Source organism: Lasioglossum baleicum, chromosome 9, assembly GCF_051020765.1.
Source record: "Lasioglossum baleicum chromosome 9, iyLasBale1, whole genome shotgun sequence".
Classification (NCBI taxonomy): Eukaryota; Metazoa; Arthropoda; class Insecta; order Hymenoptera; family Halictidae; genus Lasioglossum; species Lasioglossum baleicum.
Window position 1 is genome coordinate 564,653 of NC_134937.1, and position 60,374 is coordinate 625,026.

The following is a 60,374-nucleotide window of genomic DNA, read 5'->3' on the forward strand; positions in this document are numbered from 1 at the left end:
TCGTACTGATGTGATGATGTGATTGGCGAATATAATAACAGATCTGGGCGACGCTGGCTCGAAAAACACATGTTGCTGCAAGTTGCAGCCATTTGCAGCCTGTTGCAGCCTGCAACTCCTTTGTCGGAGTGGATGACGTGGGGACTGGAACTGTCTTACTGAGTGTAATTGAGTGTTACTGAGCAAGAGAAGGTGAGAAGCAAAGAGGATTAGTCAGGATTAGTCCTCTTCAGTCCTCTTTGGTGAGAAGCAGCAACAGCAACATGTATTTTTCGAGCCAGCGTCGCCCAGGTCTGTATAATAAGACAATCCTCTTTTCAACCATTTTCAACCAAGAAGAAATGCGGTGAGAGCAGCACTGTACTCGAGCGATTCACGGGAGGAGTTACGAAGAAAAGCTGATCTTCCAGAACCTGTTTATCAGATTTGTCCTGCAAATCATCTTCTGTGTTCGCGCAAGTCAAGGTTTGTAAAAATTTGACTAATAGTTGACTAATAAAGAAAAATAATCAAACTAAATGAAAAAATATAATATTTATTATTTCCTACTTCATTCATTTATTATCCCTTCTGATATTGAGTAGTCTGAATTTAAAATTATTAATTTTAAATTGTCAGTAAAAAGGACGAGTTCTGTGGTGTATATATATGTATTTGGTACAATAGAAATTTGTCCCCCACTCTCTTCGGTGCTGACATCTGCCACATTAGTGCGAACTACCCTCACCGACGATGCGGCCCTGTAAAACGACATTACCCAATCACATCAGTAGACGCGACGGTACTGCCCTCTTAAACAAATTCAGCTTCGGCCGGCCGGCTGCCATCAATTTGCCTTCGGCTATTGCCCTCCGCTATTAGACGGCAAAAATAGCTACTAATACGCGCGGAGAATCCCAGCCAGAAATCGAGAATTTGGTTATCAGGGTATTTAGTAACTACATACTATCGACTATTTAGTCGATAGTTTTCAGTCGACTGAATTTGGCTTATTTGACTGAATTGCGTTACTGGTTCATGTACATTGCTCTCCATATTCGATGAAGTTTTCATGACACTCAGCTTTATTATACAGGGTGTTTACCTAAAGGTGGGAGAAAATTTAAGGGGTGGTTCTCGACGATAATATAAGACGAAAATGAAGAATAAAAAAATTGCGATTTCTGCTTCGTTATTTAGTTATTAATAATTAAAAATCCGCCTAAAATGCTGCAACACTTCTAACAAAAGGATACGTTGCGTACGTCAGACAGGCGCGCGACAGTCTCGTATCAAGTGGCAAACGCATGCATACCTTGGTTCTCATTTGGGGCCCCAGCGAGGTGAAAATGTTTAAAAAATCGGTGGACGACATTGAACCTACCTACTCGTTAAAATCCACAAGGGCATTTTTAATATCCGCCCTATGGAATTATCGAGTAGAAGTGGTCAATGCCCTTTCACTTTTAAATTCTTCTCACACATATCCACAAATCCTTATCCTGCACTATAATTGTTCATAAGACCGTACCTAATATACTGGAATAAACGCTCTAGCACTATTTACAATATCATACACACGCACTACGAGTTTACAGAGTCATGCGATTTCTGCGAACGGAAATCTTCGATGCGTGCGAGAAGAATCGTCCGTACAAGCTAGTATCCGTATGCACAATGATTCAAGACAGATAATGTGGTCAATGCACACACATGAGATATTTCGCGGTCACAGACAGAATGAGAAAGAATCACGAAATTTGTGAAATCAGGATAGACAATGTATTGGTATAGCAACGCGCGATGTTTGGGCGGTAGTTTGCTGTAGATCTTCATTTGTTTTATCGATCTGGCATCGACCTCATCAGCTGTCTCGAATCAGTGTGCATACGGATGCTAGCTTGTACGGACGATTCTTCTCGCACGCGTCGGAGATATCCGTTCGCAAAAATCACACACGACCTCAAGATGTCCGTTTCGTCTGTGAGCGAGTCTCTCGCGACGTAGATCAAGTTCAATAAAGTGCAGTGTTTCAACATTAAAGGATTACCAGTTCTTTAAATTCCCCTCAGTAAACTTGTACTCTCTGTAAACTCGTAGTGCGTGTGTATGATATTGTAAATAGTGCTAGAGCGTTTATTCCAGTATACATATTAGGTACGGTGTTATGAACAATTATAGTGCAGGATAAGATTTGTGGATATTTGTGAGAAGAATTTAAAAGTGAAAGGGCATTGACCCCTTCTACTCGATAATTCCATAGGGCGGATATTAGAAATGCCCTTGTGGATTTTAACGAGTAGGTAGGTTCAATGTCGTCCACCGATTTTTAAAACATTTTCACCTCGCTGGGGCCCCAAATGAGAACCAAGGTATGCATGCGTTTGTCACTCGATACGAGACTGTCGCGCGCCTGTCTGACGTACGCAACGTATACTTTTGTAAGAAGTGTTGCAGCATTTTAGGCGGATTTTTAATTGTTAATAACTAAGTAACAAAGCCGAAATCGCAATTTTTTTATTCTTCATTTTCGTCTTATATTATCGTCGAGAACCACCCCTTAAATTTTCTCCCACCTGTAGGTAAACACCCTGTATATATATACATATATATAGAAGCGCTGGAGGCCAAGAAGGAACAGACAGAGCGGTTGGTAGGAAGACTGGAAGGGCTAGAAAAGAAGGAAGAGGCTAGAGAGAAAAGAGAGAGAAGGAATAATATCACATTATGGGGAGAAGATCTACCGTGTAAGGAGACACCGAAGGAAACGGCAGAGTATGTGCTAAGACAAGAATTGCAGGTGGAGGCAGAAATCAAGGAAGCATACTGGATAGGGAGGGGAAAGAGAAGAAAACTGCTGATAGCGAAGTTAAGGAGCTGGCAACAGAAAAGAGAGGTAATGCTAAAGAAGAATACATTGAAAGATAAGAGGCTGTTTATTGATAATGACCTGACGAAAAAGGAAAGGGAGATACAAAGAAATATTAAAGATATTGCCAAGGCAGAAAGGGAGCAAGGGGCAACGGTGAAAGTGGGGTACAGAAAAATAAAAATTAACGACAAGACATTTATCTGGAAAGAGGAGGGCGGACTGAAGCAGGTAAATTTTTGGAGCAGGTCAAGTTCGGTGAACCTCTAAGCCATTGGAGGATCACTGAACTTGGAAGGACAACGAAAACACGGCAAAAGGCAGTACTAACACTCGCTCCTCGCGCGTGTGCGGATGCAGACATGTGGGGAGAGGGGGTACGCAGAACTGGGAAAGAAGTAAGAAATAAAAGGGGGAGGGACACAATTAAAATCGGATACTGGAATGTAGCAGTATTATACAACAAAGACAAACAGTTTTGGGATTTTTTAAAAGAATTCGATGTAATAGGATTAGTAGAAACATGGGTGGAGGAGAAAAAATGGGATGGACTGAAGGACAAATTGCCACAGGAATTCTCATGGAAATGCAAATATGCCACCATAGAGAAAAAGGAGGCAAGAGCGATACGCGGAATTATCACAGGTATAAGAAAAGGGATAGAAGAGGAGGAAGGGACCTGGGGAACAGAACACATCCAAGAGAGACGGATAAAGATACATAACGAAAAATGGAGAATAATAACAGTCTACAGCGGGGATATGAAGAAGACGAAAGAAGAATTAGACCAGATAATAGAGGGGATGGAGGTGGAGAAACTAATAATCGGTGGAGATTTCAATGCAAGATTCGGTCGAGAGGGGGGAGATATTAGTGTAGAAGAAAAGCATGGCGCTAGGAGATCAAAAGATAAAGTAGTAAATACGGAGGGAAAGTTATTATATTGGAGATAATTGAGGAAAGAGGATGGAATATTCTAAATGGGAACACAGAGGGAGACGAAGAAGGGGAGTCCACATATACAGGGCCGAGAGGGAGCACGGTAATTGACTATATAATAACAAATGTAGAGGTGAAAGAAGATATCCAGAAATTCACAGTGGGAGAAAGAGTCGAGTCGGACCATATACCGCTGATTGTGGAATTATATAGAGAAAATAATTGGAGAACGGGAGGGAAAACAGAAGGAGAAACGGAGAGAGAGAAGAGTCTGGACAGAGGAAGGTAAGAGAGAGTTCCAATCGGAATTGAGTAAAATAAACTTTAATAGGACGAAGGTCAATGATATGGTAGAAGAAATGGTCGAAAAGATAAATAACGCAGTACAGAAAGAGAAAATAAAAATCAAGAAATGGAAACTGGGCAGCTTGAAGTGATGGAATTCGAACTGTACAAAAAAGAAAAGGGAAGCCAGGAAAGCACTGAGGTGCTGGAGAAGGGGAAAAGGAAACAGAGAAGATTACCAGAAGAGAAGAAGGGAATACAAAAAAGAGTGCGAAGAACGAAGAAAAGAATTACAAGAAAACATAGAGAACGAGATAAGGTAATTAAAGGGAGAAAATCAAATATGGGAATATATAAACAAGGAAAGAAAGAACAGAATAGGAATCAGCAATAAAATAGATTTAGAAGAATGGAAGGAGCATTTCAAAACATTGCTAGAAGGCGTAGACGGTAAACAAGAAGTAGGAAAGATGGAAGAAACAGGTAACACGGAGGGAGAAGAGGAAGATGAAATAACAGAAGCAGAAGTAAAAGAACAAATCAGGAAATTAAAAAAGAAGAAAGCAGCAGGGGAAGACAAAATAGAAAATGAAGCCTGGATTTACGGAAACGAGAAAATAGTAAAAAGGATCACAGACATTTTTAATAAAGTATGGAAAGGAGAACGACTCCCGGAGAGGTGGAAAGAAGGGGTGATTTCACCAATATTCAAAAAAGGCGATAGAGAAAAGGTGACAAACTACTGGGGAATAACGATCCTAAACACAGCGTATAAAATATATGCCATGGCTTTGGAAAAAAGATTAAAAGAGGAATTAGAGAAAAACCACATAATACCAGAAACGCAAGCAGGATTCAGGAGCGGAAGGTCGACGATAGATAACATTTTTATTCTGAACTATGTATCCAACAGGGAAATACAGAAAAAAGGGGGAAAGCTGTATACCTTTTTCGCAGACCTAAGCGCAGCATTTGATAAAGTAGATAGAGTAAAACTCCAAAAGATTATGGAAAGTAAGGAAATAAGTAAACGCTTGAGGACGAGAATCGGAGAAATTTACAGAGAAACAAGAAATATTATACTATAAAAGTAAACGGAGAACTGTCATCGAAATTCTGGACGACAAAAGGGGTAAGACAGGGTTGCCCATTGAGCCCAACGTTGTTTACAATTTATGTAGCGGATCTGGAGGAGACTATGAGGAAAAACCAAGCAGGAGGAGTTAGAATAGGAAAAGAAAAAATCTGGACTCTAGCATACGCGGATGATATAGCGCTACTAGCAAATGATCTACCAAAGGATCTAAAGGACATGATACGACGATTTGGAAAATACCTTGATAGGAAAGGGTTGCAAATGAACGCAGAGAAATCAAAGGTGCTGATTTTTCGTAAAGGAAGAGGAAAGAAAAAGAGAGAAAAATGGAACTGGTCAGGCAATAGTCTAGAAGAAGTGAAGGAATTCAAATATTTAGGGTATAATTTCCAGAAAAACGGGGGCAGAGAGATGCATATAGGGAAGTTACAAAGAGAGCAAGAATAGCAATGGCGCAGATATGGGGAATTGGACAAAGAAGGTTCAAGAACAATTTTGAGAGAAGAATGAGAATATTTAGAAGCATAGTGAAAAGCAGGAAAAATATATAAGATGGACGCTAGGTTTGGACTTCAATACACCAGCCTATCTAATTTTGGAGGAAACTAAAACGGACAAGGTAAGGATAGAAGCGGGGAAAAGAGCGATAAAATATGAAGAAAAAACGAAACGGTTGAACAAGAATAAAGTAGTCCAAGAATACTGGAGGGAAATAGACGCGAAGCAAGAAGAGAAGAAGTCGAAATGGGAGGAAATGAGAGATTCATACTATAGGTTAAAAATGATGGACACCCAGGAAATAGAAACAGAGAGAGGGAGAGGAAAGGAGTTTGCAGAAGAATTAGCACAAAGAGACAGGTCAGAGCAGGTACAATGGCAATACGATAGAATATTAGGGGGCAAATATAACGTGAATTACATACAAATACGGGACAGCGAGCGAGCAAACTATCTAAATGGAGATTACAAAGGAAGAGACCAAAGCATGATCGCAAGGTTCAGATGTGGAAACGAAGAGCGGGGAAACAAATACTGGAAGGAAGAAAATGAGACAGTATGCAGATTATGTAAAGGGGAAAGAGAAACTCTGGAACACATGATTAGAGAATGCAAACAGCTGACAAGACGAAACGTAACGATAAGAGAGATACTAAAGGGAGAAGAAGTAGGAACTGAGTGGATACGTACGATACTTGAAAAAAGGAGAAGGGAATTAGACCAAGAGGAAGGAGGAAGAGACTAATTGAAACCACAATAAGCTAACCCAGACACATATACACAAACACATGTAACCCCATTTTGAGGCCGAAAGGCAAAAAATAAATCTATTTATTACTACTATTCCTATCTATTTATAATTTTTCATTATAAATATACAGGGTGAGTCCGAAGAAACACAACACCTAAATATCTCCGTTACTTTTCGTTGTACAAAAAAACTTCTTAGGGCAAAGTTACACTGTTTGAGGGGCCACATGTAACGGTGTAAGGGAAAAAATTTTCAAGTCCATTTTTTTACAAGATTTCAAGGTTATTGATATTTTTTTTAATGGAATGAGGTATTTTTTAATACATCAATCGATGCAGCTGGACATTCGTTATAAAAAAGTACTAACCCATGCATGTCGAAAAGTTAGTAGTTCAGGAGATATTTCAACTTAAATAACTCTAAAACACCATTACTGTCGTACTAGGATGTTAGTGTTTACTTGCTAGTGTAATTTGAAGAGTTGAAACATTGTAATTTGAAATTGAAACATTGACGTTGAAAATGAAATTGAAGATTTAAAATTAACGAATTGAAATTGAAGTTGAAATTGAAAAATTGAAGTTGAAATTGAAATTGAAAAATTGAAGTTGAAATGGAAGAGTTGAAATTGAAGTTGAAATGGGAGAGTTAAAATTGACGTTGAAATTAAAGTTGAAATGGAAAAATTGAAATTGAAAATGAAGTTGAAGAGTTGATATTGAAATCGAAGTTGAAATGGAAAAATTGATGTTGAAATTGAAGAATTGAAATTGAAAAATTGAAGTTGAAATGCAAGAGTAGAAATTGAAGTTGAAATGGAAGAGTTGAAATTGAAGTTGAAATTAAAGTTGAAATTGAAGTTGAAATTAAAGTTGAAATTGAAAAATTGAAGTTGAAGAGTTGATATTGAAATTGAAGTTGAAATTATAAAATTGACATTGAAATTGAAATTGATGTTAGCGTTTACTTACTTGTGTAACGTCTTAGTACGACAGTAATGGTGTTTTAGAGTTATTTATATTGAAATATATCCTGAAGTACTAACTTTTTTCGACATACATAGGTTATTACCGTTTTTATAACGAATGTCCAGTCGCATCGATTGATCTATTAAAAAATACCTCATTCCATTTTAAAAAAATATCGATGACCTTTAAATCTCATTAAAAAATGACCTCGAACATTGTTTCCCTTACACCATTACATGTGGCCCTTCAAACAGTGTAACTTTGTCCTAAGAAGTTTTCTGGTTCTGTTTCTTCGGACTCACCCTGTATATGGTAATTGTGCATAAAAGGACCCACCTCACCGATTTTGATAAAATTTAAATATGTTGTAAAACTCAACATTCTGAACAACTTTTTCCTATACATGTATTTTGCCTATACGTGCACGTCCGTGCTGTGCGTATGCGTCAGCATGATGCGACCGTTCGTCAACTATTTCTACAGATATATCACTACGATCGTCGAACGATCCATATACCGCGTGAACTTTTTAAAATAAATGATGATGAAGAATCAGTCGTATAAATTATAAATTCTTTGAACGAATAGCAGGCATTGAAGAGGCAGTAAAATATTGTGAAATATAGTGTATAATGTATAGTGAAGTATAGTCTACATTATTGTAAAATCATCATGACAATTGCATGTATTTCTAAGTATATGCAATGATCGCGAGAAATTATTGGATTTTTTAATCGCAAAGAATGTAATTCATGGAACATTTAATTGTACTAAGTGCAATCAGCCCATGACATTTATCTGGAAAAGCTTAAGATTTCAGGTAATTATTCTGAAACGAAATATTTTCATTGACTACATTAAAATCGGTAAGGTCTATTTTATATTGTAAATACACTTTCCATATTTCAGTATCGAAGAACGAAGTACGTAAAAAATAAAAATAAGAAATTAGTAAAACAGGAATGTGGTACAATAATTAGTGCATACCGAAACACGCGGTTTCAGAATGCACATTTAAATATTCAAGGTATATGCCGATTTGTAGCATATCATATAATGCTTCGACCCCCACGTCAATTTTTTATTACTAATGAATTGAATATAACAAACCACACAGCGCGCAGCGGTTGACTGGGCGAGTTTTTGTAGAGAATTGTGCGTTTTGTGGATGGAAAAACAATCAGTTACGTTAGGCGGCGAAAACGAGATAGTGGAGATAGATGAGGTGAAAATAGGATAAAGAAAATATAATAAAGTATAAATTTTTATACAACCGGTAAAAGATCGCACTTCCGAGACGTTATTAAATGTCATAAAACAGTGGGTTAAACCGGGAACGACCATAGTGTCAGACTGCTGGAAGGCTTACGATTGTTTAAATCAGGGATTCATACCGGTATGATACCGGTATAATACCGGTATGACACCATACCGGTAAATGGAAATACCGGTATATTTCAAGAACTTATACCGGTATTATACCGGTATTTTCGGTTGTACGTTGTACCGAAATGCCGGTATGATACTATTTGAAAGTACCGATATATTTTCTCATATTTGCCGGTAATTTTTTTAATTTTCTTATTTTATTTAACAACAACAGACGTCTTGCGACAACGAACAAACGATACCGTGACGACGCACGGAGACCGCCGCGCTGCGGAGCGCGGAAGGCGGAAATAATTGAATACGCGGCAAGGCCAATGGCACGTAGGATTTTTGTTTTAATAAAGCAATCTTTCATTTTGTCATTAGCCATCACGAACGACATACGCGGCGGTCTCCGTGCGTCGTCACGGTATCGCTTGTTCGTTGTCGCAAGACGTCTGTTGTTGTTAAATAAAATAAGAAAATTAAAAAAATTACCGGCAAATATGAGAAAATATATCGGTACTTTCAAATAGTATCATACCGGTATTTCGGTACAACGTACAACCGAAAATACCGGTATAATACCGGTATAAGTTCTTGAAATATACCGGTATTTCCATTTACCGGTATGGTGTCATACCGGTATTTCGGTTTCTATAAAGGTTATTGGGGTAATACTGGTATAATACCGTTATTTTGTATACCGGTATTATACCGGTATGAATCCCTGGTTTAAATACGGAAGGTTACAAACAGTTAAAAGTGAACCACAAAGTGAACTTCGTAGATCCGATAACCGAAGCACATACTCAACATAATGAACGTACATTACATTGGATATTTAGCAGAGTTTATGTTCCGCCGTACATACGATTTTGATCATCGTATATCATCATTCTTTGATATAATTGCTAACATATTCCCAGCCAATAATAATCAATAATCAAGCAACAGTACAGTAATAAATAATTAAGTTCAATAATTATACTGTTTTTTCTTCACGAATTCGAAACCACTCTCGTTTTCAGATTCGTGTAATGCAAAAATTAAAATATAAAACATTATCAGTTGAATTTTACTTGTGAATAAAAGTAAAAATAATTTTTGTACTCACCTTGATATTTTCCTTTGAAACATCTGCGAGTGCCTGGCAAACCTCTGGAATGCTGCTGCTTATCGACTGTTTAGAGATTCGAAATAAACATTGGAGGCTGCTGTTTCAATCTCTTGTTGCTAGGAAACGGAGGGTTAATGCTAACCTTGAGCAGATATATATGTATTGTTTTTCTTAATACAGTGTCCCATAATTCTGTCCCTCTATTTTTTTGCCAATTTTATTTAGTAAATGTTCAAAATCGGAAGGTGTCATTCTTGTTAAATTTGTTGAACGTTTACTTTTACCCTTTTACGCGCAATGCTCTGCACAGACGCTACCAGTGCTTTTAATACTGAGGGACAGGTTCTATTAACTCACTGTTTCACACTTTAATAAACAAGTATAATTTGTAACTCTAATATAACAATACTGCATGTAAATAGTAATATGTATAATATATCTTGACTACACGTGTACTCTCTCTTAGTTCTCACACCGTTCTGCCATTCTTCCTGCTGCGCACTGCGCACGCCACGCCACTCTCCGAACGCACATACACGGTCGATAAAGTAGAACGCGATTACCGATTACAATCTCCAACAAACAACGTCCGCTTACTGCTTACACTTTGAAACTTCAATTCACTCACTTCTTCAACAGTTTCTGTACTTCTTCGTGCATACATATAAGTGTGTTTGCCACCATCTTCTTGATTTTCTGCAGTTATCCTTCGCGACTAACGCACAATGAATATAAATATCAGAGAGGATATGAGAGTGCTCACACCCGGGTTTTCGTTGCCACCGGTTTAGTGCTGCCCCCTCTAAAAACCTTAGCCTGGATCAGCTCCTAGACCGACAGTAGAGCGGATTTCCCCCTCCCACTTTTAGCCTGGATCAGCTCCTAGACCGACGGTAGAGCGGACGCTTAGCCTGGATCAGCACCTAGACCGAAGGTAGAGCGGACGCTTAGCCTGGATCAGCACCTAGACCGAAGGTAGACCGGACGCTTAGCCTGGATCAGCACCTAGACCGACGGTAGAGCGGATTTCCCCCTCCCGCGCCAGAGAAGATGAGATCTCACATCATTTTTGAGAAAGAGAAATTAATAGTTTTAAATACAATCTCTCTCTCTCTATTTCTAGATTTAATATACAACTTGGAGAAAAGTTCCCGAGAGTTAGAACACATTTTACTCTCAAATTAATATATATTTTGCGTAGTTCTCTGCAGAACTTGGCATAAAAATATAAATTAATTTAATATTCAGCATAGGGTAGATTATCCTCTAGTTGTATGAGATAATTCAAACCATTTAATATCAATTTAATTGATAGTAATTACGCTAATCGCGAATAATCGTATCCACATAGCACACGACGTTTCATACACGTCGTTATTACGTCTTCTTTAGGTCTCAACGTCTTACGTCCCAAAAGGACGTGTTTAGACGTCTAAAAGAGCCATTTTGGAAACGTCGTTTTTACTGCTGAACGAAAATGCCCCTTTTAGACGTCTCATTTCAACCGTAAAAACTTAAAAGACCTGTATTAGACGTATTCCAGCGACCTTCCAGCGGTGTTCCAGCGACTTTCGAGACGTCTGAATGTCTTGCGGCAGGCGTCTAAAATATATCCTTTAGACGTCTCAGCACCATTTGGGTAGTTGAATTACATTGTAATTGAAATTTAATGTATTTGGAGCACACTGTAATTGAAATGGAATGTAACTGAATGATTCAGAATCAGACTTCGAAAACTGTTTAATATCGATTTCGGTAACTAAACCAGTAATGAAGAATTTTTATTTCGACGAACTGTTTTACGAAGAACCGAAAGGGTTTTTCAGGATAAGTATGGTCCAGCAGCTCTCACGGCAATTTTTATGGATATCACGTGCAAAAATCAATGCTTTTAGGTTGAAAGAAACGAAAATACTCGAACTTACATCGTGCATTTTATATATTTGTTTACGCAACTGTGAGCAAATTATAAACTGTAGAAAAAAAATAAATTTTTTTAGGGTGCAGATTCCAAGCAATAGAAGCTGCTGTGTCAAAGATTGACGATGTCCCGGACGAGTTGTTCCCATTATCTATTCCTTATTCTTTTCGTTACTTTGTATTTTGAATAATATAAACAGTATTATAAACAGTAGTGATGGCCACAGTATTGTGTCATAGTAATCTCAGAATCATGATTACGGTCATGATTTCGTAATCTAGAGTGAATTTGCTTATTGTCATCCTAATTCTTCGTATATCATACAAGATATTCTTACCAAAGGTTGAAACCATGCTGTATTTCAGGGGTGGCCAACTTTTGTGTACATAAGATCTACTTTTTATCTTAAAATAAAATCGCGATCAACTTGTTGTCATAGGCGTAGTCTAAGTGGGGTGAGAGGGAGGTGTGAAATACATACTATGTTTATACACTGTGTTTCAGTACATAGATTATTTAACGGGCCAAAAAAAAATCGTCCAGGGGAATTAAAACAACATGAGTAATTATTAACAATATTAGTTCAAATTAGCTACAGATAAAGACAGATTTAGAATTAAATCCTTTTTTTATTGCCTTAACATTAATGGGAAGACTGAGTTTGCATGTCTCTAACCAAGCAATCATAATTAGGTGTATATCCTGACAAAGATAATAATAATGAGTCTATAGTATGGGAATCAGTCAGGACAGAACGTTGTTTAGTCTTCGTTAACTGTAAGTATGAAAATGCCGATTCACACGGGTATGTAGATCCGAAGCAAGAATAGTATTTGCTACATTTGGTGGTACTGGGATATTTTTCGCGGTTGACGTATTTCCAAAAATCATCCTCAAATTTTCTGGTTTGTAAGCTCGACGTCTACATTATAGCCAGAGAGGCGGTTGATCGACCAAAATTGGATTCGCTATATTTGATGAAAACATCTTCGATCGAACTGTTGATAACAGATTAATCACTCACTGATCACGATTCGTGGTTCACCGTGTACAAAGGGTGACTACTACTTTTTAGTGTATAGTACAGTTAAGGAGACCGGAGACAAACGAGAGAGGATTTCTTCGTTTCGCCCAAGACAAAGTATTGCTTGTGTGAAATCAGGGACTTAATCCCGGTAAAATATACATACCGGACAATACCGGTAACGGTATTATGCCAAGCGGCTGAAATAACACCGAAACCGTTAATATACTTTTTGGAGCAAAAGCTTTCTGAAAAAGTAAGTGTGGGCTTATGTTGTGCCATGGCCGAACAGCAATGGGCCACCAGCCGTACCCTTAAGAGTTAATAGCCGTAATAACCATAAAGACATTAAAGACCAAATATTAATAGAACTAGGCTAGTTCTATTCATAACCCCTGATCCTATCCTAAATAACAGTAAACTTAAAAATTTGTAAGACAACCAAAATGAACGCCTATTGTCAGCCTGTTATTTATGATAGGATGAGGGATTAAGTTTTTATATAGGATAGGACGAGGGATTAAGTTTACTGTTAGCTCCATTTCTTTTTCTGCAACACGTATTTTTGGAAGTGAAAAATATAAAAGAATAGGGTCATTTAGTCGGATTCGAGCTACCTGGCTGGCCGGAGGATTACCCGGTCGTGATTTATTGCACCACTTGGCCAAGGCGCTCCAAGCCCTCGTCGCTTCGTCGCCCTAGCCAGCAGAAATGGGTAAAAATTGTATTTGGATACAAATTTTCAAGATATTTTCACGAGTAAAACCATTAGACACAGTCCGAATTCTATTATCGAGTTTAGTTTTTTCTTAATCGGAAGAACGCCACGAACTAGCTCGTGTCACTTTCGTGAGGGCAGCACGGAAAATAAACAAGTTCAGGATTCACTTGTCAGGGGTTTCATGCCGAGCTACCTGACTGGCCGGGGGATCGCCCGGCAGTGTTTATTGCACCACGCGGCCTAGGCGACCGAGGCACCGATGATGGGCAAAAATATTGAATTAGATACTTTTTCGAAGATATCTTCACGAGTAAAAGCAGTAAGCAGTGACCGAATTCTATCGAGTTTAGACTTTTCTTAATCGGAAGAACGCCACGAACTGGCTCGTGGCACTTTCGTGAGGGCATCACGGAAAAATAAACAAGTTCAGCATTTACTTGTCAGCGGCTTCATGCCGAGATACCTGGCGGGCCGAAGGATTGCCCGGCCGTGTTTATTCCACCACTTGGCCAAGGCGCTCGAGGCCCTCGTCGCTTCGTCGCCCTAGCACAGATGATGGGCAAAAAATGTATTCGAATAAAAATTTCGAGAATACTTTCACGGATAAAACTACTAGAAACAATCCTAATTCTATCGAGTTTAGGCTTTTCTTAATCGGCAGAACGCCACGAATTGGCTCATGTCACTTTCGTGACGGCAGCACGGAAAATAAACAAGTTCAGCATTCACTCCTTAGCGGTTTCCTTATAATGTATCCAAATGAATAATAAATGGAAATTATTTTATACTTTCTAGTGCGTTTTTTCGAAGTCGGTTTAATTTTTTTTTATAAAAGTTTTTTTATTAAATACTCTTATGGTTACACTATGATATAATTTAATGAAAAACTTGTGACTGGGTATTCGGATAGTGTTTTCATATTTTCTTAGTTTTAAAAATCTTAATCTTAATAAATGTGGATTCGAAATAATCTTTTACCTCGCTCTTTCCAAAACCATCGTGACATTAGTTGTCGGAAAGTCACAAAAAGTCGCGAACTTTTGGTTTATAACCAAATAAAAATCGGTGGGACTCGGAGTCTCAATAACATACAAAAAAATTAATAATTAGCTTTGTATTTTTTATAATTTAAAGTAATGTACTCACCGCACTGAATAATATCTACACTATGAAACTTTCGAAAATCAAGGAGTGCATATACACAAAAACAACAAAGAAATGAGAAAAAATTTTTTCCTTCAAATGTATATCACAGTTCTTTCCAATGTCAGTGTTTGGGTTAGGTTCTATTACAATCTATGATCGATGCATTAATACTGTAATGTATTTCAATACAACATAGATTTTTAAAAATGACATAATAAACGAATTATTGCCATGACTTGGGGATTTTGTATGAGTGCTACCCATACGAGATGGCGCCTTGCCACCCCCGACAATCGCGTAGTATGTAGTGGGCGGTAACGGTGTAATATCTTAACCAACTCAGAGTTTTGCTAATTCAATTACACAATTGAATTACATTGTATTTCAATTATATAGTAATTCATCTATGTCATCACTGAATTACATATTACATTAAAATACAGCTCTCCAAATTATAGTCCAGAACTTTGAAGAAGTGCAGATATATTTTTATGTTTTTCTTTCATATGCTCTTGTTTGCTGTCCATGCGGTGTAGTTTCTATTCCTCGTCATCCTTCATAATACATACCGCTATTTTATAATTGTACTCCAATTGCAATTACGAATTACATTGTACTTTAATTGAATAAAGATATGAATTATAAATTACAATATGACTGAATTACAATGTAATCAATTAGTTTGTATCAGGTCGGAGAGAAAGTCCTTACGGTTTTTGTTATTTTGATTTTAATTAAAACCGCAAGAATTTTCTTTTCGGCCTAATAATTTTGCTTCCTCGAGTAATTCAATTGTAATTCTGCACAACTCTGAACCCACTGCTGTTCCGCTATCGCTTCGTACGGGCATTGTATTGGACTACTTGTTGGACATAAACAAATTGAAAATGTTTTTTCACTACATGAAAGGTGTCCCATCTCAACTTGGCCAAAAGTGTCTTCCAGGTGGAAGACAGATAAAAGAGTCACTGTACACGGTGTGCGGGTTGAGGGGAAACCCCAAAAATAAATAGCTGCAGCCTACAACTGACCGTGAAGGTCTGCAAGGTTTATAACACATAATTGCTATTGGGGCTCAGGGAGATTTCAGTCTTTCTTCGTGGCTCCGACAATAAAGTAATAACGAAGTTTTCTCTCAAAAATGGCAAGGACGTCCGTAAGAAAGGCACATTTTTCAACTGTAGACAAATATTGTGATGTTATTATAAAAGATATTGAATTGTTCTTTGCAGCAGAAGGTTCTGTACACTTTTCCGAATACAGTTATATCCAATATTAACACATTATAATTGTTTAAATATGTTTAAACAATGGTTTCGGAAAGAGCGAGACAAACGATTTTTTCGAATTCATATTTATTAGCTTAAGATTTTTAAAACAGAAAATGGGGGGGGGACACTATCCGAATGCCCAAAATTTCATCGAAAACGGTTGAAGCATAAAACAGATATAGTAGCCATTGAAAGATGTAAAGATACGAATCTTTGAATTTTTCTGCTTACGATTGTAATTGAGTATCCCCACATTTCCATGCGAAATAGGACTACTGTTTCGGATTTTGTTCAAATTTGGATATGTTGCAGTCTTTAGTAAAATATGGACGTATCTCAAAGAGAATTCTTTGAAATCTTGAAAATTGATGGTTCTACGCGAACGTGGAATATGAGGTGTCACAACTTTTTCATTAAATTATAACGGCCAAACTAACAAAACAATGACAATTTTAATTTTGGGTGCACATAGTGGAACCATAAGAGTATTTAATAAAAATTATTTCAGTTGAAAAAATATTTATTTTCATAGTTTATTTTGCAACTGTTTTTTAAACAGGCGCATTGCTATCATACCGCCAGGAAATTGGAAAAATAAAAATAATGATAATATAGCCCCAAGTGTCCTCTTTGTGGATCCGTTCTTAAAAATACGGATACTTGAAAATTGGCGACATGAAAATTATTTAAAGTGAACGCTGCACCGTCCGACGTAGGGCGAAAAAACGAAATGACTTGATTCTCCTCCGGCGTCGGGACCCCATGGGGTTTGTCCATTATTACCCTTCTCGAAGGTCTCGAAAAGGTTCGGCTCCCCGCTGACCTTGACCATTTTGCCCGATGTCGGCTCCACTGTGAGCACCTTTTCGGTCGAAATCGGCCGAAAAGACACCAACACATGCTTCCCAAACGCTCGTCTGTGTGGCCAAAAGTCGGTTGTCGGGCGAAAACGGGTCCACTGTGCGCGTACCCTTAAGGAGTGTCATATAGGGCCCGTTCAGATATGGCGGAATCCGCGCGTTTTCGACCGCGCGATTTGAACCGCATCAAAATTGACAGTCGTTCAGGATCAGGCGGTAACCGCGCGGACATACAGGAGAGGGGCAAAGTTTTAACTCAGTACGAAGATGAAAATCGCGCGGAAACAGCGCGGATTTGATTTCCCGCGGTTCAGAGGCGGCAGCCGCGCGGATCTTTAGACCGCGCGGTTACGTGTGAATGCATCCATTTACGCCAATGTAAATAAGGTCCGCGCGATTGACCCGCGCGGTTTCCGTCGTGTCTGAACGGGCCGGCCACAGCGATGTGAGACCAGGAGACATTTTTTTTTATGGGACATTCAGTAACATATTCGTCGCATTTTTTAAAAATGAAAATTGTTAATTATTAAAAATTATTAAAAAAAGAAATTATTTAAATTTTTTGTATTGAGATTTGTAGAAGACTGAGTACCGATTACTTTTTGTAGGAAACATTTTTTGTCACATCACCGGAAATGTCTGAAAAATCGTGTGAATAATGAAAAATAATTGAAAACTGTTTATTCAGGCATCCAAACAAGAGTAATCCATAATCATTGAATGAATGAAGTTTATTACATTCAATGAAATAACAAAAATGTGTTATTACTGTCTTATTTAAAGAATTACAAAAATTCAAACAAGATGAAGTATTATATTTTAAAAAGTTACTGGCTATATTTAATTGATCATACGGATTTTCTACTTATAACTCTATTTATCTATTATGAACAAAAATCTATACTATAATTCTTTTTAGCAAAGGTAAAATACAGGTCTTCAATATGGAAAAACTGCTGTGATGCTATACTACGATGCTGTCACTATAATCTCTCAAATACAAATGATTCAACTAAGCTAGCAAGAAGTTCGAATGTTTATCAATGGTCGTATAATCTAAAAAATGCATAATGTAGGTCTGGATTAATTCTTTACACTCTTAAGAGCCGCTGAGTGGTCGTTAAAGGTAAGCGCATACTAGATGGTCGCGGGAAGGCCGCGGATAGTCTCGGGAAGGCCAAAGCCGCCGATGGACGCCCAAAGCCGCCGATGGACGTCCACGCGGGAAGAAATCTCTAGCGGGCCGACGCGACGGCTCCACAGCAGGGAGCAGGGCTCCCTGAAAGAAAGGTCCCTTTCCCTAAAAGAGGTGGGGAGCCCACGGAGACCTTTTTTTCTGCCACGCACAGCAGGTAGCCCTGCTCCCTTGCCGCATGGTCGTCCATCGGTGGCTTTGGCCTTCCCGGGACTATCCGCGGCCTTCCCGCGACCCTCTAGTATGCGCTCACCTTAAACGTGAGCGCATACTAGATGGTCGCGGGAAGGCCGCGGGAAGGCCAAAGCCGCCGATGGACGCCCAAAGCCGCCGATGGACGTCCATGCGGCAAGGGAGCAGGGCTACCTGCTGTGCGTGGCAGAAAAAAAGGTCTCCGTGGGCTCCCCACCTCTTTTAGGGAAAGGGACCTTTCTTTCAGGGAGCCCTGCTCCCTGCTGTGGAGCCGTCGCGTCGGCCCGCTAGAGATTTCTTCCCGCGTGGACGTCCATCGGCGGCTTTGGGCGTCCATCGGCGGCTTTGGCCTTCCCGCGGCCTTCCCGCGACCATCTAGTATGCGCTCACCTTAATGCGACTCGTGCAACGTCACTCGCCGCGGAATTGCGTGTCACGCGACGCACTTTAAACCATCCTAATTTCCGAACTGGGACGAGCTGGGACGAGAACTTTTTACAGTATCTTTTAGAGGAGATGTTGCTGAAAATGTTCTACTTTGTTAGAGCGGTTACTTCTCCGGTTACATTTTAACTTATCCCTTGTCAAAGGTGAAAAACTTTGACGATTTTCCTTAGTTGACTACGCATTTTTTTTTTAACTTCCCGATTTTATAGGGACGTTATTGTAATGACCCCGAAAATCGAAAATCGATTTTTTAGCAGATCTTCACGTTTCATGGTCATTGCAGTCATTTTAGACTATTTTCAGCAAAATGTTCGTATGTGTGTGTGTGTGTGTGTGTGTATGTGCGTATGTCTGTTTCTATGTTATCAAATTTTTCATTAACGTTTTCTAAAAAAGTAACAACGCGATCAGAATGATGAATGATGCAATCGATGTGCCCCGTCGTAACTTATTGTTAGAGCTGATTAGATTTTGGTCCATATTGGTCAAGTAGTTTTTTAGATTTTTAGTTTTTTTCGAAAGGAGTTGATTCTACAATGCAATTTATACGAGAGAACGGAAAGTTTCCATCGAAGAAACAAACGTAATTACACAAAAAATTTTTTAAATTAAAAAAAATTTTTTTTTGTACCTTACGCTAATGTTTCCGCTTACAATAATCGACAATTATCCCAATGCAAGAGTGAGTTAATCATCTCTACTCCCGAGAATACAGTTTCAAAGAATATCGATGAAAGTACAAAAAAAAATTTATATTACAATCTGTAAAAAAACAATCAGTTCAAAACGAATTATTAACTGAGATTAAATTGAAAATTAATATAAACTATATGATAATTATTAATAACATTGATGTTGAAAACGGATTGGTTAATGGAGCACACATGCGGAATATTAAAATTTATTGTTGTTTGAAATATCGATCGCAAGATAATGAAATGTATAATATTCAAATGTTCACTTCCTAATAACAACTATTTTCCTATTACATGTTATATAAATTACATCTTTATCATATATTTAATAAAAGTTTTTCATCATATGGTCACGAACATGTGGTAAGTTTGGGTTTTTGACGTTTTTCACGGTTAGAAATAACCGCCAAACATCGATCGACGATTGACTTTTGTTTTGATCGATCGACCAGTTACGTTCTGTGTCTAATGACTTTGATGGTCTATGATCCAGTATCCTGTCTGACGACATGAAAGCAGCATGTGCTAAGACAATTTCAATTCCGTATTTATAATCCTTATAAATCAATGTATAAGATAAAGGAGGTATTTTTCGTGATCGCATTATTTGAAAGAATGATAATAATTATTTTTCTCGGCGCAACGGTTCGATCAATTTCTACACTAAATAAATATAGCTAAAGAGAGGCATGAAACGTTCTAGTCCCGGTTAGAACCAAGTAACGCCTCTCTTTAGCTATATTTATTTAGTGTAGAAATTGATCGAACCGTTGCGCCGAGAAAAATAATTATTATCATTCTTTCAAATAATGCGATCACGAAAAATACCTCCTTTATCTTATAGATGGCGAAAAATTAGAGTTAAAGCCTTGGTTCGACAAACGTCCGCAAGATGGACAAGCAGTTGAACAAGACTTTCTCACAAGTTACTAAACTAACATCAATTAGTATATTAAGAACTTTCCTCATGACATTTGTTGTCTAAGGCAGGGTCCGCTAGTTAGCCTTACTGATGAGTCCTCTAGCGGACCTAGGACGAAACACTTCCACCTTTGTTTTCCTCCAATAAAAATAGCACATGGCATCTTTGCTGATTCAAACCCGAATCGGAAGCGTTACTTGGTTCTAACCGGGACTAGAACGTTTCATGCCTCTCTTTAGCTATATTTATTTAGTGTAGAAATTGATCGAACCGTTGCGCCGAGAAAAATAATTATTATCATTCTTATAAAGCAATGTAAGTAAATTATTGCAGTATCTTGTTACATTGTTACATTCTGGTTACGCAGATATTTTAATGTTTCTGGTTTGACATTGTGAAAATATATTTTTCAGACGCAGTTTTTCTACTTTCTTGAAAATGATCTGAATGAAGATCGAAACGTTGAAAGTTCCTAACTAACGTGCAAAAATTTTGCTTTTGTCCTATAAACTGATCGAACCGTTGCGCCGAGAACATTTGAATATTATACATTTCATTAAAATTTATTACTTTTCAAGAAAATACTAAAATTCCGTCTATATTGTGGTTAGATTTTCAATTGGCCAGAGTAGGAGTGAAAGTAAGAACTCGTTATCGTGATTATATGAAAAATGCAAATATTCATCAAAATTTAACACCAATAATAAAAATATCGAATCAAGTAGATATGTCGAGTGAGGAAAAATATCAAATCACACGTAGGCAATTTCCAGTGGTTCCTGCTGAAGCGATTACGATTCATAAAAGTTGTATGTAGCACTGAGCAGAGTTTCAAAATTGAGCGCGGTTTATATATTTTGGGACAATTTAAATTAACAGTATCGAAGAAAACCAAGATCAATACTGCAAACCCGGATAATGAGGAGTTGTATCGTTTGCGAAAAACTAATTAAGACAATTTATTTTGCAACATTAGTATGCTATAACAAGGAACCAAGCGAGCAACGAGCATACGACGTTCGTTTAATGCGACACCATATAGCAAACATTTTGATAAGTAGAAAACTATTGAATTTCCCTCAAAACGTATAATCTTCTTAAAACGTACACTTAATAATGAAAATAATATACTGCAACTAACGAATCGGGAAGTTCTTTGTGTGGCTCGTGGAGAGTCACACACCAAATCAAAAAAAAACATTAATAGCTATAGGTACTACTAGCCATGCGTACCACTAACCCTTTCGCAAGAGCAGTCCTATCCGCGAGCTCGCGAAGCGAGCGAGCAAAAACAACCCTACTCGCGAGCGAGCAACAATAACCCTCTAGTTTAAATAATAAATTATGAACATTAATGTTTAGTTCCTGGGGCGTTCTCAACATAGATATACATTATTCATAAAAAAAATTTGGGCACTTAATCGTCAGTAGGTTTTCCAGGACATCGTTATGAAGAAACGGAATTTTTTCGGTGATACATCGTATCTGAAAAAGTTTGATCTTTGAACGCTTATTGTATTAAGAGTTTTTAATAACTTTAATTAATATTATCGTTTTCGAATGTAATGGACATTTAAGAATCACTGTGCATTGGTTAAAAATCGATATGAGGACTTTCATTTTTTAGCTCATGAACAGCTAGCGTGTCGATCTGGCCCACTATGCGCCGAGTCTTTTTCTTTCCCATGCGCCGTTCTTTCAAGTAAATAGTGCGTTCTTTCAGTAATGGTGTTTTAGAATTATTTAAATTGAAATATATCTCCTGGACTACTAACTTTTCCACATACATAGGTTAGTACTTTTTTATAACGAATGTCCAGCTGCATCGATTGATGTATTAAAAAATGCCTCATTCCATTTAAACAAATGAAGGAGGCCCTGACAATACTAAAAAAAAGAAAAAATTCGAACTTTTTTTATTGCAATGTATAGCCAATCGAAGACTGATCAACTTTTGTTTAAAACATTTTTTTGTAAGATTATCGCAAGTACTTGAAAAATCGTGAGAACTGTTATGTGGGACACCCTGTATATGTATAATTTTAAAGAGTACTATGAAATTATATAATTTAAATTGTATTTTTTATATTCTTCTTTTTGTTGAAATAAGAGTTAAAATGTTATTTGTTTTTGTTTTTAGTTAAATAAAATTATCTATTTAATTAAGAAAAGAGATTGCGTCGTCGCTTTGTCGAATCAAAAATGTCAAAGCGGTTTCTTGTATTTACCTGAGTCACAATAAATAAATTATATACATACAAATACGCCGATTCTCTACCTTACTTATTAACATTTCCCTTTTATATTCCCTTCCATATTTTCATAATTCAAATTTTTATCCAAAGCCTTGAAATAAATGTTTGATCGAGAAAATAAATTATGGAATAAAGAATTAATTAATATATAGAATATATAGGCCATGTTAATTTGTATTGTAGTACTCGGCCACCGAGGCAGTCCGAGCTCGTAGCTTCAGGGCTGAAGCCTTCGAATAAATCCACGGATAACACTGCTAGATACAGTCCTATTTGTACCGTGTTTACTATCGTTTTAATCAGAAAATGTCACGAGTTAGTTGGTACAAGTTCCATAAGAGAATAAAGAAAAATAAAGAAGTTCCGCAATTGAATTGGCAGTTTTTGCACATCGATATCTCTCACGACTCTTCGAACTCCGAACTTTAAATACTAGTGTCCGACCAACAGCGTACAATGAAGCAGATAGAGAATCGAGCATTATTGACAACTTAAACTTTTATAATTTTAATACGAATAAGTTGTAGAGCTTATCTCGATGAAAATGAGACCAAATACGACATCATTTGGACTACTTAAATAAAATCATAATTTTTATCATAACACTACGTATCAATAAAAATTGTTCCATTACACTCGAGTTTGGTCCCCATTTTCATCAGGAAAAGCACCGCAATTAACTCGTAATAATTTTATGTAGGGGAGTATATTGAAAAATCTAAAAGTTTAAACTTTCATTCGTGCATGATTCCCCATCTGCTTACATTTGTTTGTTTGTTACGTTTGTTAGTCGCTGGGTCTCTGACGTTCGGCACTCGCCGAACCTCATCGCCTTTTATTCGAGCTGCCCAGATAGCACACGACGTCCTAAAGACGTCTATTTTAGGTCTGAACGTCTTACGTCCTAAAAAACAGTGTGGTTTTTATAAATAGCCATAATCTAGCAGAAAGTATTAGCATTGGTATTATTTGTTCGAGTTAGTGTTTTTGCTTCAATTTCAATTTCAATATCAATATCAATTTCAATTTTCACTGTGATTTTAATTGTAATTGCAATTTTAATTTTTATTATGTTTATTGTGATTTTAATTGCAATTGTTATTTTTATTACACTTTTTATGTCAATTCCACACGCGTTCTTCTAATAAAGTTATTTATTAATATTAAATTTATTAGAATTATGTATTATACCGCAACGAATTTTAGCAATTTCTAATACATGGTTATATCGCACGAAGCATCGGTTGAAGCTAGTTCTGATTTATGCCACAGGCTAGTAAAGGTTCTGTTTCATGCTAAAACATGCTGCTGCATGGTATGGTCGCTGTTTCGTGGAAAAAACGGGCTCTACTGTCGGTCTAGGAGCTGTTCCGTGCTAAGCGTGAGCGTGCCAGAAAGTGGTGGCAACTCAGACCCGGGCGTGAGCACTCTCTTATCCTCTCTGTAAATACATATATACCGCTGCAGCCTCCATAACTGTATTTACACTAGAAGTTTTGGGAATATGTAGCACAAATTCGTTCCGTTCGAGAGATGTGGTATGTCGTTCGGTCTGCACACGACAAACTATATATAGGTGTATTGTATAACTTCCGTAAAGACATTTTAATGATATTATCGATACATATCTAAGTTCATTCGGAGAAAATTCGTTAAAAAGCTAGAAATATTGTCTTTTAAGTTTTTCACATGAAACGTGCATTATTCAAGCTTTAATACAAATAAAGAGCAGGCACGCGTTTGGCGAATATACCTAATGTAGTTATAAAAAAACCAAGTATATTAAAAATCACGTTATAAGTAAAGAAAGAAAACCATTATTACCATTATCTATGTCATAAGAACGCAGAGTATTTGAATCTCGGATAACGCAATAACTCGTCCGCCCGAACTTGTTCGATTTTTTTCGTACCCGCCCGACGAATTCGAAGTCGAATCGAAGGGCCGCCGCCGGACTTTCTGCGACCCGACCCGACTCGAACCCGAACATCGAGCGGCCCGCACATCCCTAAATTATTTATAATTATAAATATATTATATTAAATGACCTATATTATAATAACCTATATTAGGTAATTATTATCACACTTTAAATAAGTAAATATGGCTCAAATTATGCCGTATTTAGGCTCATTTTAATTAGAAGGATCTCACAAATACGTTGGTAATTCCGTAAAAAAGATTGAAAAATAAAAAACTTTCCTATGTGCATTGATGTAATCGGTACGCAGCCTTTTGAACTGTGTCGGCTGCCTCGTACCTCAGTCCCTCTTTGTCGTTTACGAGCTGTCGTAAAAAAAGTTCTGGTACATATGTTGATAGTCTAAAAATATGATCAATGCTATTTTTCAATTTCTCTAAAAAACCTGCATTTGTCGAATTTTTGCGTGTTTTTCACTTTGTGTAATTAACATTTTGAACCAAAAAATCGGGAAAAAATCTCAAATATCAATTTCAATTAAATGCAATTATATGATTAAATTAATGCAAGTAAATGGGGAAAATGGACCGAAAATTGAATGGCACAACGGCTGTTTAAATAATTCGAAGGACTATCTCGTCCGGCTAGGCCCTTCATTCCAAATTGTAATATTCCAATATTCCAATATCATTTTAAATATATTCAAGTACTATTTAAAACTATTAATGAGTTTTAACAACAAAATATTTTAAATAGAAAACTAAATTTTGACATATAAGATAAGATTATAGCAAGCTTGCTATAAATGTCAAAACTCGAGTATGGCCAGAGACATTCAATTTTCAGGAAACACTATTCTATGATGACGAACGGAGAAAAGGGAAGTGAAGCTCGGGGGCTTCGGTCGCCGTGGAGTGGAGTGAAACATTGTAACATGATACGGGTCGGGTCGGGTATATCGGTGTGAGACTACTAATCAAACAACAAAGCTTAATTATTTATCATTATTTTTTTATAGGATTTTCCTTAACATATTTGGTGAATTTTGTTTCTTTTTATGAAAATGATACCAAAATTATATAATTCCGATGATATTTGCTTATGCAATGAGCGACGCAAGTTTCGGACACAAAGAAGGACAGCGTCGGGAAAAAAAGAGACGCGGAGAGTCCTTATTCTTTTAAGATTTCGACTTCGACTTCGTCTGCTAGCTCTTCGTCTCGTCGCACAATGTACTCATAAATGAATCATGTTTCAGGAAGTGGTTCAGTTCAGAATGAAATAAAATAATGTTACACGCACTTTTTAAATAGCGTCATATATGGTGCAAGAAATATTCGTATAGAGTCAAATAGAATTATTTTTTTAGATATCTTCGTACGAAATACTGCCTCTAAATAACATTGTATGGATAGGAGCCGTCGAAAATTAGTTTAATTAGTTAATACTTTTATCTTGTTACTACCTCTACTTTAATAATTGCAGTCAATAATGCTGTCGAGCATTACAAGTATGGCATAAATAAGTAAAAAAATTAATTTTCTGTTTCCTACTAAGGATCTTAATAAGAACGATTGAATTTTGTCATTACACAACATAACAAAATATTTTTTAAGAATCATTATTTTATATATAACGCAATAATGTTCAAATTACTTTTAAATTCCAATACATTTGTAGAATATTACGTAGTAATTACTTCCATTTTTCCTACATCTATAAACTAATATCGATTGTATTGTAAACAATTATTACAATGGTGATAATAAGGAAAATAAGAATGCAATAAGAGAATTATATATAGTATTATAAGGCAATTACAGAATAGGTAATGTCAGCATTCTACTATATCATTCTTCTTCAACTTGACGAATATCTCGTCGATTGTGGAACTTTTACCGCTGTGGTATATCAGATCACTGTAACTTTCCCGTTATCCCCGCGCCACCGACGAGATACTGTTAAAGACTGCCAGCCTTATGGGAGTTGGCGGGACTCGAATTTTTCGGTATTTCTTACGCCCTCTAGGATATATTTTAGCTCCATCCAGAGAAACAGAAGGCCAACGACGGCATTTTGTTGGTAAAGAAGACCACTGAGGAGATTCTCGTCGCGATGCATCGGTGTGAATGCGAATTATTACGAAACCATATCGATTATTATTAAATGTTACATTCTCCGCCATATTTCAGACGATGTTTTGGCACTATTTTAGCACTATTTAGAATTTTTAGCGATGTGGTATATCAGATCACTGTAACTTTCACGTTATCCCCGCGCCCACTCGCGCCCACTTACTGGTCCCGCGGAATAACACAGGGGCTGGCAGTCTTTAATAGTATCTCGTCGGTGCCCGCGCCCACTCGCGCCCACTTACCGGTCCCGCGGAATAACACAGGGGCTGGCAGTCTTTAATAGTATCTCGTCGGTGGCCGCATTAATCAGTGCGACCGTGCTGCCATCTTGCGGGGAAGCGGAATCCAGGATAGAGTGGCGTTCCAGCTGGACTGCAGAAAGCTGCATTCCGCGTGGACTGGTTCCAGGTGGAGTCTACCTGTAATCGTTTTCGTCACTCCCCGTGGAGTCTGTTGTGCTATCAGGGAGGGTACTGTTTTGACGCGCATGCGCGAAAAAAAGCGTGGAATCTGGGCGCACTGCCGCGCACCCTTCAGTTTGAATCTATTTACGGGTGCACAGCGCATGTGTAATCGAAATTGGTTTTTAAAAAAGACCGGAGTTTCTCCTCTGTAGTGATTTAATCTTGTGTAGTGATACAAATAAAAAGTCATATTTTGGCAGTACTTTTGTGACAGAACCAGGCAGAATTGTTTGTCAAAAATGATTAGAAAGTAGTATGGTAGTTATTGAAGGATATTATTAGAAATATTGTTGACACATTTGACAATTATGTTTATCATTTGACGAACTTATATTTATAATATCTTCGAGAAGACGGTTGTATAATTGCATTTTGTTTTTATGACAAAGTGAAATCGTTTTTCGATATTTACGATGAGGTTACAAACTTATAAGAAATATGTTTACTACCTGAAATCGACTGGAATTTGTATCGTTGTGATGGGGTTAGTTTTTCCACACACACACACACACACACACACACACACACACACACACACACACACACACACACACACACACACACACACAGAGAGAGAGAGAGAGAGATATACCTTTCTTTAAAGTTTTCGATTCGTTTGTTAACAATTGTCATTCATTTTTTATAGAAGCTGTTGGTTTATGTACCAATTACGACATGTGTCGCAAATTTTACGGTCTACTGTACCTGTTAATGTCTTAAATCTGGAGCAAACGCACGCACAATACATTTACATTGACGATCCCCGATATAAAGGTATGTATTTAACGTTTCGGTGATTTCAACAGTGTTGTAACGCAACCATATATAAAAATCTATTAATCTTATAATTTTAGATGTGTTTATGTTTCGAAAAACTGAAAATTTACAGTCATCTATACCAGTACAATCGCCTTCTTTTAGTCACATAGTAATGAAATGGTGGAAGTCATTAACTCGTAGCGTTGCATATAAATTATTACACATGGCTCAACACGGAGACCAAATGGAACAATTGAAAGCCATATATATGTTAAATTCATTACAATATTTAAAAGGTACTTTTCTATTTATCAACTAATAACATAATTGTATAGAATAGTGATGAGCAACCCATAGACTGCAGTGTGCCAAAAGTTGAAACCTAATATTATGCACGGGTTGCAAGGAACACAATATTAAATACTTTGTTGCGTTGCCAGCTCCAATTCCAGTCTGTGTTTAGGCTACGGTCTCCTAGTGCCTCTGTTTCAAGTTCTGTACAAGATTGCTGTTGGTTCAAGGGCAATTAACGCTCTAGTTCATAAACAGTGGTTCATGTGACATAAAACACACATATCGTTCTTAATGGTATAACGTTCAGTACACGTTCAAAGTTCAAGTTCAAATCCACTGTTCTAAAACAAAGATTTATAGTCTTCTATGAGAGAACGCTCTTGTAGAAGGTTCGTACTATTCTCATCGAAGGATCTACAGATTCTAAATCCTACTTCTCCTGCAATTCCCTCCCAAAGCTCGGGAAGAGATAATTTCTTTGATAGGGATAAACAGGGAACAAATCACCAGTTCAGGGTGTAATCCAAACTTTGTGGAACACCTGCTGAATCCTTAATTTCATTTTCTCACGAAAGCTTCGTAAGACGCTGCACAGAGATCCCATATTAAAGGATCTTTTCCCGAAACTGGTGGCCTTTCTGTCGACTGATCTGTTTTCCTGATACGAAACAAGACACTTAACTTTCAACCATATCCAAGTCGTTAACACAGGGGTGGCCAACCTGTGGCGCATTGAATGATTACAAGTGGCACATTGGATCCTTGCGCTTATACTTATTCTTTTGAAGTAGGTGCCATAACTGAATCCATTTTCTTATTTTCAACACCTGAGAGCTCTCAGTTCAATTTATACAGCCTCCATACTCATCCATTCATCGCAATTTTTTGACAGTTTACAATTATAGGATGGGAATTCGAGTGTTCATGACAGCGATCATCCTCTTGTCCAAAAGATCATTTCTCAGTATTGTAGATCGGTGCTCCAATGAATGTGTGTCTTTTCAACTGGCATAAGTTAATTAATTCAGTTGCGTGATTGAGTTATCCTTTTTCCTTCCCTAACCGAAGCAGACCTATCCCTTTTCGTATTTTCCAACCGCAACAGTGAATGTAAGATGCTAGAAAAAGTGCTTGAGTTGTATGGCGCATCTGAACTCATATGTGAAAAAAATTTGCGCATGGTATGCAGAAGGTTGGCCACCCCTGCGTTAATGAATTTTCAGTCAAGTGTTCCACTCGATCGTAGCACAGGTCCAAACACGATGTCTACTGACAATTCTAGACAGCCTTTTTAACGAATTTATTGCTTGAAGACCAAGGTACAGCTGGTGTGGTGTCTTCAAATTTGAATTCACTTCTGGTTGATCTGCCATGTCCTTGCAAATTATTCACTTTTAAAGAATGTTTACTTTCATAAAATCTCTTAATATTATACAGGGTGGGGCACCTAAGACTTACACCGAAAATATCTCCGTTGCTTTTAATAATACAGTGGGGCAATTATTGTGACAGAGAATTTTTTTCTCTAGATCATATTTTCCGATATTTCATGGTCACTGTCGTTTTCTTAAATGGAGCTTTCTTAGGTGCCTCACCCTGTATTTCTTCAACACAGATATTTTTTCACTGCATATCAAACAAACAGTACTTTCATGCAAGTAAAACAATCATCGTATGTTCAACTATCGATAAAGTGCCGATGTTCATTTTCAATTTTGCTTTTTCGAGAATCGGAGCTTCGTGGCAATATACAAATACTCGATCGTTATACAAAGAAAGTGTTTTCTGACGCAATTCAGCGAAGATTGTCGAACCCTAGAAAAAATAGTTGTGAAGTAACAACAATATATCGAATCGCCGGTTGCTCATCACTGGTAATGAATAGGGTTGTTACTTTCCTTCAAAGGTCGAAGATTTCGAAGCTTCGATTTGTACGATTCGGTTCTAGATAATGGATAAGAGGCGAAAAAAGTTGAATCTGCTAGAATAAAGTTCAAAGTTCCCTTCGTTCCTTCGAATCCTTCGAATCTTCGAAGAATCGAAGTTTGGGAAAAGTAACAGCCCTAGTATAGAATATGGTTTGAAGTATAAAGTAAAAATTACAGATTGGCATTATCGTCATATCGCACAAATGTTGGATGCCAGAACAGCGGTATGTTTAGCAAGAATGCGAAACGTTGACTCGAGGTTCTTTTTAAAGCCACCGTACTATTATATAGAGCATAAATTATATGTACGTACAATTTTCAATATAGAACGGTGAAATTTTATCTATAAAGAAATATTTAACAAACAGATAATTTTTGTTTAGGATGTAATAGAGAAAGTACATTATTTGCTTCTTCACTTGAATACCCTATCAAAAAATACTCATCCATGCCTTATTTACTTCTTAAATAAAAAGTTCAGAGACTCGCAACGTGTAAGTATCCGTTATACAAAGGTGAGAGACGACCGTAATGTAATTTATTTTCTGTACACTTTAATTATCTGCAAAGTATGAAACGAACAGGATGGTTTGATATTCGAACACGATTTAACAAGCATAGGATTAGCCACTTCCCCGGCTGTAATATGGGATCAGGATCTATTACAGAACTGTGTTCAAGCGTTGTGCCACCACTCGTGTCTCGAACAATATAGTAAAGGTACAATGATCTAAAACAAACTCTAAAAGATCTAAAAGATACTTTCTGTTTATACGTAAATTGCTTTTATTTTTAGATATTGTGGAAGCGGGAGGACTTCCAGTATTGATGATGTTGAAAAAAATTTTTCACAACAATGTTAATATGTGTATATTGCTCGCGAAGATCATTTCTAACATTTCTCTTCATTCGGAATATTTAGAACAGGTTTTCCAAGCCGGTAAATTAATTCTAATTGCCGCAGTTTGAAAATATTGGTCACTATTCTAATACATTTCCGTGTTTAGGGTGGATCAGTACGTTAGTAGAATGGTCACGTAATTCTGACATACAATTGTCCGCACCTGCAAGTCGTGCTTTGGCAAATCTAGATGTATACCAAACAGAAGATATTAAATATCCAAGGCGTATTTATCTCCTTCATCCTTTACATAAAACAAAAACAAATACAAAATTAGATGTTGTTTTTCTCCATGGACTTCTCGGCGGTGTATTTATAACGTGGAGACAAAGAGATGAAGATATACCTCCTCATGGGGTTGTAGGTTTGTTAGTATTACCATGAATAATAGAAATTTCTTCTTCGTATATTAATATTCCATTGCTACTTGCGATAACGCTTATTAACATTGTAATTAGTATGAAAAATAACTCGTGTACCTATTATAGATCCTTATGTGTCGGATAAAGCAGCCGATAACTTATCAATCATGATAGGCGAACAATCGCAAGAATTTTTAAGGGACTTAGCATACGATTTAAGAAGGCACGAATGGGAAAAATTAGGACAAGATTTTGAGATAATCCTAGATGATTTTCCTGAAAATGCTAATCAGAACGCGTGTGGACCGTACTCCTGTAGCTGGTAGAGATTTCCTAATGACGAATTAATTTATTGTAAGGAAGTAATGTATATTTAAAGATTTTATATTTTAGGGATAATGCGTGTATGCAAAAATGTGAACACGACAGGAGGCATAGAACGCAATGTTGGCCTAAAGACTGGCTACCCGAAGATGTCCCATACATCAGAGTCATTGGAGTGAATTATGATTCAAATTTGTCGATGTGGACCCCTCTGTGCCCGATAGAAGGCATGAAGTAAGTTCGAACCCAACAAAAACATCCTGTATACAGATCAAACAAAATACGGCCAAGTTCGTTAGTTTAGAAATATCTCTTGCAATACTGAAAAAAGCGTTTGTAAAAATTAGTTTAAAAGAACACTATTTAATTTTTAATGAATTACATGGACTGCTAAATTATTTAAACTTGGCCGTTACTTTTTAAACCAATGGCCATAAAAGGTGTTAGGTAGTGGCCAAGTTTGAATAATGTAGCCCTCCATGTAATTCATTAAAAATTAAATAGCGTTCTTTTGAACTAATTTTTAGAAATGCTTTTTTCAGTATTGCAAGAGGTATTTCTGAACTAACGAACTTGTTGTATTTTGTTTGATCTCACAACTTTTTACGGCCATTTCGAACATTTGTTGTATATGTTTTTGGTTCATTTCATTGTTAATGAACTAATAAAACTTATTATTCGGTCAAGTGTGTGGATTCATTCGTTTGTGCGGTATTTTTATGCTGCTGAAATGCTTTAAAAAATTCCGGGAATTTCTCAGCCACCCTGTACATACGTACATATGGATACAGGGTGTGGCTTTAAATAGGAACAGTAAATGTCTCCATTACTTTTGGTTTTATCAATTAAAACTCCTTTATGATCTACACAACACATTGAATTACACATTTGTATTTGAACGTAGCAAGGCTTTTACTTTTGTACATTATTCATAATTCCTACAGCTACAGATGCTAACAATCGATGGCAGTTTGCTCCAATGTGTAATTGAAATACTTTTTCTGTGTTCTTAAGGGGGTTGCTCGTCTCCATAATATCTTACGCTTGAAAATTTTAGTTTCCACCGTTTAGCATCTCGAAATTTCAAGTTAATATCTGCAATAGCTTGAGGTAATGAGGTAGACGCGTGTTTTCAGAATTGCAAGGGTGCGTCATGCATCGTTCATACTTTTTCAGTAGTAAAAAGCGCTAGATGAAAGGTGTCTCCCCCAAAAGTCCTATTTTTACGTTTACGAAGCGTAATTTGCATTATTTAGAAGCATAAAGCTGCGCATGTAGTTATTTTCATACAGCTGCGACAGCTACATATTGCCAAATAATGCAAATTAGGCCTCGTAATTGTAGAAATAGGACTTTTGAGGGCGATTGTGGCCTAGGTTTATCTTTTATCTAGCGCTTTTGACTACTGAAAAAGCCCATCTTTGAATTATCGAGAAATGAGAAGGCGCTTTCCATACCCTTGCAATCCTGGAATCGAGTCTACACCCTTAATGCGGTACTTACAGGGTGTTTAAAAATAAGTATAGGTAAAAATGTCTTGTAAACAAAAAGTTTTATTCAGCATCTGGAAATTTTACTTCGCTTGCTTCTATAAAGTCTATTGATATTAGCAAAACGTTTGTGTCGACAACGTTAAACTAACGTGCTTCTGAAGACACTCTTTGTTTACGTCTGCTCTACAAAGGCATTTTTACTTACCACATCCAATGTTCATAAATGACAAGAATCGATTTTACGTCGAAAGAATTGATTCTAGAACATATGTTAATAGGGCATTTTTGCTCCACTTGGTCAGTACTACTATACAATAAGCCCTTGAATTCTTGCATACTTTTTTTTAACAGTCTGTATAGTATAGAGTACTGTGTATAACGATATAACTCTATACATAGTATAGAGAGTACTATGATATAACGAGAATATTACGTCGTAGATATGTATATTATTCATGAGATCATTAAAACTCTGATTTTATCGTACAGGTCCACTTTGAGCGAGAGAAGTGGAGAATATGTTGGAAAACTAGTAACCGCAGGTATTGGAATACGACCAACGATGTGGGTCTGTCATTCAATGGGTGGTTTACTAGTCAAAAAGATGCTCGTTGATGGTTGGTTAATTTGACAATCTTTGAATATTAATTGTTATCGTTCAGTAAATGTCTTTGCTTACGTGCCAATTGATTGATTTTGTATCATTACTTTCTCCATACAGAGTGGAAGAAGGGCGATAAAAATAATATATGTAAAAATACTCGTGGCATAATATTTTTTGGTACACCTCATCGAGGTTCTCGTATGGCAGTTTTAAAGCAAGCAACACAGATGTTGCTGTGGCCATCAGTAGAAGTGCAAGAACTTCGTGAAGGTTTGTAGAACATTTGTACACTGTATTACTCCCAATTTCATAGAGCGTCAATTATCTGAACCAGTGAATGATACATCTCGAAAAGGTAGTCTTTGATGGTTAAAGAAAGAAGATTACTTTAACAAATATGTTTTGCTAACATTAACTGTACACAGGGTGTCTCACGCAACTGGAACAGGCTGTACCTCCTAAACGGTCGGGGATAGAGGAAAATGTTATAAGAAAAAGTTGAATGGTATCAGACAGTGCATACTACGCAAATAATTTTATGCATTTTTGTGCATCGGTGCATCAGAAAAATGCAACTGCACTTTTTTTAAAATGGAAACCCACATTTTTGACTGCACCAATCGATGCAGTTTGTTGTGCTCTACATAAAAGTACTACAAACTTATGCCCTAAACTTATTCGTTAGGAAGTTATCGAAGCTAAAATTTCTCTGATTTATAATGGAACATATAACGTAGGTTCTCCGGAACACTTGCCGAGACCGAAATAATTCAGTGAACTTTTAGCTTCGATAACTTCCTAACGAATAAGTTTAGGGCAGAGTTGGGCAAAATATGTAATTAGTTACAAATTTCGGATCACGAATAAAAGATACAAAATTTTAATTAATTAATTTTAAGGTTCGGATCCAAAAGGAACTTGATCCGAAATTTAATTAGTTATTTTTGTATCCGAAGCAGAAGGATCCGAAGCTACGGATCCATTTGTAACTAGTTAATGTAACTAATTCAAAGTTCCTTTCGGATCCTTTAAGTTCCTTTTGACCAGCTCGAGGCTTGAATGAACACGTTCCGAGGCCCGAGGGTCGGGCCCCGAGACCTGAGCCCAGAACACAATAGCAGTTCAATAAACACGGCCGGGGAATCGCCCGGCCGTGTTTATTGCACCACTCGGCCTATGCCGCCGAGGCACCGATGATGGGCAGAAAAATTGAATTAGTTACTTTTTCCAAGACATCTTTTCAACTAAAAGCAGCAAGCAGTGACCGAACTCTATCGAATTTAGACTTTTCTTAATCGGCAGAACGCCACGAATCGGCTCGTGTGACTTTCGTGAGGGCAGCACGGGAAATAAATAAGTTCAGCATTCGCTCCTTTGCGGTAGTAGGCCGAGCTACCTGCCTGACCGGGCGATCGCCCGGCCGTGTTTATAGCACCACACGGCCTATGCCGCCGAGGCACCGATGATGGGCAGAAAAATTGAATTAGTTACTTTTTCCAAGACATCTTTTCAACTAAAAGCAGCAAGCAGTGACCGAACTCTATCGAATTTAGACTTTTCTTAATCGGCAGAACGCCACGAATCGGCTCGTGTGACTTTCGTGAGGGCAGCACGGGAAATAAATAAGTTCAGCATTCGCTCCTTTGCGGTAGTAGGCCGAGCTACCTGCCTGACCGGGCGATCGCCCGGCCGTGTTTATAGCACCACACGGCCTATGCCGCCGAGGCACCGATGATGGGCAGAAAAATTGAATTAGTTACTTTTTCCAAGATATCTTTCCAACTAAAAGCAGCAAGCAGTGACCGAATTCTATCGAATTTACACTTTTCTTAATCGGAAGAACACCACGAATTGGCTCGTGTGACTTTCGTGAGGGCAGCACGGGAAATAAATAAGTTCAGCATTCGCTCCTTTGCGGTAGTAGGCCGAGCTACCTGTCTGACCGGGCGATCGCCCGGCCGTGTTTATAGCACCACTCGGCCTATACCGCCGAGGCACCGATGATGGGCAGAAAAATTGAATTAGTTACTTTTTCCAAGATATCTTTTCAACTAAAAGCAGCAAGCAGTGACCGAACTCTATCGAATTTAGACTTTTCTTAATCGGCAGAACGCCACGAATCGGCTCGTGTGACTTTCGTGAGGGCAGCACGGAAAATAAATAAGTTCAGGTTTCACGTGTCAGGGGTTTCATGCCGAGCTACCTGCCTGACCGGGGGATCGCCCGGCCGTGTTTATAGCACCACTCGGCCTATGCCGCCGAGGCACCGATGATGGGCAGAAAAATTGAATTAGTTACTTTTTCCAAGATATCTTTTCAACTAAAAGCAGCAAGCAGTGACCGAACTCTATCGAATTTAGACTTTTCTTAATCGGCAGAACGCCACGAATCGGCTCGTGTGACTTTCGTGAGGGCAGCACGGAAAATAAATAAGTTCAGCATTCGCTCCTTTGCGGTAGTAGGCCGAACTACCTGCCTGACCGGGCGATCGCCCGGCCGTGTTTATAGCACCACACGGCCTATGCCGCCGAGGCACCGATGATGGGCAGAAAAATTGAATTAGTTACTTTTTCCAAGATATCTTTTCAACTAAAAGCAGCAAGCAGTGACCGAACTCTATCGAATTTAGACTTTTCTTAATCGGCAGAACGCCACGAATCGGCTTGTGTGACTTTCGTGAGGGCAGCCATCATCGGTGCCACGGCCGCATAGGCCGAGTGGTGCTATAAACACGGCCGGGCGATCCCCCGGCCAGACAGGTAGCACGGCCTACTACCGCAAAGGAGCGAATGCTGAACTTATTTATTTCCCGTGCTGCCCTCACGAAAGTCACACGAGCCAATTCGTGGCGTTCTGCCGATTAAGAAAAGTCTAAATTCGATAGAGTTCGGTCACTGCTTGCTGCTTTTAGTTGAAAAGATATCTTGGAAAAAGTAACTAATTCAATTTTTCTGCCCATCATCGGTGCCTCGGCGGCATAGGCCGAGTGGTGCTATAAACACGGCCGGGCGATCGCCCGGTCAGGCAGGTAGCTCGGCATGAAACCCCTGACACGTGAAACCTGAACTTATTTATTTCCCGTGCTGCCCTCACGAAAGTCACACGAGCCGATTCGTGGCGTTCTGCCGATTAAGAAAAGTCTAAATTCGATAGAGTTCGGTCACTGCTTGCTGCTTTTAGTTGAAAAGATATCTTGGAAAAAGTAACTAATTCAATTTTTCTGCCCATCATCGGTGCCTCGGCGGCATAGGCCGAGTGGTGCTATAAACACGGCCGGGCGATCGCCCGGTCAGGCAGGTAGCTCGGCCTACTACCGCAAAGGAGCGAATGCTGAACTTATTTATTTCCCGTGCTGCCCTCACGAAAGTCACACGAGCCAATTCGTGGTGTTCTTCCGATTAAGAAAAGTGTAAATTCGATAGAATTCGGTCACTGCTTGCTGCTTTTAGTTGGAAAGATATCTTGGAAAAAGTAACTAATTCAATTTTTCTGCCCATCATCGGTGCCTCGGCGGCATAGGCCGAGTGGTGCTATAAACACGGCCGGGCGATCCCCCGGTCAGGCAGGTAGCTCGGCATGAAACCCCTGACACGTGAAACCTGAACTTATTTATTTTCCGTGCTGCCCTCACGAAAGTCACACGAGCCGATTCGTGGCGTTCTGCCGATTAAGAAAAGTCTAAATTCGATAGAGTTCGGTCACTGCTTGCTGCTTTTAGTTGAAAAGATATCTTGGAAAAAGTAACTAATTCAATTTTTCTGCCCATCATCGGTGCCTCGGCGGCATAGGCCGAGTGGTGCTATAAACACGGCCGGGCGATCGCCCGGTCAGGCAGGTAGCTCGGCCTACTACCGCAAAGGAGCGAATGCTGAACTTATTTATTTCCCGTGCTGCCCTCACGAAAGTCACACGAGCCGATTCGTGGCGTTCTGCCGATTAAGAAAAGTCTAAATTCGATAGAGTTCGGTCACTGCTTGCTGCTTTTAGTTGAAAAGATATCTTGGAAAAAGTAACTAATTCAATTTTTCTGCCCATCATCGGTGCCTCGGCGGCATAGGCCGAGTGGTGCTATAAACACGGCCGGGCGATCGCCCGGTCAGGCAGGTAGCTCGGCATGAAACCCCTGACACGTGAAACCTGAACTTATTTATTTCCCGTGCTGCCCTCACGAAAGTCACACGAGCCGATTCGTGGCGTTCTGCCGATTAAGAAAAGTCTAAATTCGATAGAGTTCGGTCACTGCTTGCTGCTTTTAGTTGAAAAGATATCTTGGAAAAAGTAACTAATTCAATTTTTCTGCCCATCATCGGTGCCTCGGCGGCATAGGCCGAGTGGTGCTATAAACACGGCCGGGCGATCGCCCGGTCAGGCAGGTAGCTCGGCCTACTACCGCAAAGGAGCGAATGCTGAACTTATTTATTTCCCGTGCTGCCCTCACGAAAGTCACACGAGCCAATTCGTGGTGTTCTTCCGATTAAGAAAAGTGTAAATTCGATAGAATTCGGTCACTGCTTGCTGCTTTTAGTTGGAAAGATATCTTGGAAAAAGTAACTAATTCAATTTTTCTGCCCATCATCGGTGCCTCGGCGGCATAGGCCGTGTGGTGCTATAAACACGGCCGGGCGATCGCCCGGTCAGGCAGGTAGCTCGGCCTACTACCGCAAAGGAGCGAATGCTGAACTTATTTATTTTCCGTGCTGCCCTCACGAAAGTCACACGAGCCGATTCGTGGCGTTCTGCCGATTAAGAAAAGTCTAAATTCGATAGAGTTCGGTCACTGCTTGCTGCTTTTAGTTGAAAAGATATCTTGGAAAAAGTAACTAATTCAATTTTTCTGCCCATCATCGGTGCCTCGGCGGCATAGGCCGAGTGGTGCTATAACCACGGCCGGGCGATCCCCCGGTCAGGCAGGTAGCTCGGCATGAAACCCCTGACACGTGAAACCTGAACTTATTTATTTCCCGTGCTGCCCTCACGAAAGTCACACGAGCCGATTCGTGGCGTTCTGCCGATTAAGAAAAGTCTAAATTCGATAGAATTCGGTCACTGCTTGCTGCTTTTAGTTAGAAAGATATCTTGGAAAAAGTAACTAATTCAATTTTTCTGCCCATCATCGGTGCCTCGGCGGCATAGGCCGAGTGGTGCAATAAACACGGTCGGGCGATTCCCCGGCCGTGTTTATTGAACTGCTATTGTGTTCTGGGCTCAGGTTTCGGGGCCCGACCCTCGGGCCTCGGAACGTGTTCATTCAAGCCTCGAGCTGGTCAAAAGGAACTTAAAGGATCCGAAAGGAACTTTGAATTAGTTACATTAACTAGTTACAAATGGATCCGTAGCTTCGGATCCTTCTGCTTCGGATACAAAAATAACTAATTAAATTTCGGATCAAGTTCCTTTTGGATCCGAACCTTAAGATCACGAATATTAGTTACTTATCTTTTAGTTGGATCCGGATTTAGTTACTTTTTATTTAAATACTGCCCAACTCTGGTTTAGGGTATAAGTATGTTAGTACTTTTATGTAGAGCACAACAAACTGCATCGATTGGTGCAGTCAAAAATGTAGGTTTCCTTTTTTAAAAATATGCAGTTGTATTTTTCTGATGCACCGATGCACAAAAGTGCATAAAATTAGTTGCGTAGTATGCACCGTCTGATGCCATTCAACTTTTTCTTATAATATTTTTCTCTATTCCCGACCGTTTAGGAGGCCCAGCCTGTTCCAGTTGCGTGCGACACCCTGTATATGTATACATATATCAAATTTCTAATTACAGCAGTAGTACTCTCTAATAATCGATGCCCTACTGTAATATACTTAATAAAAAACTGTTCCTCTTAGAATCACCGCATTTGTTGCAATTACACGAAGAATTTCTGGACATGATGAAGGAGTTTCCTATAGAAATCGTCAGTTTTAGTGAAACTAAATCTACACTTGTGACTGCACTAAAAGTTCCATTTCAATTCGTTTCTCCTAGTTCCGCAGGTACGAATTCAACGAAAATAATTCATAGCTAGGCTGCGGATCTTTATACAAATTTCTATTTTAATAGACTACTTCATAAATTCCAAATAAGAGAAGTTTATTTAATTGATTAAACGTTTCCTTGCGATGAAAATAAAATAGAAATGTCGATTACTATTTGTTGATGTTTTCGTTAAGTTTCATTTTACAAATTTGCATATTATAAAAATACAAAGAAATCTGCACTCTATTTATAATGTAATCGCCGCATTAACAAATAAAATCCTTTGCATTTGCTTTTAGACCCTGGCATAGGTGAATTTTATGAAATTGCTCAAGACCATTTATCCATATGTAAACCAGCTAGCAGGTAATAATTTATTAGCATTTTATTTCTTATGAAATCAATGGCATTCTCGAGAGTTTCTAAATGTATGTAAATTTATTTGTAGACATTCCTTCTTGTATCAAAAAGTTTTGAGCATTCTGAGACGTCATGTAACTACAACTACCAACGAAGAAACAAAAGTATCACCGGTTATGGAGCTATTATCATTGCCGAGCAAGCTATTTTAATCTAGTAGATGTGGTTATCTACACAATTAAAACCATGTATGTAGCGTGAAAATGTATTTTCGCGTAGTTAAACTGTCGATGTTCATGTAATTTGAGAAGCGAAGGAAGCTGCAGAGAAGAAGATCAAACAGGACACCTGTCTTTCAAACAAATTATAATAAAAATAATACCAATAAGAGTAAACACGTTTATATTACAGAAACATCGCGAGTAATTTTAAAATCTAAAACTCTACAGCGTTGATCGTTTATTTTTTGACTAGAATAAACAATAAAATTTTTATAATAAAATTAGTGAAAAGAATGTTTGTGATAATAAAAAATAATAAAATACAAGATAGCGTTCGTTCAATAGTCAATAACGACTTTTCAAGATGCCACTGAAAAATATGTACCTAAACTAATATGAAACAGGTACATATTTCTCTTTCATAATATCAGGTAATATATTATTTTCATTGTTTGAGAAATTAATGTATTTGTTTAAGGTACGTGTCCAGCTGGGAGTTCCTGTCGATAGTCGCTCTCGAGAGTACTATCAGTTTGCGTGTCTATTTGAGAATACTTCAGAAATGTTTTACCCTCGGAGATTTTCGTGAGAGTCAACTCTCGGACAGTCCTCTCAGGTATACAGGGTGTCTCAAAATTAGGTCCGGAGCCGAAAATGGGAGGTTCCTGAGATCATTTCAAGCGACATTTTCCTTTGAAAAAATGTCGTCCGCGGCTTCGTTAACGAGTTATTAACGAAAAACACGGACCAATCAGAGCGCGAGCTAGACGCGTGCAGCCCGGCGCGCCGGCAGCCGAGTGTCGGTGGCACGCCGCGATGTCGTAACGAACAAAAGTTTCTCGATGATGTGAATCCTCGCCAATTTCGATAAGCTTTGGATATGTTGTCAATACCATGATTCTGAACAACATTTCCCTTTACAGTTTCTGTCGATTGGCTTTAGTTTACGACATTATTGTAAAAATTTGTAATTGTAAATCGATCGATGTACTATTTCCTATCCGATTTCGATAATCTTTGGATATGTTGTCAATACCATAATTCTGAACAACATTTCCCTTTACAGTTTCTGTCGATCGGCTTTAGTTTACGATATTATTGTAAAAATTTGTAATTGTAAATCGATCGATGTACTATTTCCTATAAGATTTCGATAATTTTTGGATATGTTGTCAATACCATGATTCTGAACAACATTTCCCTTTACAGTTTCTGCCGATCGGCTTTAGTTTACGATATTATTGTAAAAATTTGTAATTGTAAATCAATCGATGTACTATTTCCTGTCCGATTTCGATAAGCTTTGGATATGTTGTCAAGACCATGATTCTGAACAACATTTCCCTTTACAGTTTCTGTCGATCGGCTTTAGTTTACGACATTATTGTAAAAATTTGTAATTGTAAATCGATCGATGTACTATTTCCTATCCGATTTCGATAATCTTTGGATATGTTGTCAATACCATAATTCTGAACAACATTTCCCTTTACAGTTTCTGTCGATCGGCTTTAGTTTACGGTATTATTGTAAAAATTTGTAATTGTAAATCGATCGATGTACTATTTCCTATCCGATTTTGATAATTTTTGGATATGTTGTCAATACCATGATTCTGAACAACATTTCCCTTTACAGTTTCTGCCGATCGGCTTTAGTTTACGATATTATTGTAAAAATTTGTAATTGTAAATCAATCGATGTACTATTTCCTGTCCGATTTCGATAAGCTTTGGATATGTTGTCAAGACCATGATTCTGAACAACATTTCCCTTTACAGTTTCTGTCGATCGGCTTTAGTTTACGACATTATTGTAAAAATTTGTAATTGTAAATCGATCGATGTACTATTTCCTATCCGATTTCGATAATCTTTGGATATGTTGTCAATACCATAATTCTGAACAACATTTCCCTTTACAGTTTCTGTCGATCGGCTTTAGTTTACGGTATTATTGTAAAAATTTGTAATTGTAAATCGATCGATGTACTATTTCCTATCCGATTTTGATAATTTTTGGATATGTTGTCAATACCATGATTCTGAACAACATTTCCCTTTACAGTTTCTGCCGATCGGCTTTAGTTTACGATATTATTGTAAAAATTTGTAATTGTAAATCAATCGATGTACTATTTCCTGTCCGATTTCGATAAGCTTTGGATATGTTGTCAAGACCATGATTCTGAACAACATTTCCCTTGACGGTTTTTGTCGATCGGCTTTAGTTTACGATATTATTGTAAAAATTTGTAATTGTAAATCGATCGATGTACATACTATCTCCTCGCCGATGTCGATGAGCTTCATTTCAAAGGAAAAAGATATTTAAAACATCGAATTTATAACATATTTCAAAGTCATCGAAATCGGTGAGGACCCACATCATCGGCAACTTTACCCGATCGATAGAAGAAGCACAAACTTATTGAATCAAAAACTCACTTATTCAGCCGTAAATCCATTTGACTACCACATACAACCACCACACTTTTACATAATTGTTGAACTCGTAGCACACTTTTATAACTCGTATCGATATCGAACGAAATTACTTACACCGACGCGGAAAGAGTTCGATGCTCTTCGCGATGCCGCGCGAAACTGTGCTCTCCCAGCGTACAATGTATTCGATGAAGGCGTCGTTTAAAACAAATGAAATCGTTCCCAAGGAGATATTGATTTTTCGAGAATCATATGATTCTCGAAAACACCGATTCGAAGATTATGTAAAAGTGTGGTGGTTGTATGTGGTAGTCAAATGGATTTACGGCTGAATAAGTGAGTTTTTAATTCAATAAGTTTGTGCTTCTTCTATCGTTCGGGTAAAGTTGCCGATGATGTGGGTCCTCACCGATTCCGATGACTTTGAAATATGTTATAAATTCGATGTTTTAAATATCTTTTTCCTTTGAAATGAAGCTCATCGACATCGGCGAGGAAATAGTATGTACATCGATCGATTTACAATTACAAATTTTTACAATAATATCGTAAACTAAAGCCGATCGACAAAAACCGTCAAGGGAAATGTTGTTCAGAATCATGGTCTTGACAACATATCCAAAGCTTATCGAAATCGGACAGGAAATAGTACATCGATTGATTTACAATTACAAATTTTTACAATAATATCGTAAACTAAAGCCGATCGGCAGAAACTGTAAAAGGAAATGTTGTTCAGAATCATGGTATTGACAACATATCCAAAGCTTATCGAAATTGGTGAGGATTCACATCATCGAGAAACTTTTGTTCGTTACGACATCGCGGCGTGCCACCGACACTCGGCTGCCGGCGCGCCGGGCTGCACGCGTCTAGCTCGCGCTCTGATTGGTCCGTGTTTTTCGTTAATAACTCGTTAACGAAGCCGCGGACGACATTTTTTCAAAGGAAAATGTCGCTTGAAATGATCTCAGGAACCTCCCATTTTCGGCTCCGGACCTAATTTTGAGACACCCTGTATATGTGGCCGTTTGAATTTCATGGGGCTAGTCTACCCTCGATTTGTAACTAGAAAGGAACTAGAATCTTACTAGATTTTGGGTCGAAAATATGGGTTTGCGGCCAGACGTTGATTGACCTTATGGGGGTAGTCCACCCTGGATTTGTAACTAGCAAATACCTAGAATATTACTAGAAAAATGGCTCGAAACATGGGTTTGCTGGTTTTCAGTTAGTGTCCTTATTTGAGCAAATTTTGGGCTGGGTGAGGGCTCATTCGAAAGAGGAAGGTTCACCGCAGGGGGCTCTGGTCATGAGGTTAACGAGAATATGTTTATATCTAATAATATTAGTGTCCAAAGTAGAGTAAACATCTAGGAAAAAAAACCAGCAGATTTCAATGCATTTTTCTGTCTCCAAAAGTCTTTTTGGCTGATGGGATGACCAGAGCCCCCTGCGGTGAACCTTCCTCTTTCGAATGAGCCCTCACCCAGCCCAAAATTTGCTCAAATGAGGACACTAACTGAAAACCAGGAAACCCATGTTTTCGACCCAAAATCTAGTAAGATCCTAGTAAATAGCAAATATCTAGCAAATAACTAGAATCTTACTAGAAAAATGGCTCGAAACATGGGTTTGCTGGTTTTCAGTTAGTGTCCTCATTTGAGCAAATTTTGGGCTGGGTGAGGGCTCATTCGAAAGAGGAAGGTTCACCGCAGGGGGCTCTGGTCATCCCATCAGCCAAAAAGACTTTTGGAGACAGAAAAATGCATTGGAATCTGCTGGTTTTTTTTCCTAGATGTTTACTCTACTTTGGACACTAATATTATTAGATATAAACATATTCTCGTTAACCTCATGACCAGAGCCCCCTGCGGTGAACCTTCCTCTTTCGAATGAGCCCTCACCCAGCCCAAAATTTGCTCAAATAAGGACACTAACTGAAAACCAGCAAACCCATGTTTCGAGCCATTTTTCTAGTAATATTCTAGGTATTTTCTAGTTACAAATCCAGGGTGGACTACCCCCTTATGGGGGTAGTCTACCCTCGATTTGTAACTAGAAAGGAACTAGAATCTTACTAGAAAAATGGCTCGAAACATGGGTTTGCGCGCTGTCGATTTTCGTCCTTATTTGAGCAAAGTTTGGGCTGAGTGAGGGCTTATTCTAAAGAGGAAGGTTAAACACACTGCGCTCTGGTTACGAGGTTAACGAGATTATGTTTATAACTAATAATATGAGGGCCGAAAGTAGAGAAAAAGTCTAGGAAAATAACCAGCAGATTTCAATGCATTTTTCTGTCTCCAAAAGACTTTATGACTTATGAGATAACCAGAGCGCAGCGCGTTGAACCTTCCTCTTTAGAATGAGCCCTCACCCAGCCCAAACTTTGCTCAAATAAGGACAAAAACCGACAGCGCGCAGACCCACTTTTTCGATCGAAAATCTGGTAAGATTCTAGTTATTTGCTAGATATTTGCTATTTACTAGGATCTTACTAGATTTTGGGTCCGAAACCTGGGTCTGCGCGCTGTAGGTTTTTGTCCTTATTTGAGCAAAGTTTGGGCTGGGTGAGGGCTCATTCTAAAGAGGAAGGTTCAACGCGCTGCGCTCTGGTTATCTCATAAGTCATAAAGTCTTTTGGAGACAGAAAAATGCATTGAAATCTGCTGGTTATTTTCCTAGACTTTTTCTCTACTTTCGGCCCTCATATTATTAGTTATAAACATAATCTCGTTACCCTCGTAACCAGAGCGCAGTGTGTTTAACCTTCCTCTTTAGAATAAGCCCTCACTCAGCCCAAACTTTGCTCAAATAAGGACGAAAACCGACAGCGCGCAAACCCATGTTTCGAGCCATTTTTCTAGTAAGATTCTAGTTCCTTTCTAGTTACAAATCGAGGGTATACTACCCCCTTATGGGGCTAGTCTACCCTCGATTTGGAACTAGAAAATTACTAGAATCTTACTAGATTTTGGGTCCGAAACATGGGTCTGCGCGGATCGGTTGTTTGTCCTTATTTGAGCTAATTGTGGGCTGGGTGAGGGCTCATTCGAAAGAGGAAGGTTCATCACACACGGGTCTGGTCATGATTTTAACGAGATTATGTTTATATCTAATAATATGAGTGTCCAAAGTAGAGTAAAAATCTAGGAAAAAAACCAGCAGATTTCAATGCATTTTTCTGTCTCCAAAAGACTTTTTGACTTATATTATGACCAGACCCGTGTGTGATGAACCATCCTCTCTAGAATGAGCCCTTATCCAGCCCAAAATCTGCTCAAATAAGGACAAACAACCGATTCGCGCAGACCCACTTTTTCGATCGAAAATCTAGTAAGATTCTAGTTATTTGCTAGATATTTGCGATTTACTAGAATCTTACTAGATTTTCGATCGAAAAAGTGGGTCTGCGCGAATCGGTTGTTTGTCCTTATTTGAGCAGATTTTGGGCTGGGTGAGGGCTCATTCTAAAGAGGATGGTTCATCACACACGGGTCTGGTCATAATATAAGTCAAAAAGTCTTTTGGGGACAGAAAAATGCATTGAAATCTGCTGGTTTTTTTCCTAGATTTTTACTCTACTTTGGACACTCATATTATTAGATATAAACATAATCTCGTTAAAATCATGACCAGACCTGTGTGTGATGAACCTTCCTCTTTCGAATGAGCCCTCACCCAGCCCACAATTAGCTCAAATAAGGACAAACAACCGATTCGCGCAAACCCACGTTTCGAGCCATTTTTCTAGTAAAATTCTAGTAATTTTCTAGTTACAAATCGAGGGTAGACTACCCCCTTATTAGAACAAATTGTGGGCTGTGTGAGGGCTCATTCGAAAGAGGAAGGTTAGACGCAGCGCGCTTTTCTCACGAGGTTAACGAGATTATGTTTATATCTAATAATATGATGGCCCAAAGACGAGAAAAAATCTAGGAAAAAATCCCGCAGATTTCAATGCATTTTCTGTCTCTAATAGACTTTTTTGGCTTATGAGATGAGAAAAGCGCGCTGCGTTGAACCTTCCTCTTTCGAATGAGCCCTCACACAGCCCACAATTTGTTCTAATAGGGTCAATCAACGTCTGGGCGCAGATCCATGTTTCGACCCATTTTTCTAGTAGGATTCTAGTTATTTGCTAGATATTTGCTATTTACTAGAATCTTACTAGATTTTGGGTCGAAAATATGGGTTTGCGGCCAGACGTTGATTGACCTTATTAGAACAAATTGTGGGCTGTGTGAGGGCTCATTCGAAAGAGGAAGGTTAGACGCAGCGCGCTTTTCTCACGAGGTTAACGAGATTATGTTTATATCTAATAATATGATGGCCCAAAGTCGAGAAAAAATCTAGGAAAAAATCCCGCAGATTTCAATGCATTTTCTGTCTCTAATAGACTTTTTTGGCTTATGAGATGAGAAAAGCGCGCTGCGTTGAACCTTCCTCTTTCGAATGAGCCCTCACACAGCCCACAATTTGTTCTAATAGGGTCAATCAACGTCTGGGCGCAGATCCATGTTTCGACCCATTTTTCTAGTAGGATTCTAGTTATTTGCTAGATATTTGCTATTTACTAGAATCTTACTAGATTTTGGGTCGAAAATATGGGTTTGCGGCCAGACGTTGATTGACCTTATTAGAACAAATTGTGGGCTGTGTGAGGGCTCATTCGAAAGAGGAAGGTTAGACGCAGCGCGCTTTTCTCACGAGGTTAACGAGATTATGTTTATATCTAATAATATGATGGCCCAAAGTCGAGAAAAAATCTAGGAAAAAATCCCGCAGATTTCAATGCATTTTCTGTCTCTAATAGACTTTTTTGGCTTATGAGATGAGAAAAGCGCGCTGCGTTGAACCTTCCTCTTTCGAATGAGCCCTCACACAGCCCACAATTTGTTCTAATAGGGTCAATCAACGTCTGGGCGCAGATCCATGTTTCGACCCATTTTTCTAGTAGGATTCTAGTTATTTGCTAGATATTTGCTATTTACTAGAATCTTACTAGATTTTGGGTCGAAAATATGGGTTTGCGGCCAGACGTTGATTGACCTTATTAGAACAAATTGTGGGCTGTGTGAGGGCTCATTCGAAAGAGGAAGGTTAGACGCAGCGCGCTTTTCTCACGAGGTTAACGAGATTATGTTTATATCTAATAATATGATGGCCCAAAGTCGAGAAAAAATCTAGGAAAAAATCCCGCAGATTTCAATGCATTTTCTGTCTCTAATAGACTTTTTTGGCTTATGAGATGAGAAAAGCGCGCTGCGTTGAACCTTCCTCTTTCGAATGAGCCCTCACACAGCCCACAATTTGTTCTAATAGGGTCAATCAACGTCTGGGCGCAGATCCATGTTTCGACCCATTTTTCTAGTAGGATTCTAGTTATTTGCTAGATATTTGCTATTTACTAGAATCTTACTAGATTTTGGGTCGAAAATATGGGTTTGCGGCCAGACGTTGATTGACCTTATTAGAACAAATTGTGGGCTGTGTGAGGGCTCATTCGAAAGAGGAAGGTTAGACGCAGCGCGCTTTTCTCACGAGGTTAACGAGATTATGTTTATATCTAATAATATGATGGCCCAAAGTCGAGAAAAAATCTAGGAAAAAATCCCGCAGATTTCAATGCATTTTCTGTCTCTAATAGACTTTTTTGGCTTATGAGATGAGAAAAGCGCGCTGCGTTGAACCTTCCTCTTTCGAATGAGCCCTCACACAGCCCACAATTTGTTCTAATAAGGTCAATCAACGTCTGGCCGCAAACCCATATTTTCGACCCAAAATCTAGTAAGATTCTAGTAAATAGCAAATATCTAGCAAATAACTAGAATCCTACTAGAAAAATGGGTCGAAACATGGATCTGCGCCCAGACGTTGATTGACCCTATTAGAACAAATTGTGGGCTGTGTGAGGGCTCATTCGAAAGAGGAAGGTTCAACGCAGCGCGCTTTTCTCATCTCATAAGCCAAAAAAGTCTATTAGAGACAGAAAATGCATTGAAATCTGCGGGATTTTTTCCTAGATTTTTTCTCGACTTTGGGCCATCATATTATTAGATATAAACATAATCTCGTTAACCTCGTGAGAAAAGCGCGCTGCGTTGAACCTTCCTCTTTCGAATGAGCCCTGACACAGCCCACAATTTGTTCTAATAAGGTCAATCAACGTCTGGGCGCAAACCCATATTTTCGACCCAAAATCTAGTAAGATTCTAGTTCCTTTCTAGTTACAAATCGAGGGTAGACTACCCCCTTAAGGGGCTAGTCTACCCTCGATTTGTAACTAGAAAATACCTAGAATATTACTAGAAAAATGGCTCGAAACATGGGTTTGCGCGCTGTCGGTTTTCGTCCTTATTTGAGCAAAGTTTGGGCTGAGTGAGGGCTTATTCTAAAGAGGAAGGTTAAACACACTGCGCTCTGGTTACGAGGTTAACGAGATTATGTTTATAACTAATAATATGAGGGCCGAAAGTAGAGAAAAAGTCTAGGAAAATAACCAGCAGATTTCAATGCATTTTTCTGTCTCCAAAAGACTTTATGACTTATGAGATAACCAGAGCGCAGCGCGTTGAACCTTCCTCTTTAGAATGAGCCCTCACCCAGCCCAAACTTTGCTCAAATAAGGACAAAAACCGACAGCGCGCAGACCCAGGTTTCGGACCCAAAATCTAGTAAGATCCTAGTTATTTGCTAGATATTTGCTATTTACTAGGATCTTACTAGATTTTGGGTCCGAAACCTGGGTCTGCGCGCTGTCGGTTTTTGTCCTTATTTGAGCAAAGTTTGGGCTGGGTGAGGGCTCATTCTAAAGAGGAAGGTTCAACGCGCTGCGCTCTGGTTATCTCATAAGTCATAAAGTCTTTTGGAGACAGAAAAATGCATTGAAATCTGCTGGTTATTTTCGTAGACTTTTTCTCTACTTTCGGCCCTCATATTATTAGTTATAAACATAATCTCGTTAACCTCGTAACCAGAGCGCAGTGTGTTTAACCTTCCTCTTTAGAATAAGCCCTCACTCAGCCCAAACTTTGCTCAAATAAGGACGAAAACCGACAGCGCGCAAACCCATGTTTCGAGCCATTTTTCTAGTAATATTCTAGGTATTTTCTAGTTACAAATCGAGGGTAGACTACCCCCTTAAGGGGCTAGTCTACCCTCGATTTGTAACTAGAAAGGAACTAGAATCTTACTAGATTTTGGGTCGAAAATATGGGTTTGCGGCCAGACGTTGATTGACCTTATTAGAACAAATTGTGGGCTGTGTGAGGGCTCATTCGAAAGAGGAAGGTTAGACGCAGCGCGCTTTTCTCACGAGGTTAACGAGATTATGTTTATATCTAATAATATGATGGCCCAAAGTAGAGAAAAAATCTAGGAAAAAATCCCGCAGATTTCAATGCATTTTCTGTCTCTAATAGACTTTTTTGGCTTATGAGATGAGAAAGGCGCGCTGCGTTGAACCTTCCTCTTTCGAATGAGCCCTCACACAGCCCACAATTTGTTCTAATAGGGTCAATCAACGTCTGGGCGCAGATCCATGTTTCGACCCATTTTTCTAGTAGGATTCTAGTTATTTGCTAGATATTTGCTATTTACTAGAATCTTACTAGATTTTGGGTCGAAAATATGGGTTTGCGGCCAGACGTTGATTGACCTTATTAGAACAAATTGTGGGCTGTGTGAGGGCTCATTCGAAAGAGGAAGGTTAGACGCAGCGCGCTTTTCTCACGAGGTTAACGAGATTATGTTTATATCTAATAATATGATGGCCCAAAGTCGAGAAAAAATCTAGGAAAAAATCCCGCAGATTTCAATGCATTTTCTGTCTCTAATAGACTTTTTTGGCTTATGAGATGAGAAAAGCGCGCTGCGTTGAACCTTCCTCTTTCGAATGAGCCCTCACACAGCCCACAATTTGTTCTAATAGGGTCAATCAACGTCTGGGCGCAGATCCATGTTTCGACCCATTTTTCTAGTAGGATTCTAGTTATTTGCTAGATATTTGCTATTTACTAGAATCTTACTAGATTTTGGGTCGAAAATATGGGTTTGCGGCCAGACGTTGATTGACCTTATTAGAACAAATTGTGGGCTGTGTGAGGGCTCATTCGAAAGAGGAAGGTTAGACGCAGCGCGCTTTTCTCACGAGGTTAACGAGATTATGTTTATATCTAATAATATGATGGCCCAAAGACGAGAAAAAATCTAGGAAAAAATCCCGCAGATTTCAATGCATTTTCTGTCTCTAATAGACTTTTTTGGCTTATGAGATGAGAAAAGCGCGCTGCGTTGAACCTTCCTCTTTCGAATGAGCCCTCACACAGCCCACAATTTGTTCTAATAGGGTCAATCAACGTCTGGCCGCAAACCCATATTTTCGACCCAAAATCTAGTAAGATTCTAGTAAATAGCAAATATCTAGCAAATAACTAGAATCCTACTAGAAAAATGGGTCGAAACATGGATCTGCGCCCAGACGTTGATTGACCCTATTAGAACAAATTGTGGGCTGTGTGAGGGCTCATTCGAAAGAGGAAGGTTCAACGCAGCGCGCTTTTCTCATCTCATAAGCCAAAAAAGTCTATTAGAGACAGAAAATGCATTGAAATCTGCGGGATTTTTTCCTAGATTTTTTCTCGTCTTTGGGCCATCAGATTATTAGATATAAACATAATCTCGTTAACCTCGTGAGAAAAGCGCGCTGCGTCTAACCTTCCTCTTTCGAATGAGCCCTCACACAGCCCACAATTTGTTCTAATAAGGTCAATCAACGTCTGGCCGCAAACCCATATTTTCGACCCAAAATCTAGTAAGATTCTAGTAAATAGCAAATATCTAGCAAATAACTAGAATCCTACTAGAAAAATGGGTCGAAACATGGATCTGCGCCCAGACGTTGATTGACCCTATTAGAACAAATTGTGGGCTGTGTGAGGGCTCATTCGAAAGAGGAAGGTTCAACGCAGCGCGCTTTTCTCATCTCATAAGCCAAAAAAGTCTATTAGAGACAGAAAATGCATTGAAATCTGCGGGATTTTTTCCTAGATTTTTTCTCGACTTTGGGCCATCATATTATTAGATATAAACATAATCTCGTTAACCTCGTGAGAAAAGCGCGCTGCGTCTAACCTTCCTCTTTCGAATGAGCCCTCACACAGCCCACAATTTGTTCTAATAAGGTCAATCAACGTCTGGCCGCAAACCCATATTTTCGACCCAAAATCTAGTAAGATTCTAGTAAATAGCAAATATCTAGCAAATAACTAGAATCCTACTAGAAAAATGGGTCGAAACATGGATCTGCGCCCAGACGTTGATTGACCCTATTAGAACAAATTGTGGGCTGTGTGAGGGCTCATTCGAAAGAGGAAGGTTCAACGCAGCGCGCTTTTCTCATCTCATAAGCCAAAAAAGTCTATTAGAGACAGAAAATGCATTGAAATCTGCGGGATTTTTTCCTAGATTTTTTCTCGACTTTGGGCCATCATATTATTAGATATAAACATAATCTCGTTAACCTCGTGAGAAAAGCGCGCTGCGTTGAACCTTCCTCTTTCGAATGAGCCCTCACACAGCCCACAATTTGTTCTAATAGGGTCAATCAACGTCTGGCCGCAAACCCATATTTTCGACCCAAAATCTAGTAAGATTCTAGTAAATAGCAAATATCTAGCAAATAACTAGAATCCTACTAGAAAAATGGGTCGAAACATGGATCTGCGCCCAGACGTTGATTGACCCTATTAGAACAAATTGTGGGCTGTGTGAGGGCTCATTCGAAAGAGGAAGGTTCAACGCAGCGCGCTTTTCTCATCTCATAAGCCAAAAAAGTCTATTAGAGACAGAAAATGCATTGAAATCTGCGGGATTTTTTCCTAGATTTTTTCTCGTCTTTGGGCCATCAGATTATTAGATATAAACATAATCTCGTTAACCTCGTGAGAAAAGCGCGCTGCGTCTAACCTTCCTCTTTCGAATGAGCCCTCACACAGCCCACAATTTGTTCTAATAAGGTCAATCAACGTCTGGCCGCAAACCCATATTTTCGACCCAAAATCTAGTAAGATTCTAGTAAATAGCAAATATCTAGCAAATAACTAGAATCCTACTAGAAAAATGGGTCGAAACATGGATCTGCGCCCAGACGTTGATTGACCCTATTAGAACAAATTGTGGGCTGTGTGAGGGCTCATTCGAAAGAGGAAGGTTCAACGCAGCGCGCTTTTCTCATCTCATAAGCCAAAAAAGTCTATTAGAGACAGAAAATGCATTGAAATCTGCGGGATTTTTTCCTAGATTTTTTCTCGACTTTGGGCCATCATATTATTAGATATAAACATAATCTCGTTAACCTCGTGAGAAAAGCGCGCTGCGTCTAACCTTCCTCTTTCGAATGAGCCCTCACACAGCCCACAATTTGTTCTAATAAGGTCAATCAACGTCTGGCCGCAAACCCATATTTTCGACCCAAAATCTAGTAAGATTCTAGTAAATAGCAAATATCTAGCAAATAACTAGAATCCTACTAGAAAAATGGGTCGAAACATGGATCTGCGCCCAGACGTTGATTGACCCTATTAGAACAAATTGTGGGCTGTGTGAGGGCTCATTCGAAAGAGGAAGGTTCAACGCAGCGCGCTTTTCTCATCTCATAAGCCAAAAAAGTCTATTAGAGACAGAAAATGCATTGAAATCTGCGGGATTTTTTCCTAGATTTTTTCTCGACTTTGGGCCATCATATTATTAGATATAAACATAATCTCGTTAACCTCGTGAGAAAAGCGCGCTGCGTTGAACCTTCCTCTTTCGAATGAGCCCTGACACAGCCCACAATTTGTTCTAATAAGGTCAATCAACGTCTGGCCGCAAACCCATATTTTCGACCCAAAATCTAGTAAGATTCTAGTAAATAGCAAATATCTAGCAAATAACTAGAATCCTACTAGAAAAATGGGTCGAAACATGGATCTGCGCCCAGACGTTGATTGACCCTATTAGAACAAATTGTGGGCTGTGTGAGGGCTCATTCGAAAGAGGAAGGTTCAACGCAGCGCGCTTTTCTCATCTCATAAGCCAAAAAAGTCTATTAGAGACAGAAAATGCATTGAAATCTGCGGGATTTTTTCCTAGATTTTTTCTCGACTTTGGGCCATCATATTATTAGATATAAACATAATCTCGTTAACCTCGTGAGAAAAGCGCGCTGCGTCTAACCTTCCTCTTTCGAATGAGCCCTCACACAGCCCACAATTTGTTCTAATAAGGTCAATCAACGTCTGGCCGCAAACCCATATTTTCGACCCAAAATCTAGTAAGATTCTAGTAAATAGCAAATATCTAGCAAATAACTAGAATCCTACTAGAAAAATGGGTCGAAACATGGATCTGCGCCCAGACGTTGATTGACCCTATTAGAACAAATTGTGGGCTGTGTGAGGGCTCATTCGAAAGAGGAAGGTTCAACGCAGCGCGCCTTTCTCATCTCATAAGCCAAAAAAGTCTATTAGAGACAGAAAATGCATTGAAATCTGCGGGATTTTTTCCTAGATTTTTTCTCTACTTTGGGCCATCATATTATTAGATATAAACATAATCTCGTTAACCTCGTGAGAAAAGCGCGCTGCGTCTAACCTTCCTCTTTCGAATGAGCCCTCACACAGCCCACAATTTGTTCTAATAAGGTCAATCAACGTCTGGCCGCAAACCCATATTTTCGACCCAAAATCTAGTAAGATTCTAGTTCCTTTCTAGTTACAAATCGAGGGTAGACTAGCCCCTTAAGGGGGTCTACCCTCGATTTGTAACTAGAAAATACCTAGAATATTACTAGCAAAATGGCTCGAAACATGGGTTTGCGCGCTGTCGGTTTTCGTCCTTATTTGAGCAATGTTTGGGCTGAGTGAGGGCTTATTCTAAAGAGGAAGGTTAAACACACTGCGCTCTGGTTACGAGGTTAACGAGATTATGTTTATAACTAATAATATGAGGGCCGAAAGTAGAGAAAAAGTCTAGGAAAATAACCAGCAGATTTCAATGCATTTTTCTGTCTCCAAAAGACTTTATGACTTATGAGATAACCAGAGCGCAGCGCGTTGAACCTTCCTCTTTAGAATGAGCCCTCACCCAGCCCAAACTTTGCTCAAATAAGGACAAAAACCGACAGCGCGCAGACCCAGGTTTCGGACCCAAAATCTAGTAAGATCCTAGTAAATAGCAAATATCTAGCAAATAACTAGGATCTTACTAGATTTTGGGTCCGAAACCTGGGTCTGCGCGCTGTCGGTTTTTGTCCTTATTTGAGCAAAGTTTGGGCTGGGTGAGGGCTCATTCTAAAGAGGAAGGTTCAACGCGCTGCGCTCTGGTTATCTCATAAGTCATAAAGTCTTTTGGAGACAGAAAAATGCATTGAAATCTGCTGGTTATTTTCCTAGACTTTTTCTCTACTTTCGGCCCTCATATTATTAGTTATAAACATAATCTCGTTAACCTCGTAACCAGAGCGCAGTGTGTTTAACCTTCCTCTTTAGAATAAGCCCTCACTCAGCCCAAACTTTGCTCAAATAAGGACGAAAACCGACAGCGCGCAAACCCATGTTTCGAGCCATTTTTCTAGTAATATTCTAGGTATTTTCTAGTTACAAATCGAGGGTAGACTAGCCCCTTAAGGGGGTAGTCTACCCTCGATTTGTAACTAGAAAGGAACTAGAATCTTACTAGATTTTGGGTCGAAAATATGGGTTTGCGCCCAGACGTTGATTGACCTTATTAGAACAAATTGTGGGCTGTGTGAGGGCTCATTCGAAAGAGGAAGGTTCAACGCAGCGCGCTTTTCTCATCTCATAAGCCAAAAAAGTCTATTAGAGACAGAAAATGCATTGAAATCTGCGGGATTTTTTCCTAGATTTTTTCTCGACTTTGGGCCATCATATTATTAGATATAAACATAATCTCGTTAACCTCGTGAGAAAAGCGCGCTGCGTCTAACCTTCCTCTTTCGAATGAGCCCTCACACAGCCCACAATTTGTTCTAATAAGGTCAATCAACGTCTGGCCGCAAACCCATATTTTCGACCCAAAATCTAGTAAGATTCTAGTAAATAGCAAATATCTAGCAAATAACTAGAATCCTACTAGAAAAATGGGTCGAAACATGGATCTGCGCCCAGACGTTGATTGACCCTATTAGAACAAATTGTGGGCTGTGTGAGGGCTCATTCGAAAGAGGAAGGTTCAACGCAGCGCGCTTTTCTCATCTCATAAGCCAAAAAAGTCTATTAGAGACAGAAAATGCATTGAAATCTGCGGGATTTTTTCCTAGATTTTTTCTCGACTTTGGGCCATCATATTATTAGATATAAACATAATCTCGTTAACCTCGTGAGAAAAGCGCGCTGCGTCTAACCTTCCTCTTTCGAATGAGCCCTCACACAGCCCACAATTTGTTCTAATAAGGTCAATCAACGTCTGGCCGCAAACCCATATTTTCGACCCAAAATCTAGTAAGATTCTAGTAAATAGCAAATATCTAGCAAATAACTAGAATCCTACTAGAAAAATGGGTCGAAACATGGATCTGCGCCCAGACGTTGATTGACCCTATTAGAACAAATTGTGGGCTGTGTGAGGGCTCATTCGAAAGAGGAAGGTTCAACGCAGCGCGCTTTTCTCATCTCATAAGCCAAAAAAGTCTATTAGAGACAGAAAATGCATTGAAATCTGCGGGATTTTTTCCTAGATTTTTTCTCGACTTTGGGCCATCATATTATTAGATATAAACATAATCTCGTTAACCTCGTGAGAAAAGCGCGCTGCGTCTAACCTTCCTCTTTCGAATGAGCCCTCACACAGCCCACAATTTGTTCTAATAAGGTCAATCAACGTCTGGCCGCAAACCCATATTTTCGACCCAAAATCTAGTAAGATTCTAGTAAATAGCAAATATCTAGCAAATAACTAGAATCCTACTAGAAAAATGGGTCGAAACATGGATCTGCGCCCAGACGTTGATTGACCCTATTAGAACAAATTGTGGGCTGTGTGAGGGCTCATTCGAAAGAGGAAGGTTCAACGCAGCGCGCTTTTCTCATCTCATAAGCCAAAAAAGTCTATTAGAGACAGAAAATGCATTGAAATCTGCGGGATTTTTTCCTAGATTTTTTCTCGACTTTGGGCCATCATATTATTAGATATAAACATAATCTCGTTAACCTCGTGAGAAAAGCGCGCTGCGTCTAACCTTCCTCTTTCGAATGAGCCCTCACACAGCCCACAATTTGTTCTAATAAGGTCAATCAACGTCTGGCCGCAAACCCATATTTTCGACACAAAATCTAGTAAGATTCTAGTAAATAGCAAATATCTAGCAAATAACTAGAATCCTACTAGAAAAATGGGTCGAAACATGGATCTGCGCCCAGACGTTGATTGACCCTATTAGAACAAATTGTGGGCTGTGTGAGGGCTCATTCGAAAGAGGAAGGTTCAACGCAGCGCGCTTTTCTCATCTCATAAGCCAAAAAAGTCTATTAGAGACAGAAAATGCATTGAAATCTGCGGGATTTTTTCCTAGATTTTTTCTCGACTTTGGGCCATCATATTATTAGATATAAACATAATCTCGTTAACCTCGTGAGAAAAGCGCGCTGCGTCTAACCTTCCTCTTTCGAATGAGCCCTCACACAGCCCACAATTTGTTCTAATAAGGTCAATCAACGTCTGGCCGCAAACCCATATTTTCGACACAAAATCTAGTAAGATTCTAGTTCCTTTCTAGTTACAAATCGAGGGTAGACTAGCCCCTTAAGGGGGTAGTCTACCCTCGATTTGTAACTAGAAAATACCTAGAATATTACTAGAAAAATGGCTCGAAACATGGGTTTGCGCGCTGTCGGTTTTCGTCCTTATTTGAGCAAAGTTTGGGCTGAGTGAGGGCTTATTCTAAAGAGGAAGGTTAAACACACTGCGCTCTGGTTACGAGGTTAACGAGATTATGTTTATAACTAATAATATGAGGGCCGAAAGTAGAGAAAAAGTCTAGGAAAATAACCAGCAGATTTCAATGCATTTTTCTGTCTCCAAAAGACTTTATGACTTATGAGATAACCAGAGCGCAGCGCGTTGAACCTTCCTCTTTAGAATGAGCCCTCACCCAGCCCAAACTTTGCTCAAATAAGGACAAAAACCGACAGCGCGCAGACCCAGGTTTCGGACCCAAAATCTAGTAAGATCCTAGTTATTTGCTAGATATTTGCTATTTACTAGGATCTTACTAGATTTTGGGTCGAAAATATGGGTTTGCGGCCAGACGTTGATTGACCTTATTAGAACAAATTGTGGGCTGTGTGAGGGCTCATTCGAAAGAGGAAGGTTAGACGCAGCGCGCTTTTCTCACGAGGTTAACGAGATTATGTTTATATCTAATAATATGATGGCCCAAAGTCGAGAAAAAATCTAGGAAAAAATCCCGCAGATTTCAATGCATTTTCTGTCTCTAATAGACTTTTTTGGCTTATGAGATGAGAAAAGCGCGCTGCGTTGAACCTTCCTCTTTCGAATGAGCCCTCACACAGCCCACAATTTGTTCTAATAGGGTCAATCAACGTCTGGGCGCAGATCCATGTTTCGACCCATTTTTCTAGTAGGATTCTAGTTATTTGCTAGATATTTGCTATTTACTAGAATCTTACTAGAAAAATGGGTCGAAACATGGATCTGCGCCCAGACGTTGATTGACCCTATTAGAACAAATTGTGGGCTGTGTGAGGGCTCATTCGAAAGAGGAAGGTTCAACGCAGCGCGCTTTTCTCATCTCATAAGCCAAAAAAGTCTATTAGAGACAGAAAATGCATTGAAATCTGGGGGATTTTTTCCTAGATTTTTTCTCGACTTTGGGCCATCATATTATTAGATATAAACATAATCTCGTTAACCTCGTGAGAAAAGCGCGCTGCGTTGAACCTTCCTCTTTCGAATGAGCCCTGACACAGCCCACAATTTGTTCTAATAAGGTCAATCAACGTCTGGGCGCAAACCCATATTTTCGACCCAAAATCTAGTAAGATTCTAGTTCCTTTCTAGTTACAAATCGAGGGTAGACTAGCCCCTTAAGGGGGTAGTCTACCCTCGATTTGTAACTAGAAAATACCTAGAATATTACTAGAAAAATGGCTCGAAACATGGGTTTGCGCGCTGTCGGTTTTCGTCCTTATTTGAGCAAAGTTTGGGCTGAGTGAGGGCTTATTCTAAAGAGGAAGGTTAAACACACTGCGCTCTGGTTACGAGGTTAACGAGATTATGTTTATAACTAATAATATGAGGGCCGAAAGTAGAGAAAAAGTCTAGGAAAATAACCAGCAGATTTCAATGCATTTTTCTGTCTCCAAAAGACTTTATGACTTATGAGATAACCAGAGCGCAGCGCGTTGAACCTTCCTCTTTAGAATGAGCCCTCACCCAGCCCAAACTTTGCTCAAATAAGGACAAAAACCGACAGCGCGCAGACCCAGGTTTCGGACCCAAAATCTAGTAAGATCCTAGTTATTTTCTAGATATTTGCTATTTACTAGGATCTTACTAGATTTTGGGTCCGAAACCTGGGTCTGCGCGCTGTCGGTTTTTGTCCTTATTTGAGCAAAGTTTGGGCTGGGTGAGGGCTCATTCTAAAGAGGAAGGTTCAACGCGCTGCGCTCTGGTTATCTCATAAGTCATAAAGTCTTTTGGAGACAGAAAAATGCATTGAAATCTGCTGGTTATTTTCCTAGACTTTTTCTCTACTTTCGGCCCTCATATTATTAGTTATAAACATAATCTCGTTAACCTCGTAACCAGAGCGCAGTGTGTTTAACCTTCCTCTTTAGAATAAGCCCTCACTCAGCCCAAACTTTGCTCAAATAAGGACGAAAACCGACAGCGCGCAAACCCATGTTTCGAGCCATTTTTCTAGTAATATTCTAGGTATTTTCTAGTTACAAATCGAGGGTAGACTACCCCCTTAAGGGGCTAGTCTACCCTCGATTTGTAACTAGAAAGGAACTAGAATCTTACTAGATTTTGGGTCGAAAATATGGGTTTGCGGCCAGACGTTGATTGACCTTATTAGAACAAATTGTGGGCTGTGTGAGGGCTCATTCGAAAGAGGAAGGTTAGACGCAGCGCGCTTTTCTCACGAGGTTAACGAGATTATGTTTATATCTAATAATATGATGGCCCAAAGTCGAGAAAAAATCTAGGAAAAAATCCCGCAGATTTCAATGCATTTTCTGTCTCTAATAGACTTTTTTGGCTTATGAGATGAGAAAAGCGCGCTGCGTTGAACCTTCCTCTTTCAAATGAGCCCTCACACAGCCCACAATTTGTTCTAATAGGGTCAATCAACGTCTGGGCGCAGATCCATGTTTCGACCCATTTTTCTAGTAGGATTCTAGTTATTTGCTAGATATTTGCTATTTACTAGAATCTTACTAGAAAAATGGGTCGAAACATGGATCTGCGCCCAGACGTTGATTGACCCTATTAGAACAAATTGTGGGCTGTGTGAGGGCTCATTCGAAAGAGGAAGGTTCAACGCAGCGCGCTTTTCTCATCTCATAAGCCAAAAAAGTCTATTAGAGACAGAAAATGCATTGAAATCTGCGGGATTTTTTCCTAGATTTTTTCTCGACT

The 60,374-nt window shown here is 38.9% G+C and overlaps 1 protein-coding gene and 1 long non-coding RNA gene across 3 annotated transcripts; both read left to right on the forward strand.

The window, feature by feature from the left end:
• Window positions 1-5: 5 nt before the first annotated feature.
• LOC143211845 (uncharacterized) lies at window positions 6-527 on the forward strand. The gene is made up of 2 exons (XR_013009553.1): window positions 6-242; window positions 340-527. It is a non-coding gene; the product is annotated as an uncharacterized LOC143211845 (long non-coding RNA).
• A 26,512-nt stretch (window positions 528-27,039) lies between these two features.
• Window positions 27,040-40,554, forward strand: LOC143211819 (protein SERAC1). Of its 2 annotated transcripts, none has more exons than XM_076429817.1 (15): window positions 27,040-27,526; window positions 27,689-27,816; window positions 27,897-28,097; window positions 30,201-30,328; window positions 30,407-30,517; window positions 30,608-30,743; window positions 30,820-30,963; window positions 31,031-31,288; window positions 31,413-31,608; window positions 31,680-31,844; window positions 33,593-33,720; window positions 33,825-33,977; window positions 39,550-39,696; window positions 39,979-40,045; window positions 40,128-40,554. In XM_076429817.1, the coding sequence occupies exons 1-15, from the start codon at window positions 27,456-27,458 to the stop codon at window positions 40,249-40,251; spliced, it is 2,157 nt and encodes a 718-aa protein (XP_076285932.1). In that variant the 5' UTR covers window positions 27,040-27,455; the 3' UTR covers window positions 40,252-40,554. The 2 variants fall into 2 exon arrangements, with proteins under 2 accessions (XP_076285932.1, XP_076285933.1); XM_076429818.1 differs by having other exon boundaries at window positions 27,040-27,300.
• Window positions 40,555-60,374: the final 19,820 nt, after the last annotated feature.

Coding starts and splice junctions, on each gene's coding strand:
- LOC143211819 (XM_076429817.1), top strand. CDS start 27,456: ATGAGGTTACAAACTTATAAGAAATATGTTTACTACCTGAAATCGACT. Junction 31,609..31,679: donor GGACCGTACTCCTGTAGCTG/GTAGAGATTTCC, acceptor TTTATATTTTAG/GGATAATGCGTGTATGCAAA. Junction 40,046..40,127: donor ATATGTAAACCAGCTAGCAG/GTAATAATTTAT, acceptor ATTTATTTGTAG/ACATTCCTTCTTGTATCAAA.